Source organism: Brassica napus, chromosome C4 (assembly GCF_020379485.1).
Source record: "Brassica napus cultivar Da-Ae chromosome C4, Da-Ae, whole genome shotgun sequence".
Lineage (NCBI taxonomy): Eukaryota > Viridiplantae > Streptophyta > Magnoliopsida > Brassicales > Brassicaceae > Brassica > Brassica napus.
Genome location: NC_063447.1, coordinates 11,794,364 through 11,866,452, shown reverse-complemented (window position 1 = coordinate 11,866,452; position 72,089 = coordinate 11,794,364). Strand labels below are relative to the sequence as shown.

The 72,089-nt window shown below is 35.3% G+C and overlaps 4 protein-coding genes and 1 long non-coding RNA gene across 7 annotated transcripts; 3 read left to right on the top strand and 2 right to left on the bottom strand.

Moving 5' to 3' along the window:
- The first annotated feature begins 39,710 nt into the window (after positions 1 to 39,710).
- LOC106453467 (uncharacterized protein At4g04775-like) lies at positions 39,711 to 40,126 on the top strand. Its single transcript, XM_013895714.1, has 2 exons — positions 39,711 to 39,830; positions 39,902 to 40,126. Exons 1-2 carry the CDS (start codon positions 39,711 to 39,713, stop codon positions 40,124 to 40,126), a joined length of 345 nt encoding a protein of 114 aa, XP_013751168.1.
- A 309-nt stretch (positions 40,127 to 40,435) lies between these two features.
- Positions 40,436 to 41,889, bottom strand: LOC106453468. The gene is made up of 2 exons (XM_013895715.2): positions 41,208 to 41,889; positions 40,436 to 41,151 (listed from the first exon to the last, which is right to left on the bottom strand). The coding sequence occupies exons 1-2, from the start codon at positions 41,887 to 41,889 to the stop codon at positions 40,436 to 40,438; spliced, it is 1,398 nt and encodes a 465-aa protein (XP_013751169.2).
- Positions 41,890 to 43,600: 1,711 nt separating this feature from the next.
- LOC106453469 (putative cysteine-rich repeat secretory protein 37) lies at positions 43,601 to 47,561 on the top strand. 2 transcript variants are annotated; one of them, XM_048753636.1, is made up of 3 exons: positions 43,601 to 44,156; positions 45,083 to 45,495; positions 47,381 to 47,561. In XM_048753636.1, exons 1-3 carry the CDS (start codon positions 43,806 to 43,808, stop codon positions 47,415 to 47,417), a joined length of 801 nt encoding a protein of 266 aa, XP_048609593.1. In that variant the 5' UTR covers positions 43,601 to 43,805; the 3' UTR covers positions 47,418 to 47,561. The 2 variants fall into 2 exon arrangements, with proteins under 2 accessions (XP_048609593.1, XP_013751171.2); XM_013895717.3 differs by lacking the exon at positions 47,381 to 47,561 and having other exon boundaries at positions 43,603 to 44,156; positions 45,083 to 45,668.
- Positions 47,562 to 58,937: 11,376 nt separating this feature from the next.
- Positions 58,938 to 60,997, bottom strand: LOC106451142. 2 transcript variants are annotated; one of them, XR_001289507.3, is made up of 6 exons: positions 60,451 to 60,997; positions 60,028 to 60,088; positions 59,804 to 59,881; positions 59,591 to 59,655; positions 59,385 to 59,487; positions 58,938 to 59,267 (listed from the first exon to the last, which is right to left on the bottom strand). It is a non-coding gene; the product is annotated as an uncharacterized LOC106451142 (long non-coding RNA). The 2 variants fall into 2 exon arrangements; XR_001289508.3 differs by having other exon boundaries at positions 59,804 to 59,928; positions 60,451 to 60,992.
- A 5,750-nt stretch (positions 60,998 to 66,747) lies between these two features.
- On the top strand, positions 66,748 to 68,490 carry LOC106454714 (putative cysteine-rich repeat secretory protein 35). The gene is made up of 2 exons (XM_013896830.3): positions 66,748 to 67,136; positions 67,859 to 68,490. The coding sequence occupies exons 1-2, from the start codon at positions 66,798 to 66,800 to the stop codon at positions 68,300 to 68,302; spliced, it is 783 nt and encodes a 260-aa protein (XP_013752284.1). The 5' UTR covers positions 66,748 to 66,797; the 3' UTR covers positions 68,303 to 68,490.
- The last annotated feature ends 3,599 nt before the right edge of the window (positions 68,491 to 72,089 follow it).

The window sequence follows — 72,089 nt, the reverse complement described above, 5'->3', positions numbered from 1 at the left end:
AGCTCATGGTTCTAACGAGCTGGAGGGCTAACTGTTGGGGTCAAAATCGGTCAAGACGGAATCAATGTCTGAAAGTCCGTAAAAATCGGCATGAGCATTTTTACGAAAAATTAATCTTAGAAAAAGATTTATTTTTACGAAGAATCTTGTGGAGAAAGACTCGAACAAGGTTGCCGCGTAGCAACCAGCGCAAAAGCAGGTCGCTACGTAGCGCCGATCTCTCCCCGAAGCTCGGTCGCTACGTAGCGACCAAGAATGTACGGGGCTCGGTCGCTACGTAGCGACCGAGCTCTCACCGAAGCTCGGTCACTACGTAGCGACCGAGCTCTCCCCGAAGCTCGGTCGCTACGTAGCGACCGAGCTCTCCCGAAGCTCGGTCGCTACGTAGCGACCGAGCTCTCCCGAAGCTTGGTCGCTACGTAGCGACCGAGCACGTACACGGCTCGGTCGCTACGTAGTGACCGAGCTCTCACCGAAGCTTGGTCGCTACGGAGCGACCGAGCACGTACACGGCTCTGTCGCTACGTAGCGACCGAGCTCTCACCGAAGCTTGGTCGCTCGGTCGCTACGTAGCGACCATGCTTTCTTAAAAATCGATACGACACGAATCCATGCATTCTCGTCTACTCTTTAATGCTATCTACTGAAGATCGTAGCCAACCCATTTCATGTTTCTCGTCATTTGAAGTCATCAATCGAACTTTACGATAAAAACCGCAGAAAGTTCGTTGTTATCGAAAGAAGCCGTAATAAACTTTTCGAGTCAAACAACGGCCCAAAGAGACCTAAGACGTGAGTCGAAACCCACTTAATATTTCTTAACCAAAAGCCCATTAACCGTAGGATGGTTTATGGGAAAGATAAATGTCAAGTTTCCGCGGATAAGTACGAAGTATTCGAAGATAATTAGAAAGATCGGGAAAACGGAATATCTCCATTTTTAAGTTACGATGGCTTAAGGGCAGAAGAGGAAAAAGCGTAAACCGACCTAGGAGCGAGTATATAAAGGGGTCCTAGGTGAGAGGCAGAAAGGGACTTTTCACATAAAACTTAGCACTTAGGGCAAATAGGCAACTTTCCGTTTTTGTTATTCGAGCTGCGACTCATATAGGTTTAGCCGTCTAAGGGTTATTAGAACTAGGAATCTGGCCGACAGCTCTCGAGCCCAGGCTTATACCTTGTTGTAAACGCTCATACGCAAATTCGGAATAAGACTTCTCTTTGCTCTCTTTTTGCGATTTCATATAATTTGTCATTGTTATCTCGTGTTCTGATTTCTTAGCGTGTGGTATTAGCAGATATCCGGGACCTCTGGGAAACTAGGGTTCTCCTACTTTCCTTATTTAAACGGAAATCGACAGTGTGAATTTCGGTTCCCACAGTAATGCCCTAGTTCCAGTTGATTTCCATGTCTTGGACATCAAGTTAAACTGGAACTCTTCTCTACTACTTGGGAGAGCTTTCTTGTCAACAGTGGGAGTAGTGTCCAACTTGCAAACCAACCAGTTGTGTCTAACACTCATTGATCCTAATGCCCACTACGACCTTATCCCAGTCAAGAAGCCACAGAAGATCCCTAGAAGGATCAATGATCCAGGAATCATTGCAGCTTGCCACTGTGGAGTCGAGTACGAATCTGACTACTCGAAATCGATCGACACTCATCCAGTTACATCGATCAACGCAAGCCATCCAAAATCGACCTACGTAGAAGGAGACGAATCGGTCGATACTTATCCAGATGAGTGGGAGAACGACTACTACAATCCACTATTGACGCTTACACCGTACGAAATATGCATACAAACGAGTATAATGAAGACTATGAGGAGGAATGAGCCACTGAGTACAGAGCCATCCTTGATGAAGAAGATAAACTCTTACATCATTCCTCTTTGGAAAGGAATGCACTATCGATTGACATGACAAGCTGGCCATCGATCGACACTCAACCTCAACAACGATGCCGAAAGCGTGCATCGACCGACTCTGCCTACTACAAATAGGTCGACACTGACTTCAACCGTGTTCGAGATGGAGACTACTCGATTGGTAGTTGGGCAGATGAACACCACCACGAGAGCTTTGTATTAGAAATAGCAACCAACACACCAGGAGCAAATAAACTACAAGATAGTTTCACAGACAAGGAGCTGCTCAACATGCAAAAACGCGATGATACATATCAGATTCAAGCGGAAGCTGCTTGGGAAAGAACTCATTTCAGCCAATCGGTCGACGCTCGTCACCAACAATCGATCGACACTCTTCCTCAACAATCAATCGACACCAACAATACTACGTCGATCGATAACCATCCAATACCGAAAACCACTGTAAGCGAAAAAGATAAATTAGATACCAGTATCTAGCTCCAGACGAATTTTGTATTTTCAGGGACCCTGACGGTTACGCAAAAGCCATAGACGGCCGCACACTACACGAATCTCGATAAGATATCGCAGATATCTTTCAGACAGCCAATGGCGCAGACAATCTGTTCATGCATCAACGCAGCAACCCAGAACAGAAGACTACAATGGAGTTCTATGACACAGCTGGTGGCATAGAAAACAGCTTCAAACAACGATCTCGCCATACAACTCATCCATCGATCGACGTTGACGTCCCAACATCGGTCGATAGACAGCCAGAATTTGGCAGGAGAGCCTTTGATTTCAACGGCACTCGAAGATTTTACTGGGAAGAGAAAGATCAGTATGGAGCTACAGAGATGATCGAGTATTTGCCAGAGATCTAGATGGACACACCATTCCTGTTCACAACAAAGATATCAGAAGACTTCTGGAAAGAGCTTCAAGAGATGAACCAACCTACATATGTCTTCCTGAACATGCTAGCTCATTCACACAGACAAAGTTGGTACCAGAGATCTACACCAAGGACGAGATCAATGAGATGTTCTATGGAGTCTGTGGTGAACATGAGAGGAACAAAGAAACTTTTCAGATGAAGCTTGATGGTGTATACTATACATTAAATGATAGTATCAGTTGGCTAACCACTTGCATGGAGGAGATGAAGCAAGACATAGCCAGAATTCAGAACGCGACCGACGTTGCTCAACCTCCATCAATCGACAGACGGCGACCCCAATCGATCGACAGCAGACAATCACCATCGATCGACAGACAGCATCACACATCGATCGACAACCGCTTGACAGCATCGATCGACACCAATCCGCCACGCCCACACACGATGAAGTCTCAACCAGATTTCCACACCAGAGAAGCGATATATCAGTTGGTAGAAGGGATCTATAGAGCTCTGGAAACTACAGAGGAGAGGCTCGATGGGAGATGTGATGACATCTATTTCCCAATGGATCTTAGCATTAGTGCTTTGACCTCCAAGGTTGAAGCTATACAAGGGGAGTTGGTGGAGATTCGGAGTTACATTGCGTGTCGACCAGAAGCAGTGCTATCGATCGACAGACGCAACAACAGATCGATCGACATTCACAATCAAACATCGATCGACAGTGATACAAACCGAGGCGGGCTAGTACCAAAGGCGACATCCGACATGTCCAACACACCTTACCATGGAGAGTAGATCTCAGCTAACACTTACGCCACACTTACCAGATATCAGTTCAACCTTGAGAATCTTGGTGAAAGATTGCAGAGGATTGAAAACACAACTGCAGCAATGAAGGATAAATGGCACATAGTGGATGAAGCAATGAGAGACTTCACTGGTACATGGTTCAACAAGCGCAAAGAAGAGATGGATACTTGTTTTCCAACAAGTACCAGTTCTCAACACTACTAGCCAAAACACCTCCAAAGTCAAGCTAAATGACTATAACAAAGCGCTGAGTGTGAGGCAACCCACTGTTAGGTAATATTTATTAAGTTTTTATTGATTTACTATTTATGTTGGTTTTTAATTATTGCAGGTCATAGAAATAAAAAAAAAAAACAAAAAAAGATCCGAGTAGACGATTGCCATCTGTATCGACCGAAGCGAACCAGTCAACATCGATCGACATTGCCCTACCTGCGTCGATCGATATCAACATCCTTACATCGGTCCACATTCATTCCGGTCTGGTATATCGTTCTTACTTGTTACATTGAGTCCTTATGATTTATTTCTAACCATAAATCCGACTGAATTTACACTGGGGACAGTGTAGTTTAAGTCTGGGGGGAGGTTTACTGATATTTATTTACTTATGAGTCTTATTAAAATGTTTTCAAATTAAGTTATTATTGAGTCAAGAAGGGGATTATGAACTTATAGATTTTGCTAGATATCTAACCACTCTTTAGCACCATTCTAGATTTACTGATTGCAGATAGTACTAAAGATACTAAAGTGGATCAACCTGTCAACTATCCACTGTTGCTAAGATTTTTTTGAAGGACAAAGCTGACCTCCAACATTAAACATGACACAACTGCTTGTCTTGGGGCTTGGTATGCATGAGATCGGATTCTTCTAACAAGTATAGAAGGTAAAGCCTTGTGTATATAGAGTTATCACCCTTTCTCTCTCTATTTTCAAAATATAGATTATATATAGAATAGAATAAAAAATCATTTTTATTTATTATTATATTAGAGATTTATTAGGAAGGAATTCGAACAGGACTTGGTGGCTACAACCATTAAGGCTTACTTCATAAGAATTTCATAGGTAAAAGATTAGAAAATGACTTGGTGGCTACAACCATTAAGGCTTGCTTCACAAATAATTCTAGGATATAGGTCAAAAAGAAGTGAACAGGACTTGGTGGCAACCACCATTAAGGCTTGATTCATGGAAGTCTGTCCAATCTTGGTTAATGATCTTGCATATAAGCAGACTTTGACCAAGAGAGAAAATTAGTAGAGAGAGAGGATAGGAACTAATGTTTACCTGCAGATCCAGATACTTGTTTGAAAATCCTAGAATCATGTGATCGATACTCCCAAGGTAAAGCCTTCACTTTTATTTTATGCTATGAAATGAGGTTGGTAGAGGGGAATGAAAGACAAGATTTGCTAAGTTGTTGGTTAGATGAATTTGGTTGCTAAACTAGGATATGGTATAATGTGCTTTGTGATTAGGACTTCTTAGATGTGGATTGCAATATTGTAGAGGTGATGATTCTAAGTTTTAAATCATGTGAGTCCCTGCTGTTTTAAAACCTCTTTCAGAGAGACTGCCTGTTTGTTTTGCTTGACGACAAGCAAAAGGGTAAGTCTGGGGGAGTTGATTGACTATGGATTTGACCCGTTTTCATCCATAGTTTATAGGTATTTTTACTAATAATTATTATATTATTGAGTCTGTTTATTATGTTTATAAGTTGTTTTGGAGATAAGTGATGATTTTGGAGCATTTTGGAGATATTTGGAGCAAGCACCCGAGATGACCATCGAGCTCGACAATCGGTCGATATTGGAGAGCTAGAATCGATTGATACGCATGACTTGGAATCGATCGACAGCGAAGCGCGCCGAAAGCTCGTTTGGTCACAACCGACTTGAAGCCCAAGATTTTACCATTTTACAAGATTGCCCCTGACGAGTTTTACCCTAATTATATAAGCTTTGCCGCCATGTTAGAGGCAAAGTGTGATTTTCTTGTGTTTCATTGTTTTATTATTTTCAGCAAAGGTTTTTAGGATTTTGATAGATAGGAGAGAAGATCCAAAGTTATAATTTGTGATTGGAACTCCATTGATATCTATTCACTATTCTAATGAAGTTTTTATACTTAACTGATGTTATGAATTGCTTAGCCATGTCTGAGTAGTTCCATGTGGGAACCGAAATTCGCACTGTCGATTTCCGTTTAAATAAGGAAAGTTAGGAAAACCCTAATTTCCCAGAGGTCCCGGATATCTGTTAAACCACATGCCAAGCAATCAGAATACGCAACTAAAGACGAAAAGAAATAATAAATCGTAAGAGAGGGCAAAAGGAGTTTTATTCCGAATCCGCGTATGAGCGTTCAACAAGGTAGAAGCCTTGGCTATGAGAGCTGTCGGCGAGATTCCTAGTTCTAACAACCTAAGACTGCAAAACCTAGTTGAGTCGCAGCTCGAAATAACAAAAACGGAAAGTTGCCTAATTGCTCTAAGTGCTAAGTTTTGCTCTGAAAAAGTCCTCCTCCATGCCTCTCGCCTAGAACTCCTTATATACTGGCTCCAAGGTCGGTTTACGCTTTTTCCCTTCTGCCCTTAAGCCGTCATAGCATAAAAATGGAGATATTCCATTTTTCTCAGATCTTCGTAATTATCTTCAAATTTTCGTATTTATCCGCGGAAACTTGACATTTATCTTTCCTTGCGAACCAAGCGTAAATCGTCCCGCGGCTTACGGGTCGTTGGTTAAGAAATCGTAAGTTGGGCTCCAAGTCATGTCTTAGGTCCCTTTGGGCCGTTTTCCGACTCGAAGCGTTTATTACGGCTTCTTTCGATAAAGAACGAACTTTCCGCGGTTTGCACGATAAAGTTTGATCGATAACTTAGAATGGCACGGGATCGCGAAATGGGTTCGCTACGGTCTTCGGGAGATAGCATCGAAAGGTAGACGATGATGCATGGACTAATGGTGTATCGTTGTTTCGGACGAGCTCGGTCGCTACGTAGCGACCGAGCTCCTGCTCGAGCTCCTGCTCTAGCTCCTGCTCGAGCTCCTGCACGAGCTCCTGCCCGAGCTCCTGCTCGAGCTCCTGCCCGAGCTCCTGCTCGAGCTCGATCGCTATGTAGCGACCGAGCTCCTGCTCGAGCCCGGTCGCTACGTAGCGACCTTGGCTCGGGCTCGGTTGCTACGTAGCGACCAAGCCTTGGCTCGGGCTCGGGCTCGGTCGCTACGTAGCGACCGAGCGGAACATGTGTTCTGTTGCTACGTAGCGATCATTTTCGAACTCTTGTTCGATGACTCGCGTTTCTTCCGCAAAGCTTTTCGTAAAGATAAATCTTTTTCGAAGATTTATTTTTCGTAAAAACGTTCATGCCGATTTTTACGGACTTTCAGACATTGATTCCGTCGTGACCGATTTTGACCCCAACAGTTAGCCCCCCAGCTCGTTAGAACCATGAGCTTATAGCGTGAGGTTCTAGCGAGTGGCTTGGCAAGTTAGGCAAGTTAGGTGAGTTAGGCGGAATTAATGGTCGAAAAAGTCAGTGGTAAGTGGTCTTCTTGCTCCTCTAAAAGTAGAACGCGATAAGATTTGGGCTGCGCCTTATGACGGCTGCCTACGTACCCTTGTTGAAGGGATCAAGCTTTTCGTAGTTCGTCTTGGAGTTAAGGTTCTTATGACTTGTTTTCCAGCGAGACCTTTACGGTCTAGTTTTTATGTAGCGGTTATCAGGCGTGTTGCTGCCGATGGTATTTTATATGTAGAAGGAAGACTACGAGTTGTCATCTCGTAATCTAACTCTATGTGAACTGCTATATCCGTGATCTGTTTCGAGAGTTTTTCGCAGTGTGTAAACTTGCGGGTTTTCTGAAGACGCTCGAATATTGGCAAAGAGACAAATTTTGGGATCTCGTATCAAGGTTTTTGATACAATGCCTAGAGATGTTAGAGACCAGTGCGCTGGGTTTAGGGCAAGACCTAGGTTTACTCCTGGTTTTAGAGGGTGCGATGACTAATTCGACTTACGTATCCCGTTTCAATTTCATCCTGATTCCATACCGATTTAAAGTCAGCGATAGGTTCTCGGCTTATACGACTTGTATGGTTGGAACCGAGCATCTCTCCAAGGACAATTTTTAAGACTCGTGGAAGTGCTGACCAAAAATTTTGGGTTTCTTTTATAGCGCTATTATCCTTGTGTCGGATGTATGAGAGTCATCTCTACGAGATGGCTAAGTCTGTTTAGGACGTTAAGAGTTTGTTGTGATCAGCAACAAAATTAATGGTTAAAATTATTGTTTCGAGTCTTCGCGAAGGATATGTTTTGAGAAGATGTTAGTGCGTATGACTGTCTGGTCTTCCAAGAAAGTGTTTTTATCGAGGAAGAAAATTTCGTCGAAGAACGAATCTTCGGGCGTCTGCGACGTCTCGCGATGCTGAAGATTTGTTATTCTTTCGTATGCCGCGTTTCGTGCTTGAAATTTTTGCGGGCTTGAAGATGTTTCGTGATGTTGCAAGGGATTAGTCTTAGCCCTGCGTTTGGGAAACATTCTGGTTTTGACTACGGATGTTTGCAGCCAGAATTGTTGTTCCTGTTTGGATTTGATTTGCGATCGAGGAGTTAGGACCAAGGGGTCGCGTAAATTTTTCCCCGGAAAGAGGCATCCTCCTATACCGTGCTTTGTGTGGTGTTGCCCTTCTGAGATTTCTTTCGTGTCTATTTGAGGATGTTCCGTATAGCTATAGGAATTCTGTTACGAGTTTTCCCTACATGCCGCATTATACGAGTAAAACACAACGGGCTTAAAGTGAATCGTAGTATATGGAACTTGGTCGATTTTTGACAATTGGAACCTTTCCGTTAACCGTTTGGTTGTTAGGACTGATTTTTGTTATGACGAATTTATCGTATGATTCCCATTTTTGGGTGGTACGATAATTGTTTGTGTAAACGTTTACTTGGCGTTTCAAGACAAATTCCGGATTACCGTTTAGCCGTCAAGTTATTGGAGCGGTGGTCGCTCAATTGTTTTGGCTTCGCATGAAGGCTGTGCTCAGCTTTATAGCCAAGGACGTTGTTGCCAAAGGATTAGACCATGACACTTTCGTAATTGGGCGAGTGACGAATGGCGTTTATCGAGATTGATAGGCCGAGTATGCCCATGGTGGTAGAAAACGTTTTTCCACTTTAGTGTTAATTTATACGATGAAAGTTTCGTATAATGTTTCCTTTATTCGTATGGAAGTTGTTTCCTTTGTTTCCGAGGGAGGTAAAGCCTAAGAAGCTCGATACAGAACCCGTGCGGAGTCGGTTGCGGGGTGATTTCCTGCTCAGACGTGACCAAGCGGAACGAGAACGGATGCCAGTGAGTCACAGGGCTAAAGAATGAGACCTTTCAGATCGTGGTGCGAGAAAGTAAAGTTTATATTGGTCGTCCAATGTCGGATCCTACAGCTTGGTTTTTTGCTATAAGGAAAGTACTTTTTTGTAAAACCTGTTACGTTTACTTTCGAAAGTTACTTCGTATGACATGATCTGGTTATACGAAGGATTTTTTGCGTAAGTAACGGGCGACCAGTTTTTTTTGAATTAAATTGACGCGACATATGGAGATGTCAAAATAACGATGTTTCCGCAGATTTTTGAGAAACGTTTTCGCTTTTGTTTTTATTCTTCGGTGAAAGTTTCTCCGAGTCACTCATGGAGTTTTACCAAAGGTTATTTCACCGAGATCTAGTCGCGAAACGTTTTTGCAGGTTTCTTGAATGAATCAGTTAAGCAGCGATAGACTTAGTCGACGAGCGGGGAGGACGTGTTCTCTTTGTCGTATTTTCTGTTACTTTTGTTCTTGATTTTACTTTGTCGCAAATGTTTTTGATGTTTTTCCGTGAGTCGGTTGGTTCAACGGAAAATGAGAGTGATGCTTTGATGCCTGAAGATTTCTCGTATAATGATTCTTATACGAAACTCGTTTTATCAAGTTGGAAAAGATCTTTATGACTTCTGCAAACCATCGACTTTCATTCTGAATTTTGGCAGAGGTTTTCTAAACGAATGATTGTGATGATAGATGCTGTATTGCCTTTTGAGAATTTTTCCAACATGGTTTGGATCAGTTCCTAGCGTTCAGACGAATCTCAGATTGTCGTTTGCTTTTAGGATGATCTTGACGAGACATCGCATTGTATGAATATTTTTTCGCATATTTCTACGAGAGTTTGCTTTGTCGAAAGCGTTTTCTTGATCTTGACGAGACCTCGCATTGTTTGAATATGTTTTTTGAAGTATGGGAGTATACGAGTATAGTATACGCACCTACTCCGTCCCTTTTTTCTCGAGGAATAGAATGATCGACAGTCCGAGTCGGTTTGAAGACGACGCTTGGACTGTGATTTGGTTGTTTCCAGGTTGAAGACTTGGAAAATGTCGGCTCCGAGGGAATTGCCAGAAACGAATCGGTTTTAAGACGAAGTTCATGTCTCTAATTTTTTCTCTCCTTAGGAAGCGAGCTTGATATGCATGGAGATTGTTTCTCGATTTTCGGAGAGTTTAGATCGGTTTGTAAGATCTGGACTAACAGTTATGGGACAATATATCGAGACAGGAAAAATCACCTAAGACTTAGTTCGCTAGACTTAGTTCGCTAGACTATCCACCTAGGTTTTACGTTCCCTAAAGTTTTATGGCAGTCTCAAAGGCGTTTTTATTTCTTAGTAATTTCCTACGAAAACTCCAAGTCTGATTTCAAAAATTTCAAGTCGCAAATACCTTAGTTCTCTCGAAGATGCAGTTTTGTCTCTTCTCAGTTTTGCTTGCTCATTTTCCCTTCCTCTTCTTGTGTATGTTCGCCTTTTTCGATATTGGTGTTTATCCTTTGAAACTTGACATTTATCTTCCGAACTTGACTGATACGAAGTCAATAAAAATGTTCAACGTAATCGTATAGTTGAGGCGGCTAAGGTGTTAAGTTAACCGTTGCCGTATTATACGATTAATCTGAATCCACACGAGAAAACAAGTCTTTGCGGGTTTTTTTTTATCGTAAAGTTTCAATGGTAACTCCAATCAATACGAAACAAGAGACATTTCGATTGAGATTTGAAGGAGAACACAAAGATGGAGGTAAGGGCGAGTAGGAGCAAGCGAAGGAGTTTAAACGAGTCTTACTTGTTTTCGTCGTAAAATCTCAACGGAAACTCTGATTGAGACGAAACGAAAAGCGTTTTGATGAGGATTCAAAAGAGAACCCAGAGGAGGACCTTTCTGAGGCCTGAAAGGTCGCTATGTAGCGAGTGAAGGTCTGACAGGTCGCTACGTAGCGAGTGGAAGCAAGCCAAGAAAAGTCCTACTTGTTTTCGTCGTAAAATTTCAACGGAAACTCCGATTGAGACGAAACGAAAAGCGTTTCGATGAGGATTCAAAAGAGAACCCAAAGGAGGACCTTTCTGAGGCCTGACAGGTCGCTATGTAGCGAGTGAAGGTCTGACAGGTCGCTACGTAGCGAGTGGAAGCAAGCCAAGAAGAGTCCTACTTGTTTTCGTCGTAAAATCTCAATGGAAACTCCGATTGAGACAAAACGAATAGCGTTTCGATGAGGATTCAAAATAGAACCCAAAGGAGGACCTTTCTGAGGCCTGACAGGTCGCTATGTAGCGAGTGAAGGTCTGACAGGTCGCTACGTAGCGAGTGGAAGCAAGCCAAGAAGAGTCCTACTTGTTTTCGTCGTAAAATCTCAACGGAAACTCCGATTGAGACGAAACGAAAAGCGTTTCAATGAGGATTCAAACGAGAACGCAAAGGAGGACCTTTATGTGGCCTTACAGGTCGCTACATAGCGAGTGGAGAGTTGGCTTGAGCTCGGTCGCTACGTAGCGACCGAGCTGTGTGCGTGCTCGGTCGCTACGTAGCGACCAGGCTGTGTGAAGGCTCGGTCGCTATGTAGTGATCGAGCTGTGTACGTTCCTGGTCGCTACGTAGCGACCGAGCAGTGTAATTGATTTGCTGCGCTTCCTTTTTCCGCGATTAACCTAGGGGTTTTCTGCGGTTTTTGGGAGAACAAGTTTTACCCTTCCGAAAAGTTTTTGGAAAACGTGTTTTGGTAAAACTCTTACGCATTGAAACTTCTTTAGCTCGGAAATGAGCCAAGATATGGGATTTGATAAAATTTATCATTTTTCATTATGTTTAGACAGAGAAATCGCAAGCTCGTTTCGTAGCACTTCCTATTGGCGAAAAGTCGCGGCTAGGTTTTTTCAATTTTTTTTTTCTTTTTTAGGCACTATGGCGTTTCCGTAAGCGTTGTCTTAATCGTTTGAATCCTCATCGAAACGCTTTTCGTTTCGTCTCAATCGGAGTTTCCGTTGAGATTTTACGACGAAAACAAGTAGGACTCTTCTTGGCTTGCTTCCACTCGCTACGTAGCGACCTGTCAGACCTTCACTCGCTACATAGCGACCTGTCAGGCCTCAGAAAGGTCCTCCTTTGGGTTCTATTTTGAATCCTCATCGAAACGCTTTTCGTTTTGTCTCAATCGGAGTTTCCATTGAGATTTTACGACGAAAACAAGTAGGACTCTTCTTGGCTTGCTTCCACTCGCTACGTAGCGACCTGTCAGACCTTCACTCGCTATGTAGAGACCTGTCAGGCCTAAAAAGGGTCCTCCTCTGCGTTCTCTTTTGAATCCTCATCGTAACGCTTTTCGTTTCGTCTCAATCGGAGTTTCCGTTGAGATTTTACGACGAAAACAAGTATGACTCTTCTTGGCTTGCTTCCACTCGCTACATACCGACGTGTCAGACCTCCAGATCGCTACATAGCGACCTGTCAGGCCTCAAAAAGCTCCTCCTTTGTGTTTTCTTTTGAATGCCGATGGAAACGCTTTTCGTTTCGTTTCAATCGGAGTTTCAGTTGAGATTTTACGACGAAAACAAGTAAGACTCGTCTAAACTCCTCCGCTTGCTCCTACCCGCCCTTACCTCCATCTTTGTGTTCTCCTTCAAATCTCGATCGAAACGTCTCTTGTTTCGTCTCGATTGGAGTTACCATTGAAACTTTACGATAAAAAAAAAACCCGCAAAGACTTGTTTTCTTGCGTGGATTCAGATTAATCGTATAATACGGCAACAGTTAACTTGACACCTTAGCCGCATCAACTATACGATTACGTTGAACGTTTTTATTGACTTCGTATCAGTCTAGTTCGGAAGAAAAATGTCAAGTTTCAAAGGATAAACACCAATATCGAAAAAAGGCGAACATACACGAGAAGAGGAAGGGGAAATGAGCAAGCAAAACTAAGAAGAGACAAAACTGCATCTTCGAGAGAATTAAGGTATTTGCGACTTGAAATTTTTGAAATCAGACTTGGAGTTTTCGTTTGCGACTTGAAATTTTTGAAATCAGACTTGGAGTTTTCGTAGGAAATTACTAAGAAATAAAAACGCCTTTGAGACTGTCGTAGAACTTTAGGGAACGTAAAACCCAGGTGGATAGTCTAGCGAACTAAGTCTTAGGTGATTTTTCCTGTCTCGATATATTGTCCCATAACTGTTCGTCCAGATCTTGCAAACCGATTTAAGCTCTCCGAAAATCGAGAAACGATTGCCACGCATATCAAGCTCGCTTCCTAAGGAGATAAAAAACTAGGGACATGAACGTCGTCTTAAAACCGATTCGTTTCTGGCAATTCTCTCGGAACCGACATATTTCAAGTCTTCAACCTGGAAACAACCAAATCATAGTCCAAGCGTCGTCTTCAAACCGACTCGGACTGTCGATCATTCTATTCCTCGAGAAAAAGGGACGGAGTAGGTGCGTATACTATACTCGTATACTCCCATACTTCAAAAACATATTCAAACAATGTGATGCCTCGTCAAGATCAAGAAAACGCTTTCAACAAGAAAACGCTTTCGACAAAGCAGACTCTCGTAGAAATATGCGGAAAAATATTCATACAATGCGATGCCTCGTCAAGATCATCCTAAAGGCAAACGACAATCTGAGATTCATCTAAACGCTAGGAACTGATCCAAACCATGTTGGAAAAATTCTCAAAGACTATACAGCATCTATCATTGCAATCATTCATTTAGAAAACCTCTGCCAAACTTCAGAATGAAAGTCGATGATTTGCTAAAGTCATAAAGATCTTTTCTGATTTGTTAAAACGAGTTTCGTATAAGAATCATTATACGAGAAATCTTCAGGCATCAAAGCATCACTCTCATTTTCCGCTGAACTAACCGACTCACGGTAAAACATCAAAAACATTTGCGATAAAACAAAATCAAGAACAAAAGTAACAGAAAATACGACAAAGAGAACACGTCCTCCCCGCTCGTCGACTAAGTCTATCGCTGTTTAACTGATTCATTCAAGAAACCTGCAAAAACGTTTCGCGACTAGATTTCGGTGAAATAACCTTTGGTAAAACTCCATGAGTGACTCAGAGAAACTTTCACCGAAGAGTAAAAACAAAAGCGAAAACGTTTCTCAAAAATCACCGGAAACATCGTTATTTTGACATCTCTGTATGTCGCATCAATTTAATAAATTCGTAAAAACCGGTCGCCCGTTACTTACGCAAAAAATCCTTCATATAATCAGATCATGTCATACGAAGTAACTTTCGAAAGTAAACGTAACAGGTTTTACAAAAAAGTACTTTCCTTATAGCAAAAAACCAAGCTGTATGATCCGACATTGGACGACCAATATAAACTTTACTTCCTCGCACCACGATCTGAAAGGTCTCATTCTTTAGCCCCGTGACTCACTGGCATCCGCTCTCATTCCGCTTGGTCACGTCCGAGCAGGAAATCACCCCGCAACTGATCCGCACGGGCTCTGTATCGAGCTTCTTAGGCTTTATCTCCCTCGGAAACAAAGGAAACAACTTCCATACGAATAAATGAAACATTATACGAAACTTTCATCGTATAAATTAACCCTAAAGTGGAAAACATTTTCTACCACCATGGGCATACTCGGCCTATCAATCTCGATAAACGCCATTCGTCACTCGCCCAATTACGCCTTTCCTTCGAAGCCGAACTAGGTTACAGCATCCCCGTTAAGGACAATTCTAACCGACTTGACCTTACTGACAGCACGAAAGTGTCATGGTCTAATCGTTTGGCAACAACGTCCTTGGCTATAAGCAGAGCACAGCCTTCATGCAAAGCCAAAACAATTAAGCGACCACCGCTCCAATAACTTGACGGCTAAACGGTAATCCGGAATTTGTCTTGAAATGCCAAGTAACGATTACACAAACAATTATCGTACCACCCAAAAATGGGAATCATACGGTAAATTCGTCATAACAAAACTCAGTCCTAACAACCAAACAGTTAACGGAAAGGTTCCACTTATCAAAAATCGACCAATTTCCATATACTACGATTCACTTTAAGCCCGCTGTGTTTTACTCGTAAAATGCGGCATGTAGGGAAAACTCGTAACAGAATTCCTATAGCTATATCGAACATCCTCAAATAGACACGAAAGAAATCTCGGAAGGGCAACACCACACAAAGCACGGTATAGGAGGATGCCTCTTTCCGGGGACAAATTTACGCGACCCTTGGTCCTAACTCCTCGATCGCAAATCAAATCCAAACAGGAACAACAATTCTGGCTGCGAACATCCGTAGTCAAACAAGAACGTTTCTCAAACGCAGGGCTAAGACTAAACCCTTGAAACATCGCAAAACATCTTCAAGCCCGCGAACATTTCAAGCACGAAACGCGGCATACGAAAGAATAAAAATCTTCAGCCTCGCGAGACGTCGCAGACGCCTGAAGATTTGTTCTTCGACGAAATTTCCTTCCTCGATAAAAACACTTTCTTGGAAGACCAGACAGTCATACGCACTAACATCTTCTCAAAGCATATCCTTCGCGAAGACTCGAAACGGTATTTTTTACCATTAAGTTTGTTGCTGATCACAACGAACTCTTAACGTCCTAAACAGACTTAGCCATCTCGTGGAGATGACTCTCGTACATCCGACACAAGGATAATAGCGCTATAAAAGAAACCCAAAATTTTTGGTCAGCACTTCCATGAGGCTTAAAAATTGTCCTTGGAGAGATGCTCGGTTCCAACCATACAAGTCGTATAAGCCGAGAACCTATCGCGGACTTTAACTCGGTATGGAATCAGGATGAAACTGAAACGGGATACGTAAGTCGAATTAGTCATCGCACCCTCTAAAACCAGGAGTAAACCTAGGTCTTGCCCTAAACCCAGTGCACTGGTCTCTAATATCTCTAGGCATAGTATCAAAAACCTTGATACGAGATCCCAAAATTTGTCTCTTTGCCAATATTCGAGCGTCTTCAGAAATCCCGCAAGATTTACACACTGCGGAAAACTCTCGAAACAGATCACGAATATAGCAGTTCACACAGAGTTAGATTACGATATGACAACTCGTAATCTTCCTTCTACACCCATATAAAATGCCATCGGTAGCAACACGCCTGATAACCGTTACATAAAAACTAGACCGTAAAGGTCTCGCTGGAAAACAAGTCATAAGAACCTTAACTCCAAGACGAACTACGGAAGGCTTGATCCCTCCAACAAGGGTACGTAGGCAGCCGTCATAAGGCGCAGCCCCAATCTTTTCGTGTTCTACTCTTAGAAGAGCGAGAAGACCACTTACCACTGACTTTTTCGACCATTAATTCCGCCTAACTCACCTAACTTGCCTAACTTGCCAAGCCACTCGCTAGAACCTCACGCTATAAGCTCATGGTTCTAACGAGCTGGGGGCTAACTGTTGGGGTCAAAATCGGTCACGACGGAATCAATGTCTGAAAGTCCGTAAAAATCAGCACGAACGTTTTTACGAAAAATAAATCTTCGAAAAAAATTTATTTTTACGAAGAATCTTGCGGAGAAAACACAGACACGAGACATCGGACAAGAGCTCGAAAAAGGTCGCTACGCAGTGACCAAACTCGTGTTCCGCTCGGTCGCTACGTAGTGACCGAGCGTCCGTTCTGCTCGGTCGCTCTCGGTCGCTATGTAGCGACCGAGCGTCCCTCCTGCTCGGTCGCTACGTAGTGACCGAGCTCAAGCAAAGCTCGGTCGGTACGTAGCGACCGAGCTCGAGCCAAGCTCGGTCGCTACGTAGCGACCGAGCGTTCGTTCCGCTCGGTAGCTACGTAGCGACCGAGCTCAAGCAAAAGCTCGGTCGCTACGTAGCGACCAGCGTTCGTTCTGCTCGGTCGCTACGTAGCAACCGAGCGTCCGTCCCGCTCGGTAGCTACGTAGCGACCGAGCTTCCGTCCCGCTCGGTCGCTACGTAGCGACCAAGCTCGAGCTAAAGCTCAGTCACTACATAGCGACCGAGCGTTCGTTCCTCTCGGTCGCTACGTAGCAAACGAGCTCGAGCCAAAGCTCGGTCGCTACGTAGCAACCGAGCTCGAGCCAAAGCTCGGTCGCTACGTAGCGACCGAGCGTTCGTTCCTCTCGGTCGCTACGTAGCGACCGAGCCCGAGCCAAAGCTCGATCACTACGTAGCGACCGAGCGTCCGTGCCGCTCGGTCGCTATGTAGCGACCGAGCTCGAGCCAAAGCTCGGTCGCTACGTAGCGACCGAGCTCTTCCGAAACGTCGATACGACATTAGTCCATGCATTCTCATCTACCCTTCGATGCCATCTTCCGAAGACCGTAGCGAACCCATTTCATGTTTCCCGCCATTCTAAGTCATCGATCAAACTTTACGGTAAAAACCACGGAAAGTTCGTTCTTTATCAAAAGAAGCCGTAATAAACGCTTTGAGTCCGAAGACGGCCCAAAGGGACCTAAGACATGACTCGAGGCCCAACTTACGATTTCTTAACTAACAGCCCGTAAGCCGCATGACGGTTTTCTTAACTAACAGCCCGTAAGCCGCATGACGGTTTACGCTTGGTTCGCAAGGAAAGATAAATGTCAAGTTTCCGCGGATAAATACGAAATTTTGAAGATAATTACGAAGATCGGGAAAAATGGAATATCTCCATTTTTAGGCTATGACGGCTTAAGGGCAGAAGGGGAAAAGCGTTAACCGACCTAGGAACGAGTATATAAGGAGTCCTAGGCGAGAGGCATGAGGGATAACTTTTTAGACTCAGAACTCTCGGCACTTTGAAACTCTGAGACATTATTCTCGACATGCTCTGTTTCCGTGACTGGCACCCGATTACCAGACGAACGTGCACAAGCAGTTCGATCTCTTGGTTCACTCATGAACTACGTTCGGCTTGATCCTCGAAAGGGGTACGTAGGCAGCCTTTCGTAAGGTTCAGTCCGAAATCAATCAAAAACCTTTTCTGTATTTTCTTCGTCTTTTGTTATCGAGCTGCGAGTCAACTAGGTTTGAGCTTTTAGGCCGCTAGAACTAGGTAACTCGCTGACAGCCTTTGCGGCCAAAGCTTTTATGATCTCTTGTAATGATTGCAACGCTCTTACGCGAACTCGACATAAGATCTATTGTTTTCTCTAAACTCGTTTGTTATCTTTTCATGATTTCCGCGCATATTTGGTCACTTGCCATTGGCTCTCGCAGAGATCCGGGATCTCTGGGAAATTAGGGTTTTCCTAGTTTCCTAATTTAAACGTAAATCGACAGTGCGAATTTCGGTTCCCACAAAGATCTTTTACGCAAAGGCCATATCAAAGAAAGTATCAGCCCATGCGCCGTACCGGCTCTTTTAATTCCAAAGAAAGACGGATTGTGGCGTATGTGCGTGGACAGCCGCACCATCAATAAAATAACAATTCGTTACCGGTTCCCTATTCCTCGTTTGGAGGATCTTCTAGATCAAATTGGTTCTCCCAAATTCTTTTCCAAGATCGACCGAAAAAGTGGTTACCACCAAATATTTATAGACCAGGTGATGAGTGGAAGACGGCTTTCAAAACCAGAGAAGGACTATTCGAATGGATGGTAATGCTTTTCGGTCTCTCTAATGCTCCAAGTACTTTCATGCGTATAATGAAATGCGGCCGTTCATTGGACGATTTGTTGTAGTATATTTCGATGATATACTTATCTTCAGCTCGTCACTATCCGACCGCAGCAAGCATCTGCGTAAAGTTCTTACCATCTTGCGTTCTGAGAAGTTATTCACAACAAAACAAAAGTGCGAATTTGGAGTTTGGAAGGTACTTTTTTTTGGCTATGTGGTCTCCGATCAGGGGTTGGCCGTGGATCAATCTAAAATCGAGGCAGTTCGTATATGGCCAATACCACAGACGGTCTCCGAAGTTCGTAGTTTCCATGGTCTTGCTTCATTCTATCGACGATTTATGGATCACTTTAGCACCATAATGGCGCCGATTACTAGTTGTATGCGTGAGAGCAGGTTCAAGTGGACGTTAGAAGCAATTCGTACGTTTGAACTCTTCAAAGAAAATCTCACAACTGCTTCGATACTCGTCCTTCCCGACTTCTCCTTGCCTTTTGAGTTACACTGCGACGCTTCTAAACTTGGCATTGGAGCTGTTTTGAGTCAACAAGGCCGTCCAGTGCCGTTTTACAGTGAGAAGCTTGCAGGGGCACTGGGACGATATAGCATGTACGATGTGGAGTTTTATGCCATCGTACAGGCTATAAAACATTGGCGTCACTATTTGATTCATCGCGAGTTTGTCCTTTTCACGGATCATGATGCATTACGACATTTGAACAGTCAAGCCAAAGTTTCTTCGCGACATGCTGTATGGATCTTCTATTTACAACAATTTACATTCGTCATCAAACATCAATCAGGCAAAACAAACCGCGTAGCTGATGCCCTTAGCCATCGGTATGGGTTATTGACGACGATGCATACTACAATTGTTGGGTTCACTTTTTTTTTGCTGATTTATACCCTACGCATCCTTTTTGCGCGTATTGTCACCGAGACCGAGCAAGGAGTATGTACAGACTATACTTGGCAGGATGGTTTTCTTCTCAAGGGCTTACGGCTTTGCTTCCCGAAATGCAGTCTTCGTTTGAAGATCATAAGTGAACTTCACAATGTCGGGTTTACGATAGGACCTTAAGAGATTCATCGAACGATGTCGGGTTTGCCAGGTGGAAAAATGTAAAACCTCTAATGCAGGGTTATATCTTATGCTTCCTATTCAGACACAGCCTTGGTCAGACATGAGTATGTATTTTGTCTCGGGACTAACGCGAACACAGCGAGGCCATGAATTTGTGTTCGTTATGGTTGACCATTTTTCAAAAATGGTTCATTTTATTCCTTGCAAAAAGATAACTGATGCGGTGAGTGTTACTATTTTATTATTCCGTGAGATATATAGGTTACATGGTCTCTGTAACACCCCCGAACCGTCCTAGACATATGGTCGACCAACCGGCCAATAATCAAACAAGAACATGACCGATCGACCGTCCAACACCCAAGGTTAGAGATGAATGAGCCAACCGGCCAGCCAACAATCAAACAAGAACATGACTGACAGTCCAACCCAACACCATGGTCCGGAAGCATTACGTGACGGGTTAGGGATGATCCGGTCAGAGTCACAAAATTTACTCCACGACCTCGACCAGTTCATCCACTAACTCGTCCCGTTGCGTCAAGGCACAATGCTTTGCAACCCGTACCTAGAGTTAGCATTTTCCGTTAGATCGAGGCCTAAGGCTTTTCAACCCGTACTACGACCTAACGTTGTGTTAGACCGGACTAGTCAAATATCAGAGTACTCATGAAGCGCATATAAAACAGTTACTTATATTGATTTAGGAAATATTCATACATTGAATAATTCAAGACTGGGCCCGGCCTAATGCCAAATCGAGTCAACATAACACAATTCACAATACCGTTTACAAAAGGCATGAATTTTTTTATAGAATACCGAAATTAGGGTTTCGTCCAATTTCGGGTTTTCCCGTCGTGCTTCGATCCCGTCGTGCTTGCTTCCCGTCCTGCTTAATTCCCGTCCTGCTTCCAATGTCTTCGAAATAATATTCCGCTGATACGAAGTTCTGCGGAAAACTTCGTGCTGAAAAAACTTCGTTCTTCCAAAACGTCGAGCTTCTAAACCGTCGTGCTTCCGAAAATGTGATTCTTCCAAAACGGCCGTCTGATCAATCTAAGACATCTTCTAACTATGGTCGAGCAGCTTATTCGACTCATAGTTCACTCACGATCAATTCTTCGACCACCTCGTTCTTCGAAATTTTCCGATCGATCTTTATCGCCCGCGATTCGACCACCAAGTTGATGTTCGGCCAATCTTCTGTCTCGACCATTCTTATCCCGAAGGGTGGGTTATCACAGTCTCCCTACATCTATTGTCTCCGATTGCGACACACGGTTTCTCGGTCACTTCTGGCGGTCGTTGTGGAAATTATTGGGCACTTCCCTTGACATGAGCTCTACCTACCACCCACAAACTGATGACCATAATGAGGTTGTCAATCGCTTGCTTTTTAATCTTCTTTGTTGCCTTGTGGATGATAACATTAAGTCGTGGGATTCTAAGCTTTGCCAGGCCGAATTCGCACACAATCACGCGACCAACCGCAGTACGGGCTTCTCTCCTTTTCTCGTGGTGTTCGGTCTTATTCCGGGCATTTGGACCTGGTGACAACACCGGAAAAGACTAGACATCATGGCGAGGCTGTTGATTTTATTACCGATCTGCAGGACATCCATAAGAGTGCACTATCTCATTTGGAAGAAGCTACTTCTAAGTACAAAACAACGACAGACACTAAGCAACATGAGCTGATTTCTATCCAGGTGACCTCGTGTGGGTTTATTTGACAAAGAAAGGCCTTCCCTTACGTGAGTATAACAAACTCAAGTCCAAGAAGCTTGGTCCGATCGAGGTCGTGGAGCGTATCAACCCGAATGTCTACCGTGTCAAGTTACCTTCTCACCTGCATACTTCAGACGTCTTCAATGTTAAGCATTTGACGGCTTTCAAAGGCGGCAATGACCTTCCAGATTCGCGGACGAACCCTTCTCAACCTGGGGGAGCTGATGCAGCATAGCATACATCGACGTCCTCTTCCTCTTTCACGTAGTGTTTGGGTTTTTCCTTTTTATTTGTTATGTCGGCTTTGTTTTATTATAAGGATAATTACATATCCTTTAACTTACATAATTAGGAATTGTAGGATGCTATAAATATAGCACCGAGGGCTTTGTGTAGTTTTACGCTTTGATTAATAAGAATTGTCAGTTTAGAGTTTTAAAAGAGATTTACAAAAGGCACTGCGAAGAGTATTCGCGCTTTATCAAACTTGTTTTCGACTTAACTTCGGCAACAAGAAACCGATTCAAAGATCGACACCCTTAATCTTTGAATTATCTAGCTTCCACTCTCTATCACTTGTTCATGGCTCAAGTGCTTCACGTAGCTATCTTTCTAAAGCGTTGTTATCATTGTTTGATCCATGGATCACGGCTTGTAAGTTCAATTTTAGTTTTAATTTAAATAGATATCCTCTTAGAGAAAAAAGAACAAGTAAGAAAATGTTAATTTGTCGTGGTCCACGGATTTCTATTTAAGTTAAAGCTTTAGTTTCTGAGAATGTTATTTTGTCGTTCATTTCTTTTTGTCCATTTAGTCCAATAGTCCGGTACAAGTTCTAACATGGCTCTCTATTTTAGTTCTCTCTTTCTTTATTTTTTTACAAATAGATGTACGATATATTGTTTTAGCGCAAACATCTATCCAGATAATTATTTAAACGATAGTAACATTTTCTATTCTTAATCATCATTACAAGGAAACAAGGCGATTTCTGATGAAATTCTTGACCAAAAAATTTATCGGAAATTTTCAAGGAATTACTGACAAAAATCTGTCGGAATTCAAATCGGGAAATTTATAAAAAGTTATTTTATATAAATTTTATTTGATCATTTTATTATTAAATTAAAACTTATCTAATAAAAGGTTAAGCTTTATAAGTTAGAAAGTATTAAACGGAAAATAATTTGATCATTTTGATTATTTTCCAGAGTTGCTAATTTTATTGGTAAAGCTTTCTTCCCTAACGCGGAAGAGCATTTAACAGCTGGCTTTTGTCCCTGTCACAAAAAAATTATGGATTTCTACCTAAAACGTCTTTAATAAAAAATAAAATATATAATCTGCTTGTTATTACAAAAAGAATGTTAATGATTGTAACTAATATGAAAAATTACTATATTAATTTTTGAAAGTATTTAACCATCCAATATTTTTTACAAAATTATTTAAACAGTTGTTTGAAATTTTTTAATACAAATTTATATCAACTTAGTCATATTTATTCTAATTATAAAATATGCAATAAAATAAAAAATACTTACACAACTTCCTTTAGTATATATAGGAGGAGTAATGATTGTTTAAAAAAAAACGAAGTAGAGTAATGATTTAATATGATCTATCGGTGATGGACTAATTTTGTTTAGCTTACTTTACATAGGTTTGATTATTTGTAAATCTTAATTAAGCAGTTAATATAATGTCAAAACGCAGTCAATATAGATTAAAATAATTTAAGTTCTTCGTTACAAAAAAGTAATAATTTGTGATCTTAATTGCACAGAGTTAATGCTCGGTTCTCGGCATAAAGATGCATAAGCAAGTCCACATACTTACAGAAGTCATGCCAGTGAAATTTAAGATTCACCGACGATTGAACTTTGGCAACTACTCTATCGTTTCGAAAAGATCCATATTGCAAAAAAAAAAAATTGTTTCAAAAAGATATATTCAATGCATAAATTAATTGTAAATTGTAAACTTCAAAAAACATAATTGTGTTTATAAAGATTTTATTGGTCAAAAGTTGTGGAAAATAGTTGATAACAGAAAATAATTTATTGATAACTACAATTTGATATGTTTTCTTAATAAGTGTGAAAAACCTAAAACATACATCTTTCAAAAACTGAGGGAGTACAATTTATATTTTATATCATCTCTTTATTATGCACTTTGTCTACAAAAATATTTTTTTTTTTCAAAAAAAAAATTCATCAGATTTTTTTGTCAGCAACAACTTTTAATTAGATTTATGATCAGTCTTTAAATAAAAGCGAAGGATTTTTGCAAATTTTAGTTATACTTTCAAAATCAGAAAATACTTCATTTAAAAAAATGCATATTTTTAAAAAAATGTTTCCAAAAGATACATTTTAATGCATCTTATTAATTAATAATAATAAATTATAAACTTTAGAAATTAATTAGTGTTTATCGAACTTTGATTATCTAAAAATTGTGACAAATAGTTAATCACAAAATAATATATTTATAATCAAAACTAAATATATTTTATTAATATGTGTGAAAATTATAAAACATACATCATTTTAAGACAAATCTTTTATATACTAAAACAAAAGTTATTTGAGTAATCAAAATTTGAATTTTGTAATAATTGAAAACATGTCGTTGCATACATATTTTTCTTACAACTCCAAATAACTAAAATCCTAATTTTTTTCAAAAAATCATGTCACACTCAAAATTTTCAAACCGTTATTTTCTTTCTATATAATTTATATCTACTTATTTATTGTTTCTTAGTTTTTCTCTCTTTTTATTCTTCATTGTCAAGTTTTCTTCATTTTTAATTTCCTTTTTCCTAGATATTTAACTATAAATTTACCGCAAAAACTAAGGCTGGACAAAAAACCCGAATCTGAAGAACCGAACCGAACATGAACCAAAAAACAGTATCGAACCTGAACCGAAATTGATTAAAAATCCAAACCGATTTAAAATTTTGATATTTAGAGAACCAAAATCGAAACCGACCCGAACCGAAATATTTTGGATACCCGAATGTATGCAAAACAGATTTATATACTTAAAATATATTAACTATTTTTAGATTTATTGTATACTAAAAACATCCAAAATATCTAAATACTTTTAAGTTGTCCAAAATACTTGAAAATATATACAAATAATCATAAATAAATGTCTAAAATAGCTAAAGTATACTCAAAACACCAAAAATACTTAAAATATCTATTGATTCTCAATCCAAATTAGTACTCAAACTAAACAAATTTATATGTTAAGTTTAGGTATTTTGAAATATGTTATTCAAATTTATATGTAATGTATCATTTTCTTTATAGATTTTGAGATATTTTAAAGTTTATAATGAATTTTAAAATTAAAAAAATAATTTAAATGAATTATCCGAATCTGAACCGAACTCGAGAAGATCCGAACCAAACCCGAACCGAGATTAAGAAATATCCGAATGGGGTTAAAAATTTTGACCCTGAAAACCCAAAATCTAAATAGACACAACCGAATCCGAATGGATACTTGAACATCCACCCCTAACAAAAACCTATCAAAATTAGGGAGATTTACCAAAATACCTTGAAAATCAGACATGCTGTCCCGGTACACCTTTCCTATTTTTTCCCTATTTTCTCTAAAATACTTTTAACTGAAAATTAAAAGATAAAAAAAAGTTTTTAATTTAAAAAAAAATGAATAAATAAAAGGGGTTCTTTCAAAAATGACTCAAAATTTCAAGTCAAACACAAAAATAACCTAGGCTTTTTTTTGAAACTTTGTTTTGTCCTATTCACCCTAGAAGTTCTAGTTATTCACGAAAATGTCATTACTTTTTCTTTTCTTTGTTTTCGAAAATAAGGTTTTTACCTTACCATCCTCATCTTCACCAAATATTTACAACTTTGCCATTGACATCAATACCTCAACCACCATGAACTACCAAATTGAGAGTGTTAATGCCCTAAAGTTTCGATTTTTTTCTCATCTTTTCTCATTTCTTATCCACACAAACCACATATCTTACACTTTCCCTCAAAATTCATCAAAAAAATTGAAGATTTTGATTACAAATTATATAAGGTTCATAAGCTCACGATTCTTGGGGATTAACGAGTAGGTAGCTGTTGTGGTGAAGTTATGGGTGATTGGAGAAACCACGCAAGTCATCTCACGAGTTCAAGGTATAAAATCGCGAACTACATTTTATTTTTCAGATCTGTTCGACGAAGAAGACTTCTTTTAGAAGTCTTCTTCATCGAGAAGACTTCTTTAGAAGTCATCTTCATCGAGAAGACTTCTTTAGAAGTATTATGGTCAATGCATAGGTTAGTTTTGCAATTGAACTTTTGTGTGTTTTTAGTAGAAGACTTCCCTAGAAGTCTTTTAACTTTCCTTTGTAGGCAAAAAATTTTGAAATTCCCAGAGAATGTTTTCTCGGATAAACAGGTTACTTTAAAATTTGACCTAAGTTGGTCAGAAATTTGACTTTTTGTAGAAGACTTCCTTAGAAGTCTTCCTGGAGAAAACTTCTACAGAAGTCTTCTGAAAGTATTCCCTAAGTATTCTCAATGTCGGAAGAAATATGTGTGGGTTACTTTTACAATTGAAAAATAATAGTAAAACATTTAATATCAAATAAAGAAGTCTTCTCTCGAAAATTCAAATATAGTCAATTGCAAAAGTAACCCAGCAAACTTCTTACGACATTGAGAAGACTTCCGAAAGACTTAGAGAAGACTTCTTTTGAAGTATTCTCCTGGTCTCCCTAGAAGTCTTCTACAAAATGTCAAAATTCTGACTAACTTCGGTCAAATTCAAAAGTAACATGTTTATCAGAGAAGACTTCTTAGAAGTCTTCTCTTGGAATTTCGAAAAAATTTAATTTCGAAAGTAAGCCAATATTTACAAAGGAAGACTTCCGAAGATGTCTTCTATAGAGTAGACTTCTTAAGAAGTCTTCCTTCGTATATTTACAATTGCAAAAATGACCTAAATAGAAGATTTCTTTTGAAGTCTACACATATTAGAAAAGAAGTCTTCCGTGGATAACTTCAAAAGAAGTTTTCTACGTAAATCTTTATTAAACTTCAAATTTATCCAAAATTAAATTTAATTTTTAATATCTTCTTGCTAATTCAAGTTTATTAGTCAATATTGAGACTATTGAGTCGAATTTATAACTTAATTGGTGATAATTATGAGGTTACAAACATTGATGTTTAATAATGTTTCTAGCTAAAGGGAGAAGTCTTCTGTAAGTCTTCTCCGATGATTTTCTTTTATTAAGTTGATGTTCTGTGTTTGTGTTATCCTCCTCATAAGATACAATTTTTAACTTCCATGAGATTTAAATTTCAACTTTCGCTTAAAATTCAATTTTGATCTTTTGTGAATATGACTAAGGTTTCTTGAGAAGTCTTTTCTCTTAGTTTTAGCAAATTTTTCTAAGTTTTTGTGTTGTTGTGCTTTGTTATGTGTGGGTAGAATGATTAAAATATTTTTTTGTATGTTGCATTAATAACTTTAATGAAGTCAAGTACTTTTGGCAAAACATGAACATATTTACCATTCTTTTGATTAACATCTCTTAAAGCTTACAAAATAATTCACAACTAAAATATTATACATACAAATCATAAAAAGACCATAAACAAAATTATTACACAGCTAGATATTATTCCTCAACATAGATAAGCTTGGACTTCACTTCACATCATCTCTTTGTACCACTTTGGGCATAAGACTTTCTGAAGACTTCGTGGGAAGTCTTCTAGCATAAAATACATTAGAAGATTTCCCAAGAAGTCTTCCGAGAATCTTTCGAGAGTCTTCCGAGAGTCTTCCAAGAATTATCCCAGAAGTCTTCCAAAATCTGTCACAGATCTGAAAAATCTGCATATTCAAAAGTATTCAAATGACTTCAAAATAGAGAAGACTTCAAAAATAAATTTTCAGATAATAAACAAAACAGTCACATTAGGTTGGATCTATAATTTTTTACAATCTAATATATAAAACACACAAAATACATATCCAAAATTTATACCATTTTAGGCAGAAGACTTCGAAAGATTTCCTGAAGACTTCGTGGGAAGTCTTCTAGCATAAAATGCATTAGAAGACTTTCTAAGAAGGCTTCTGAGAAGTCTTCCGAGAGTCTTCTAAGAGTCTTCTGAGAAGTCTTTCAAAGTCTCTCAGATCTTGAAAAACCTCCAAATTCAAAACCATTCAAATGACTTCAAAACAGAGAAAAACTTCAAAAATGAAAATTTTATGCTTACAAAATAAACAAAACAGTCACACTATGTTGAATATATAGCTTTTTAGAATCTAACATATAAACACACGCATAAATTCATATCCAAAATTTAGAAATCTACCTTTGAAAGAGTGAAAGATGAGAATCATGTAATGAAAAACCTGCAAAAATAAGATAAATTAGTGAGAAAACATAAGAAAAAGTGAGAAATGGATATAAAGTTTGGTGTTTTGATGTTCAAATAGATTAGAGAGAGATTAGAGAGTTTTAGAGTGAGAAACATTACATTTTTGTTGCAGTCATTTGAGTGGAAGAAATAGAATGTGTAAATTTTCTTTATATATGGATACAACAATTCTAATTAGCTTAAATATTTTCAACCCAGAAGACTTTTGGAAGACTTATGGAAGACTTTGATTTAGGCGGGAAACCTAAATTATTCCAAAATTTAGGAGGGAACCCTAAATTTTAGTTAAATTTAGGTGGGATGTGACGGAAGACTTCTTTTTAAGATTTTTGTGAGTCTTCAAGACCCTAAAATCAAATAACAATGCAAAAAACCTTTTTAAACTTAAGAAAACTTAGAAAGTGTTTAAATCAAATTATTAGATAGTTACTAAACATATATAGGTCAATTTGAAAAAAGAAAAAAAATGAAGATAAGATTTCAAATCTAACCATAAATATACCAACAATACTATAACACATGTTACTAAACCCTAAACCTAAGACTCATGAACCATTCGACATTCACTCATCTATGTTGAAAATAATTCAATTTCAGATTAACTAAATTTACATCATTGAAAAATGTTTACTATTACATGATTTCAAATTGTAACCATGAAAATATTTTTTATAAGAAATTTAAATTATTTTTAAGATCTAATCCATGAGAAAGCTTTCTCTGGAAGACTTATGGAAGACTCCTGGAAGACTTTGATTTAGGCGGGGAACCTAAATTATTCCAAAATTTAGGCGGGAACCATAAATTCTACTAAAATTTAGGCGGAATGTGTCTGAATACTTCTTTTTAAGTCTTTTGTGAGTCTTCCAGACCCTAAAATTAATTAACTATGCAAAAAACACTTTCTTAAACTTAAAAAAAAATTAGAAAGTGTTTAAATCATGTTATTAGATAGTTACTAAACATATATGAGTAAATTTGAAAAAGAAAAAAAAATGAAGGTAAATTTTCAGAATCTAACCCTAAAGATACTTACAATACTATAACATATGTTACCAAACCCTAAACCAATGACTCATGAGCCAATATACATTCACTCATCTATGTTGAAAATAATTTAATTTCAGATGAACTAACTTTACATCATTGAGAAATGTCTATTATTACATGATTTCAATTTTTTACCCATCAAAATATTTTTTATAAAATTATAAAATTATTTTTAAAATCTACTGAACGAGAAGACTTACAAAGAAGTCATCATAGAGAAGACTTACAAAGAAGTCATCATAGAGAAGATTTACAAAGAAGTCTTCTCTAATGGAGGGTTATAATGGTAAAATTGAATACATGTTTTTGTTTGTTCATAAGGAGACTGTTGTAATTTCACTAGGGTTTTAGGTTACTTTTGGGTTACTTTTGCATTTGATTGAATTTGGGGTACACTTTTGTATTCAAAATCAAGTTTTGAGTCATTTTTAGCAAATTCCCTTAAATAAAAACGTGATTTTATTGTAAATATGATTGTTTCAAAATCATTTTTTGAAAAAAACTACAAAATTCTAAAAAAAAGTTTTAAAAAGTTTTGACCTCATTGAACCATAAGAGACCATGACTCTTGACCTCATTCAACCATAAAAGATAAAAGCTAAACTTTATGTTTCCTTGCTTCGAAGGATCAAACGGTAAACCATCAGGAGAGGGGAAAACTGATTTAGGGATTTAGGGATCTGTGTGTGTTTGTGTTTTTACTAATTTTTAATTAATTTAATATTTATTTATTAACTAAATATATATTTAAACAAAGTCTGGAACCATCCACTAGTAGAAATCTTGTTCATAGCCACGAAATACCTACGAAATTTTCGTGGCAAATTTGAAAATGCTACGAAAATATTATGACAATAAAACGTAGCAAAAAAAGCTACGAAAATACCACTAAAATGTCACGAAATATGAAACGTAGCAATTCGTATGTAAATCGTAGCAAAAAAAGTCACGAAAGTACCACAAGTTAAAACGTAGCAAACTATAGCCACGTTTTTGCTACCGAATTTTCGTGGCAAACCGCTACGAAATTAAACATCCCTTTAATCGTAGCTAATTTGTAAAAAATATCTTTTTTGCTACGGTTTGGCCACTAAATTTTCCGTGGCTGTGTAAAAAAACCACAATTTTATCACGAATTAGCCACTAAAATTTGAAATACTAAACCCTAAATATACTTTTAAAACCCTAAACTCTAAATAAAAATCTTAAACTCTTATTTTAACTTTAAATCTCAAACTTAAATTCAAAAATTAATGTTTTTCAGGTTTTACTCTTAAATCTTTAATCTAACCTTGAAACTATATTCCAAACCATACACTTTAAACCTAAACATAATACCCTAAATCATAAATTCAAACACCAAAAAATATTTTTCAAACTCAAATGTCAAACATAAATTACAATCTCTATACCCCAAATCAAAAACATAATCTTTAAAGAATTTAACTATTTAAACTAAATAAATAATGCTCAATACATAATTATTAGTTATTTATAAAAATATTTAAAATCTTTACACATAAACTTTATCTCTTTGTTTGGTAAGCATGTAAACTTCATCTAAAATTAAAAAAAAAAACAGTATCTTTAATTCTAAGGCTTAAACTATTAAACATAAACAAACCCTCTATAACCCCTAAACTCAAACCCTAAAACCTTTAATTCTAAATAAAAACTAAACACTATTGTATAACTAAACTTGCTCTTAAATCCTAAACTATAAATATACTTTAATAAAAGTGACACTTAATTTTATATTTTCATACTATAAACTAGTCTTTTATTTTGAACTAAATCACCAGATTATATATCATAAACATGACACTTAACTTTATATTTTTGTTTTGAACTAAATCAACATATCTTAAATCATAAACATAATTTTTAATATCTATAATTAAAAAAATATAAAATTAAATAAAACATTCTCTTTTGTCTTCCATATATATTAAAACTAAAATGCTGTAAAAAAAAGGTAGAATAGAGTAAACATAATTAATAATTACTCATAACTTTCTATTGGTTAAGATAAGAGGGTGAGGATCACAATTTTTGACCATTGATTAAATCTAATCAATGGTTCAGATTCATTTATTTGTGTTTCTTTCTCTCTCTCCAAAGTCTCTTCTCTCGATATCTTTTTCTGCCTTTTCTAATCTTCTTCTCTCTGCCTCTTCAACAACACAACTCTGTCAATCTCTCACAATCACTCACAGCCTTCTTCTTCTCCATATACAACAACGAAGTTTAACAACGACCATCGCGTTCTTCACCACCACCACCGTCACGCTCTTCACCACCATCACCAGTAGCGTCTCTCTCTCCTTCTCTCTTCTGAGCGTTGAATCTGAGTTTATTTATTTTGGTAAAGGAAGGTGGAGGAGGCAGAGGAGATTGATAGAGGATGAGGTAGCAGAAACGGTGGCTCGTGAGCTGAGCCGGCTTGAAGATTGAAGATAAGAAGCTACGGTGAGGAAGCAGAAGAAGCGTGACGGCGGAGGAGGCGTGAAGCGTCGCTTCATCCATAACACCACCGGTGGCTCCAGAAACAAATCGAGTCACCGCTTCAGGCGAACTATCCGGAGGTGTCAGTGGTGAAGCTGGTGGCGGTACCGGTGGTTGAGCCGACGTATATATTTGTGTATACATATGTATGATATATATTTATAATTTGTTTTCTATATATTTTGTAATTTCATTAATAAAAATTATTTTTTTTCTAATTTAGTAATTTATTTTTCATGAATTTTTTTTTTAATTTTTTTTTTTAGAAAGACACGTTTTAGCCACGATTTATTTCGTAGCTAGAATAGACACGCAAATTTTCGTAGCAAAAATGTAACAATATTTGCCACGAAAATGTCGCAGCAAATCGTGGCAATTTGCTACGTTCTTTGACACGGTCAGTTTTTGCTACGATCGTATACGTACGATTTAGTTTTCGTAGCATTTAGTGGCTTCCTCTCTATATACCCACGAAATTTGGGTTATAGCCACGAAAATAAATGTGGCTGTGGGGGCTTTTTTTACTAGTGATCATCTTGTATCTCCCTCTATATATTAATTGAGAATGATTTCTGCTGACATGTCGCTCATATCAGAGCTTTCCAATTAATTGTTATAATTTGATTGGTTGATGATTTTTAATTTTTATATTTATTTAATTAAAGTTTTTAAAAGGAAACTAACCTTAGAATTACCTAAATGTTTCCTAACATACAATTAAACATTATTAAATATAAATGAATTAATATAATTTATTAATAGAAACAATTAAATATCATAGATTAAAATATATAAATCGATAATATACATTTAAATACATATGATACTACAAAAACAATTATAAAAACAGTTTTTAATATATTTATAATAGTAGTGAATACAATAAATCAGATATTACAGAAAATTAATTAATGCAAACCTAAAAATGTTAATTAAAATCACTCATTCACTAATTAATGCAATATATATATATATATATATATATATATATATATATATATATATATATATATATATATATATTAAAATGTTTCAAATGAATGCAAAATAGTCAAATATATAATTTTTTAAAAAATTCATCATTTTCCAATGACAATGTGATATCATAGATAAGTTATCACTTTTAGAAAGTATTTTATATATTTTAAAACATATAAATTATATGGTAAGTCATTTAAAATTATATTAATCAAGAAATATTATTTAATTCATCTATTAATATAAACATATGAATTGAAATTATTATATGGTAAGTAACTTAAACTTATATTATATTGTAATTCATTTAAAATTATTATACCGTAAGTCATTTAAAATTAAATTAATCTAAGTATTTTTCACATGTTTTTCCTAGAGTTAATACTCATTAATATAATTCATATATTGGTCCAAATGTCACACCTCTTAAGGCTTTTTCCTGGAAAATCAGATGCCCACAGAAGATAAAACACTTCTTGTGGCAGATAGTTTCGGGTTGTATTTCGATAATGAAAAATTTGAGGATTAGAGGGATACAAGGGGATACACAATGTGCAAGATGTGGAGCGGCCGAAGAATCATTAAATCATGTATTTTTTGAATGTCCACCGGCAGTCCAAGTATGGGCTCTATCAAGGATTCCCTCAAATCCAGAAAACTTTCCTACTCAGTCGCTCTACACAAACATGGATTATTTGTACTGGGGGGTAGTTCCGTAGATGGAAGACCACCATTTTGTTTGGATTCTATGGTATATTTGGAAGGCCAGGAATAACAAGGTTTTTAGCAACATAGATATTGATCCAAGAGATTCTTTAAAATTGGCAGAACTGAATCGTTGATTTGGAGAGAAACCCAAGCATCGATAACTGAGACGGTTATACAAACTAGGGAGGTGGAGTTACAAGTCTTACCTAATATACCAGGGAGATGGTGTTTCACGGATGGGTCATGGAAGGAGAATGATATTCTTTCCGGACAAGGATTGTATAGTACTCTTGAAGGTTTTGCAGGATTAATGGGAGCAAGAAACACAAGGGCAAGTTTAACACCACTTCACTCGGAAGTCGAAGCTCTTATCTGGGCAATGGAATGCATGAAGAACTTAAGGCAGTATCAGGTTACGTTTGCAACGGATTGCTCTCAACTGGTGAAGATGGTTTCGGAACCAGAAGAATGTCCGGCATTTGCAAGTTATTTGGAAGACATCAAGATACTGAAGGAAAGTTTCAATCACTCAGAACTCATTCATATACCCCGGACGCTTAATACAAGGGCGGACAGTCTTGCACGGAGTGTTAGGCAGCAATCGTCGTTTGTCGTTCATATGGATGCCGAGTTACCGGTGTGGTTTGCAGAGTCTTAGTTGAGTCTTTGTTTGCTGTCGACAAAAAAAAAAAATTCATATAGCTTTGATTATAATAAAATTAGCATGCTTGTTTTGTATAGTAAAAAAAATAAATGATACATAAATAAAAAACAGGAGGAAAGAATAATAAAATATGTTTGTTGTGTTCTAGGTTCTTTTATATTCTTGTGTATTTAATTTTATTTATTTGTCGAGATGCATGTATTTTTTGTGTTACTATAAATGTGAACTAATTAGTTTTATGTGTTTTTAAAAAAAAATTGTGATAAATTGAGTAAGAAAGATCAATAAAAATGACATATTCTACAATTGTTAAAGTCAAAGATAGAAAATATAATGTAAATTGAACGTAGGATAAATTATTTAAACATAATGAGATGTATATTTTTGTGAGAAAATGTGATTTGTGATTTGAGAAAATTATGAAAGAAATTATTTAGACTACCATTTCCCATGCATGTTTTCATGTTTACATTAACCAAATTTATCCTTGGCTTTACTGAGATAAGTCATACTATTTTATCTTATGTATTGTTAATAGGTTAAGTTTTAAAAAATAGTTATAATTTGATTGGTTGTTGACGTTTATTAGTTATTTATTTTAATCAGATCTAAAAATAAAAAAAAAAGTAAATATAGAAATAATTATTATAAATTACCAAATAACACAAGTAATATTACAAATAATGATTTATGGTAACTAATTGTAGAATTGGAGAAATAATGTATATGTTTTATCAATGTCTTTTTCTTTATCAATTATTTATATATAATTAAATAAAATACTTTAACCTTTTTTATTGAAAGAAATTTAATGGTTATATATTCTTAGATAAAAGAATTAGATTTGTAGGTAAATTAGTATTAGAACTTTTATGTTTTCTAAAGGCAACACAAAACGTTTACAAAATATATTCATGATAAAAACATCCGATCATTGTATTGATCCTACACAAAAAACTCTCTTTTTTATTTCTTTAAAGCTAGAGTATTCCCGGTTTTTACGAGTTAAAATAAAATATAAAGTAATTCTACAATTAATTATACTATTGCGTTTCTGTAAGAGAAATATTTGCAATGACTAAGGTTTATGTTGTTGAACTATTTTAAATCTAAGAGATCTTCTAAAAATATATACTGAAATTTTTTTATCCAACTATTTGAAATTAAAAATTATAACAATGTAAACATAATATATTTTTTTATATAATATAATTACCCACAAAATTGCAGGCAAACTCCTAGTATCCTTATATGACCAAAAACAATTTGCTATATCCATGATTAATCTTAATATCCTTCATCATTTAATAAAAAAATTTTAAAAAATGATTTTACCCTTATTTATTTTTGAAATAAATTATTATTTTTAAATAATATTTTTTATTTTAAAATTTTCACTCTTTCCAAAATTTGAAATTTTCAAATTTTCAAATTTTAGAAATTTCAAATTTTAGTTATCGATGTGCAACTAGTCCAATTAGTTTATACTTATCCAATTATGTTATACTGGTTCAACTAGTTATACTGAGTTTTACTAGTTATACTTAGGTAGTTGTACTGAGTTTTACTAGTAATAATTATGCAGTTTTACTGAGTTGTATAGTAATACTTATGTTGTTATGCTGAGTTCTATATTTTTGTACTTATGTAGTTATAATGAGTTCTACGTCTTTGTACTGAGTTCTACTGAATAAGTTACATGTAGTTCTATTTATGCAGTTCTACCAAGTTATACGAATTCTACTCAATTCAGATATGCGAATATAATCAAAGGAACACACAATGAAATACAAAAAAAGTTATAGATTCATGACTTATAGAATAAGAAACAAATTTAAATAAAGAAAAAAATGGAAGAAAAACAAGAAGAACACCATTCTTTCATCTTTGCGGTTGATGTTTCTTATGTCGTCAGTTCAATTTTTATTCAGTATGAAAGAACGTGACGACGGATAAAACATGATATCTGATATTTCGTAAAAAAAAAAACTAAGATGGATGAAGAAGAAAGAAAAACTCAAATGAATGAAGAGAAAAAGAGATAACGAGAAGAAAAAACAGTTGTAGTTTACAAAAAAGAAACAGAGATAATCGCAGAGAAAAGAGAGAAGAAAACAGATGAGAAGAAAACGGAAGAAAAGACAAAGAAACCAAAACATTATATAATTAGGGTTAGAGGTAAATTGGTAAATTGACTGATTTTAGAATTAAAAATAAATCAAAATGAAATTGTAATCAGAAGAGAGATATTTAAACTTTTTCATTTTGCTTGAGTGACAATAGAGACGATTTCTCCAAAGTCTGAGGCTAAAAATGTATTAAATTCAAAATGAAAAGATATTTGGACAACATTTAGAAATAAAAGATTAGAAGGACGAAACTTCATTTTTTTACTCAATTTAGCAAATTATTCTAAAAATTAATAGTTGATTTTCTCTTGTATATTTAGGATTGACGATGGCACTTGAATTAGAGCTTACGTCTTCATTAACATAATGGAAAATATGTAAAAATTCATCTGCAACTAAGGTAATAAAGTATATTCAATTATTTTATCAGCAAATTACATATTTACATATATGTATATTTGAATTGTTTGAAAAACATGTGCATGTGCGTTTACCATTATCCTATTTCATGTTTAAATAGAAAAACAATTGCATTTTGTTGTTGTAGTATAAAATTCCTTAAGTCATCAAATTTTAGAAGAAGAAAACTTGATGAGACAACAAGGGAAAATTGCCGATAAGGAACAAAACAACTATAGATTTGTTTCCTTAGTATTAAATCATAAATCTTTGTTCTAATAGAATAAACAATAGTGAATACTCTATTTTGTCCTTTTCTTTAACATGTAGTTACCATAAAAAAATAATTTTACTTTAATGAAATAGAAAGTAAAAGGAGTAAAAGTTTTTAAAAAAACACAACTGTGTCGTCGTCTCCGACTCCTTTCTCAATTGAAGAAGATGCGATTTCGTTCGCCGTCACCACCGTCTTGAGCTGGCCGTCTAAGTCTGTCGGAGAGGTTGAAATCGTCGTCCCATCTCTCCGCCGTCCTCCTTCTTTCATCGCCACATCTCTTCGTCTTTCCTCTGTTATCTCCGCCGTCGTCACATCTCTTCGTCCTTTTTTCCTCGTCACATCTCTTCGTCTTTCCTTTGAAATCGTCGTCACGATTAGATTCACATTGTTCTTCTTTTGCTCTTGCATCATCTCGGTTCCCAAAAATTGAAGGTTAGGGTTTGGAAATCCCCTTTATTATTTTTCTTTATTTTGTTCGTTTTATGGTTTTGCATGTAGTAGATAGAGATTGAAATGTTTGAAAACACAATTCGATTCACATTTATGGTTTTGATTTTAGTTTGTGGTTGAGTTGATTGTAGTTTGTTGTTGATTTCGATTCACGTTTTAAAACACAATTCGATTCGATTCACGTTTATGAAGAAGTATTGAAAGACCTGGTCTTCGGTCCGATTATGTTGGTGAAGGGTGTTCTCAAGGATGAGTATGAAGAAGTATTGAAAGACCTGGTCTTCGGTCCGATTCTGACAATCGTAGAAAATAAGCTCTTCTTTCACTGAAGGTTTGTTCACCACTTCTTTCAACTCTTTAAAGGAGCTGGTGCAAAAGGACATCCAAGAGCGTTTTGACAAGGTCCATAATGAGATGGCTCAACTCAAGGAAACGATGTCTCGAGTTACGGGTCCTTCACATACAGAGGGAAAAACCAGAGCATCTGAGATTCCGGGTCCTTCACATACAGAGGGGAAAGACCAAGACAAATCATCACATAGTCCGGGTCCTTCAGCAGCAAAGGGAAAAGCCAAAGGCAAGGCAGCTGAGAGTTTGCCTCCTCCCACGGTTCGTCGTAGCCCTCGGCCAGTAAGAAAGGTAAAAAAAAATGAATCTTTTGTAATGTTCCATATCGGGTTTGAATCTTTTGTAATGTTCTGTTCTTTGTCTTTTGTTGTAATTGCTATGTAGTTTGACACAGCTGTAATGTGGTTGTATTTTGTTATGTGGCATAACGGTTTACTTGATTGTAATTTTATTTGTATGAAGTGAAAAACCTTTCTATTAATGTTATGCTTAGTTGTATTAACAGGATGTTCAAAATTCTGAGGACGACATGATGGATTTTTTGAAGAATTTGTCACAATCATCAAACATCAAAGTAGAAATGGAGACCCAAGAGTACTTACAAGATGCCGTGGGAAACCATTCTCAATCATCATATGTTAAAGGTTTTGATCCATCACAAAAACTCAATGGCGAAGAACCAGCTGAATGCGTTACTCCACTGACTTCATTTAAGCCTGCGGATTGGAGACCACCTACTCTCAAAGATATCGATTTACATGGGGATCGGGTGAATGACGGCGATTACTCACTAGTGTTTGTCCCTGAGGATTCATGGGCCAAACTGATTAAGTGGTCCTCAACTTCCATGTAAGTTTTATAGTTGTTTCTTCATGTTTTATAATTCAATCTTTCTATACCTAAATTTTGCATTGCAAGCAACTGAAAATTGGACCTTCTATGTTCACAAGTGAGTTAGCAGCACGTGTCATGGGACCTACAGAGTGGCTGTTGAATAATGTGAGTTTTTAATTTGTTCATTCTTATTTTCTGCACACCGACTTACATTCTCTTATCAAATTTTCAGGAAATTGATGCACGATGTACTTATTCACTGAGAGGACTTCCTTGCGACGATGGGAACCAACTAAAGTAGCATTCATGACCTGCATGTTCAGTAATCAAATGAAGAACTCTTTCGAAGAATTTCAGAAGGACAAGAAAGAATTCAAAGTAACAGGACTGCTACACCAGTACGGCATTGGTGAACTTCCAGCACACGGGCGGACATGACTAAAGTGGGATGTTGATGTTACACGGATGTATGTGCCCCTCAATGTCGATAAACACTGGATCTCTATGTGCGTCAACTTTGTTTCTCGTTCGATAGAGGTCTTTGACTGTGAGGGATTGAAGCACACCAAGTCAGTGGAACCATTTGCCGTTCTCATCCCTAGAATTATCAAAGCTGTCCATTCTTCAAACAACTCAAAACTCAAAGTTAAGCAATATATCGTAAGTTACGTCCCAATGCCCTTACTAAACAAGAGTAGCAGTGATTGTGGAGTATATGCCTTGAAGCACATTGAATGTCATCTTCTAGGATTGGACTTCTCCCTAGTGAATGACAGCAACATTCGAGAAGCGCGCCAAAAGATTGCTTATGACCAATGGGAAGCTGCTAATGATCATGTGCTTATTTCGAGAATGGCACAATTCACTCCTCCAAAGACAATTACAAATCCTGTCGTGGAACTTGAATGAAGTTCTTTCAATTATGACTTGTGTAGGAAGAATGTGTTATTTGACTCTTTTATTTGTCTCTCTTAGCTACTCTTTATCTTTTATTTGAATTTTTTAGTTACTCTTTTTTAACTCTTTTTGACAATATCAATCCCTAACTATACCCTAAATGACTGGTATGCGAAGATATTTTCTTTAACAACCTGTAAAGATAACCTAATTGATACTAAACTAAAACTTAAACTATATCAACCCCTAAAGAAACCCTAAATGACACTAAAGTAAGACCTAAACGATTTCAACCCTTGTCTATACCATTTATGATAGTAAAGTAAGACAGTAACGATTTCAACCCCTATATATACCCTAAATGACAGCTAAGTAAGACAGTAATGATTTCAACCCAAATTAATCGACATAAATCTTATAAATCAGACAAAAAATCTTAATAATCAAAACAAGTCTTAATAATCAAAACACATACAAGTTGACCCTAAAACTAAACCCGATTAAAAGCATTGGTTGCCCTAAAAAAACTTATATAAGACCGAAAAATGGCCAGAAACCCTACATATTCCGTCGTTTATTTCTCCAACTTTTCTTAGAAAACCTCTACTTCTCAATAAAGAATTGCGAACATGAATAACAATGAAGGGATCCCTTCCAGATGTTGGTGCGGGAAGCGGATTGTCACTTATGTTTCCAAAACAGAGGAGAACCCATACAGACGATTCTTCAGATGTGAGATATCTTTACAGGTAAATCTGAAATTTCATTAGGCTCATTCTTCTATATGGAAAATTGACTTGTTTTTTGTGTTTTCGAACAGAGAAAGAAAGAAAATCATCTTTTTAAGTGGGTCGACGAGGCTCTGTTTGATGAGATTCAAAGGATGGATGAGGATCAGGCGAGAATTGCCGAGGAAATAGAAGATCTGAGAAGTTCTATGAAGAAGACAGTGCATGAAGCAGTTATGAAGCATAAGAATTCGGTCGATGTAGGTTGTGTAGCATCCATTCTCAGTATTTTATGTCTCTGGTCCAAATGTGATTGATGTTGTAATTGCTCTCTAATTCAAGTTACATTGTCAAAGATTGAACCAATTTGATTTCTAGTTTTATCGTCATGTAGCGAACCAATGTGAAAATAAACATCTATTGAATTCTATTGTTAAGACCTAAACGATTTCCAGTTGCATCATTTGACATGAACAAACTGAAACATATCTTCCAAAAATGAGAAGAACAAAATGCATAAAACGACTGAATTCAACATGAAAAAACTGAAACATTACTTGCATAAAACGAGAAGAAAGAAACACATAGTATCTGAAACATAACTTGCATAGAACGAATTGAGAATCCTATATTGCTCTATCACATGTTCTCCTGTTGTGACCTTCAATCCCACATCGACTGCATTTCCGAACTGTAGGGCCTTGAGTTCCTTGTGACGAACGGATCTTATCTTTGGCTGTCTCGTATCTGCGTTTCTTTCTCCTACCCGCAGCTCGTCTACTCTCTGGAGGAAGGATTTTTGACTTCTCCACATGAGATGGAACTTTCCATGCATCTTCGGGGACGCCAATAGGATTTATGCTTTCTTCATAAGTCGAGCGCCATGAGGCAGTAGTGTACATGTCATCTGTTAGTGTGTGTGGTCTTATTCCAACACTGAAGCCTGCTTTTATGGTGTGCCTGCATGGGATTTTCATCAGATCAAATTTCCCACAAGAACACGTGCGTCTGACCAAGTCAACCGAGTTGTCGAAAGTGTCACCTTGAACTAAAAACCTATGATCGCTAACTGGAAAGACCTTAAACGTTTTACCCTTCTCAATCCTTCTGTCAATCTTCTTCTCCACAGCAATGGTCAGTGGCTTCGAATGCTTAGAACTTAAAGTTCTACGTTTGAAAAACCATCGAGTCATCATTTCCCTAATGCTGTCCAGCAAAGGTATCACTGGAAACTCTCTAGGCATACGCAAATCAGCATTTATTGACTCCGCAGGGTTAGTAGTCCTAATATCATATCTGTAACCCGGAAACTGACAACGAGCCCACTTCCTCACATCAGCATCTATGAGATAATTTCCAATTTCAGGACTAGTAGCAAAATAGCAGTGAATACCTTACGAAAATCAGCAGCTTGATAAGCTTTAGAAGCCTTTGCAACCAAACCAGCCACACCTTTCCCGCTGAAATATGTTATAACATTATTCAGCAAGTGGTGAATGCAAATTCCATGATGAGCTTGCGGGTACACTCTCGCAATAGCTTTAGCAATTGAGGAATTCCTATCAGACACAAAAGCTAAACTATGGTCGTCAGCAATGACCGCATTAAGTTGTCTCATAAACCAGTTCCACGCGAGGTCATTCTCTGAGTCGACAACTCCAAAGGCAGTAGGATATAAACTCGAGTTTCCATATAATGCAGTAGCAACTAGTAATACTCCTTTGTATTTGCTCTTCAAAAACGTCCCATCCACCCCAATAACTTTTCGAATTGCAGCATAGAAACCGCGAACACTCTGACCAAACGAGATGAAGAGGAATCTGAATCTCCCTTTGGTATCCCTTTCATAAAACATGTGTGACCCTGGATTAGCTTCCTTCATCATGTGCAAGTATTTAAGAATTTGTTCATAACCTTTCTCTGGAATACCTTTCACTGCGTTGATTGCATATTCACCAGCATCCCACGCCAAAGAATAGGATATCTCAACTCCATGTACCATACGCATATACTGGATTATATCATTCGATCTCAGCCCTTCTTTAGCAGTTTCATACTTATGCATAATCAGAGTAGCCATTGTTTTTGCTGAAACTGTCCTATCAGAACTTCCTATTGGATGCAGCACATGAATGATCAGGTACATACTTTTTGATGATAAAATACGATGACCATGTTAATCCCTCTGCACGAACACGCCAGCTGCAATCATCATCTGAGCAACGAATGTACCACACTTTTTTATCCGATCTGGCAACCACGTAGTCGAAATTATGTTTCATTGCACATATTTTGAATGCTGCCTTCAAAAGTGTTTTGGAAGTAAAAGATTGACCCTTCTTCACAACACCCACCAAAGAGAAGCGAACACTATCTTTATTGATCTTCTCTTTGTCACACTTTTTGTCATCTTCATTGTCAGGTACCTCAATATCTTCTTCTGAATCCATATCAGCTGCATCGCCAGGCTCCATATCACCTGAATCGTCAGACTCCATAGGCTCTTCCTCTCTGTTGGCGACTCAGTACCTTCTTCCGCTATGTTAGGGGCTTGAGTACTCACACACAACTGCGTCGAAGCTTTATTCTTTACATATGTAAGAAAATTTCTAACTTGCCGATCACTGGTGATGATAACGGGTGGTGAGTTGATGCTATTGATCAAATCAGAAGGTAAATAACTCAGCTCTATATTGACCATGTTTACATCAATTCCAAAGTCTTCACACACCATAACCTTTAGGTTTTCAAAGCTTGAACTTGTGTCCAACGTAAGTAACTTGCCTCCTTTTTCTTCATCAACAAGAAATTCCCATCCATTGTTCATCGACGATTTCCACAAACCACATGAAGCATAGATGTTAATCGTCATATTTTTAGAATGACAAAATTTTGGAAGAACTAAAAAATTAAGAAGAACTTCCATGTTTAATTTCAGAAATCGTGCTATGTTGAAGAAGAAGACTAGATTTTAGGGAAAAAAATTAAAAAAGGAAATTAAAAACATTTAAAATATTTACTGAATATTTCCTAACCGTTTTTGGCTAGATTTTCGGATTTTGTAATTTTATTAGGTAGAATTTGCATTCTATCTGTTTAGAAATTAGAAGGTCTGGTAGAATATTGTATACCACCATTGCAGACAAAAAGACAATTGGAATAATGCATTTCCTACCTTAGTAGATTAATTAATTTTTGTAGCGCATCAAATCTACCAGTTATGTAGAGCATAGAGGGAATGAGGATTTTATATTCTTCCCTAGTAGTTGTTAATGTTTTCGGTGTATTGCGCATTCTACGGTTGGTAGATCACTAAGTCTTTGTTAGATTATATATTATAAACCTCCGTAGATAGTAGATCTGATTTTATAACACATTTACCCCATTTTTGAAATTACTATTTAAACATTTTTTGAATCCAAGTATATTTTTGTTATATGCAGTTGCTTATCTACATCAAATATACTATTTTTCCAGATTTGTTTTCATTTTAAAAAAAATTGATATGAATTTTTATATACAAAAAGGGTAGTGAATGTCCAAATGTAACAAAAGTTGATTTTATTCTAAAGGGACAATACCTTAGTTTAGTTATTCTATATTGGCAATTTTCCCAGACAACTTAACCCTATATCTGCATTATGCTATTTCCTTCTTTTTTTTTGTCAACATCTGCATTACCCTATTTCATTATCGTATTTAACTTAACGTGGATAATACTAGTAGAGTATTAAAAAGTATGTTTGATTTCAAGAGTGGTGCAGAAAATGGTTTGTATCAGTTTGATTTTATTTATAGGAGTTTAAACTTAGTAATTCAATTTGGACCTTTTCTTTGTCCCTCCATTTCCATCGCCGAAAATATGCACACTCTTTTTTTTTCTATCCATAAGCCAATCGATTAAAATTCTTCTGAGTTCCTATATAAATATGTCAACCTCAACACTTCATTTATAAAAGTCACCATTTACTGGAAAGAAATAAACGATCTACAACAATGAAATTTTCATATTCTTTATCCCAACGGTTTTCTTTCCCTATTTTGGCCATGCAATTTCTCATTATACATAGTGTTTCGTCACTGAACCTTACTAATGAGTATCTCAACCACAAATGCCTCTTTAATCAAGGGAAATATAACTCTGGAAGTGAGTACGAGAAAAACCTCAACTGGGTCTTCCATTACATTCGTACTAGGCCATTTGAGAATGTCGGATTCTCACACACAAGTAATGGAACAACGACATCAAATTTTGCTACCGTCGTTCTCCAATGTCGTGGTGACTCTTATGGGTCTAAATCTTATGGGTCTAAATGTCGTACATGCCTTGACACCGCAATTTTGGGGGTAAATGAATCATCATACATTTAGATATAAAAATTTACTTGTTTGCAATGATGTAAAAATGTATCTTTGAGCCAAAATAGAATTGACTACATGAAACAAAAACTAGATTAGAGTAATAAGAAAAAATATTAGCTGACAAAGTTTGACATTTGTTAAAGATAGAAATGGGACAGTTGTTAGATATCTGGGGATCCAATGTGAGATCCAGTTTGGCTCCACTCCGAATATCCAGATATTTGAAAGGTCGGATCTGTATAATAGAATCTCAGATCAGCATGATTTTAAAGTCTGGATATCTGTATTCTTTAAGTATGTTTAAAATATATATCATTAATAAATTTTTCAAGATACATAAATTTTATACATAAAATTTATGTTAAATGATTTCTACTATTAATTTTACTTTCTAAAATATTTTATTTTATTTTGGCATATTTTGTTTCATTTTATATAATGCTATAAAATATTATTTTAATATTATTATAAATATTTTATCATTATTTTTATGGATATGTGTCTAAATATGAATATCAATAGTTATGTTAATATTTAGACTGTTATCCCTTATCTAGATATCCCAAAATCACTGACCCAGATATGGATAATCGAACATGGATCTGACGGGTCCGGATATCCTGAAATTTCTGATATCCAAATTTGTTTAGTTATATAGACATCACAATTTATCTTAGATTATGTTGAAACAAAACTTATATTGAAGATGTTTTTATTAAATATGCAATTTTGTTACTAAAGGTTGAAAATTATTTATACATGTGCTGTTTCTGTAAATCCTTAATTTTTGACATTATCCAAATCATCAAAATAATTGTTTTCTATACAAATAATTAGGAGAATAAATCTTTCACTGAAATATTAAATCATCATTTAAAATAATACAAAACATATATGATTGTATACTGCAGTTTCGTAAGAGATGTCCGAGTATCAAAGGAGGAATGATATGGTACGACCAATGTTTTCTCTATGTTAGTACGATCGATATAGAAAATCCAAGCAGGATTAATTACGAGAATGTTTTTTCTATGCACAATCCAAATAACGTGAGAGAGGATGCAAAACTGTTTGCCAAGAGAGTGTTGGATTTTTTCTCTGAGCTAACACTTAAAGTCGAGAAAACCACCAGTGACGGCTTTCGCATCATACTTTACGCAGCAGGGGAAAAAAAGCTCGGGAAAAATACATTATATGCAATGGTGCAATGTCTAGAGCTAACATTGGATTGTAAAAATTGTTTGACATGGAGTACCACAAAGCTTTTCAAGAATGGCGACATTAAACAAGGAGCGAGAGTTTTTGGTTCAAACTGTGATGTTAGGTATGAACTATACCCTTTTCTTAGATTTGTTAAGCACTTTTAAGGTGGTGTTGAATACATCATCTTTATAATTTCAAATTATATTTTACTTACGTTGACTTTTTCTTTTTGCTGAAATGTAATATCTCTATATCAATCAAAATAGTGTTTACAAAAATAGATCCATAGAAAATTTTTAGAAGATCAAAATTGATATTTTCAAAACAAGGATTTTCAACTGGCTTGGAATTCTTGAGCCTATAACCCAACTGACTTGTGTTCCATCCTCAGTATCTGATAGTTTTGCTTCAATGACTTCAGTCGATTGCTGATATGTTTATGAGTGATGTTTGGTAACTCTCTTAGTGAGTGATAAGACTGCTGATTCTTACTGTCATTACGTTCTTCAGATCAAATAGTTTGTTGATTGAAAAGTGTGTTTGACAAGCCCCAAGTCATGCTCTTTTAACCTCGTACCTTTTATTGTGCATTGCATGATCTACCAACCCGGTTTATCTTCTCTCAGCAGCTCTGAGTAGAACATGTCCCATAACTTACGTGAATTCAATGCTGTTGAAAACTTTGAATAAGTTAAAAATTAAATATGTGTGACCAAAAGTGTTGTATGTCATTATCTGAATCAACTTGTTTATAGATAAGTTTCATTGATATTGAGCATCACAATTTAGTTTCAAAATAATAAAAAAGTTAAAACATGTGTTTAAACTAGGGGTGTTCAATCCGGATATCGGTTCGGTTTCGGTTCGGTTTTTTCGGTTTTTCGGTATTTTGGTTAGTAAAATATAACTAGCATTCTAAATCCATATTTACTTCGGTTCGGTTCGGTTTATATACCGTCGGTTTTCGGTTTATTCGGTTTTATACCAAAAAATAATAATTCTTTATTTTGGGATCATATTATATGAATTTTAGAGTCTTGTTGTCAACACATTAATTTATTAAAAAATATTATAAGTTTAAATAAAAGAACAAAAATAAAAAAATGTTTCTATCATCTAATAAAATAATCAAATCTATAATTAAAATCAAAGCTAAAAATTTTGATAATAAAAATAAAAAACAAAAAATAAAACAGAAGCACGAAGCACAAAAAATAAGTTATTATATTCTTTCATATTTAGCGTTCATCAAAGTCATGTTTCTTTTATTAAACACGAAACTCTATTCGTTTATAGATAAAAAATAATTGTGAAGAATTTCCACTAATTGTTATCATCAAATTTATAATCTTTATTTCAATTTAGTCAATGCTAAATTAAAGCAAAAAGATCAAAAGAAGACTAAGAAAATAAGAAGCATGTTTGCGATGAATTGTTATTTAATTATAGTTCAAGTGTTTTACAAATCAGAACTGTTTTATTACTGTAAAAAATATGGTAATAGTTATTAGCAAAAAAATTAACTTATGATTTTCATACGTTGTTATAAAATATATACATATTTACATGTTTCTATTTTTTGATCGGTTTTATTCGGTTTATTCGGTTTTATCGGTTATATACCGAACCATATCCAAATCCTACGGTTTTTTAAAAATCATATCCATTCAGTTTGTATGGTATATACCAAATCTAAACCATATTATCTATTTCGGTTTGGTTCGGTTCAGTACGGTTCGGTTTTGCCATATTGAACAACCCTAGTTTAAACAAAAAAAGAGAGGTTACAATTTTTTTTATCAAATATGTATTATTCATAATCATTAATTTTCATATATATGTTAACCATATTAGGTAATTCCGTAACTTTTATTTAAGGAAAGAAAAAATATTCTTTTGTACACTATTAATTAATTTGATAGTTAGCTTAATAAAAAGCATAGTATATGTTTATATGGACCAACTTATTTTTCTAACAATTCTAAGAATCATTCTCGTGATAACAGGTGGCTACAAAAACATGTTGTAATGCTCCAGGATTAATATATAGGGGATGGTATGAAAACTTAAATGCGTGTTTCTTAGACATATCTAAAACAAAAAAAGGAAAATTGCCAAAACAGAACATAAAAACAACATAGTTGTCCCTATGGTATAAAACCATATTTGTCTATTTATTTTCCCTTTTATCCATTCCATTTCTGAAATTTAATGAAATAAATAGTTTTATGAATCCAAAAAAATATTAAAAATACAAACAATTAATAAAACACCTATATACACAAACACATATTTTTTTTGGTTAAAAACTTGATAAATAAAATTTTAAAATTACGTTCCACTAAAAGTAGAATTCATCTTCTACGGAAAATGAGTTAGTAGAAAACGAATTCAAGAATAAACAAGTTCATCTACTTTTTTTAGGGGATGGTATGAAAACTTAAAAGCGTGTTTCTTAGACATACCTAAAACAAAAAAAGGAAAAATTGTCAAAACGGAACATAAAAACAACATAGTTGTCCCTATGGTATAAAACCATATTTCTCCATTTATTCTCCCTTTTACCTTTTCCATTTCTGAAATTTAATGAAATAAATAGTTTTATGAATCCAAAAAAATATTAAAAATACAAACAATTAATAAAACACCTATATACACAAACACATATTTTTTTGGGTTAAAAAACTTGATAAATAAAATTTTAAAATTATGTTCCACTAAAAGTATAATTCATCTTCTACAGAAAATGAGTTAGTAGAAAACGAATTCAAGAATAAACAAGTTCATCTACTTTTTTTAGAAGAAACAATCTAAAAATGATTAAAATTCTAAATATGGAGAATGCGAATTCTACTAATTGTAAAGATCGCTACTTTTATTTTGAATGCAGTTTCTACTTTTATGAAATATTCTAAAATTTCGGGTATGCGAAATCTAAACTTAACACGAACGTCTACAAAAAGTAGAAATTGTATTCAGAATTTTTGTCATGGTTCTACACAGTGTAGAAGGTGCCTTCTACGGATAAAAAACCAGTTTTTCAGAAAATTAAGGAAGTTTCAGTTAAGAAAATATTTTAAAAATATTCTAATTTCCTAAAACGTGTCCTGGTCGATTTTCTTTGTCAAAATATAAAAAAAACGATTTTGGCTTTTCTTCTTCATCAATCTATGATTTCTCCATAGTTTGTCTTGTGATTTTCAAAAACTCTTGTTCTATGATGCATATTTATACAATATGTGGTGTTTGAGAATTTAGTGTAAGCACATGATAGGTTTTTTTGGCTGATGATAATTGGGGTAGGCTACTGTTATTGGAATCAAGCTCTACCTTAGAGGATTTTAAAAGAATAGTTTTGGAGGATTTTAGAAACAAAATGCAATTAGGTTACGGGATATTTTTGATCTGTGTCGTGTTTTTTTTTAAAAAATTGTTTTTACATTTTTTTTTTTCCTTTCTAAAACATTATGGGATTACCTTATTTCTTTTATCTTTTCACATTAAACTTTTTAAAAATGGTTTTAATTTATGTTTAATTTGATTAAGAAAAGGTTAGTTTTGGGATTAATATTATACTATAGGGACAACTTAGTGATGGTTTTATACCATAGGGAACTATATTGTTTTTTTGTTCCGTTTTGGCAATTTTCTCAACAAAAAATAAAACAAAAAATTGCTATACTAATTAGAGGAGAGTATGTTATTATCATTGTTCTAAGAATACTTCTCGGGTTTAGTTAGGTGGAGGATGAGATTAACTGACTAGTAAGAAGGCTCTTTATGGCGAGGATTGTAGCCTCCAAGAAGACAATTTGATTTCAGTGGTGCTTGGATTTTTTTTCAATCATTAGAAACCTAGCAAAAAGCCCATTAATCACAATAGCAAAAAGGGCGAGAATCATATTAAAAAGAGGTGATGTGGCACCGCGAGATAATCTTAGCTCAGCGCGGACAACATCCAAGGCAAACCGGTTTGAACAGCTAATCACCGCTTGCTGAACATCCAAATCCACGATTATTCAGGTTTTATGGTTGCTAGCAAAACACCAGGTCAACGACAACAAAACACACGAATGTTCACTTCTCTTCCTTCCCTTAGTCTAACCTCAACATGTAGATAACAAAAACGCAGAGTAAATGTCTTAACCTATGAAACGAAAATTACTCAAGAAGCTTTGTTTATGCCTTATTCTTGCTTGTTGGCCTTTAGGGCTGGCTAAGATGAGGGACATCATTCTTCCTTCACACGGCAAGAAAGAGTATCAGGTGCAGGTGTTAATGGATGGAAACTTGTTGAAGCTGGAGGCAAAGATCCAGGTGGAGTTCACTAAAGTTCGTTTTGAAGATCATTGATCCTTTGTAAAAGTTCGTTGAGATAATTGATTGCGTCTCATAGTATTTATGATCCATCTATCTGCAAATGGACAGGCCAAATAAAGGCAACAAACATGACACAAAATCTCTCCAACTCTTGAACACTTGCAAAAACCAAGAGACATCAATTACCAATCATAAACTCTCGTTCAGATCTGTATTTTCTTTTCGAATGACTAAATTAGAGAAATAGTCACAATTGTTGTGACGGATGTGAGAAGATACAGATTAACAGATTGATAAACGATAAAGAAAGACATAGAGATTTAACGTGGTTTACCCTAACGGATACGTTCACAGGCAAAGAGAGTATTATTATTGATGGAGGCGAATTTTCAGAATACACTTCGTGCTACAGAATAAGGTAAAACCCTAAAAGGTATATATAAGAAAGTGTTTAACGAAACTTTCTATTTCTCGGATTTTGGCAAGGAGCGCCCGCTCCAAGCTGCAGGGAACGCCCACTCCATGTCGCAGAGCGCCTGTTCCAGGTATTAGGAAACACCCGTTCTCTGCCAGGTATTAGGAAACACCCGATCCATGACGTCTGGATCACCTGTTCTTTGCCAACTCAGAGATTCAAGGCATATTTCAACAAATCTCCACGTTGACTTGAATCCTCCATCATCAGATGTACCAGAACGCACTTCTTCATGCTCAGAATACAGATGTACCAGACTCTCTTTTTGCCTCAGATGTTCCGTCGAACTCATATGTCCGATGTCCGTCGGACCAGATCAGATGCCCTCACTTTGAGCCAGATGCCCCTCAGGGCCAGATGCCCATTAGGGCCAGATTTAACAGCTTGAGATGTTTAGCAAATCAAGACAATGCTTGAGCTTTCTGTGAGGAACCGGCTTAGTGAACATATCCGCAGGATTATCAGCTGTTCCTACTTTCTTCACTTCAATCCTCTTCTCATCTCTCAGAAAATGGTATCTTACATCGATATGCTTGGTTCTCTCATGATGAACCTGATCCTTGGCTAAATAGATAGCACTCAAGCTATCACAGAACCCAGTAGCCTAATCAGGACGAAGACCAAGATCACTGACCAATCCTCTCAACCATATCGCCTCCTTAGCAGCTTCTGTCAATACCATATACTCTACCTCACTAGTAGACAAAATCACTGTCGACTGCAAAGTCGCCTTCCAGCTCACAATAGAACCACCCAAAGTAAATATGTAATTAGTCACAGATCTTCTACTGTCCACATCTTCTGCATACTACCAATCAGAATAGCCTATAACCAGGCTCGGATCCTTGTCTCCGTAGACAAGATCAACATCAGATGTACCCTCAAAGTACCAGAAAATCTCAAACTCAGAATTCATCACTTTTAGCTTCTGAACATCACACATCTTCTTGGCAGCTATCAGCTTGTCATCTACATACAATACCGGGTAGATATAGGAAACATCCTCCACCTTGCTCATCTAAATACAACAGTCATGAGGACTTTTGTCGTAGCCCAAACTGACCATATAGCTATCCAACTTCTTGTCCCATTGTCTAGGAGACTACTTAAGTCCACAAAGTGACTTCTGAAGCTTACATACATAGTCTTCTTTTTCAGGAACTCGAAAACCATCTGACTGAGTCATGTATATCTCCTTCTCTAGCTCTCCATGAAGACACACTTTCTTCACATGAAATTTCTCAAGCTTCCAGTCCTGACGTGCTACCAACACTAGTAACACTCTGATGGAAGTATGTCTGACCACCGATGAGAATTTCTCATCGGAGTCTACTCCCGCTCTCTGAATGAACTCTCTTGCAACAACCTGAGCTTTATACTTAACTTCTCCTGCTGACGATGATGCTCCATCCCAAAACTTGAAGACCCACTTGCATATAACATCCCTTCTCCCTGATGGTAATGTGATCAGATCCAATGTCTGATTCTTCTCATGAGACTCCATCTCATCTTCCATTGCAGCAAACCATTTCCCAGGCGCATAACTTGAAATAGCTTCTCTGTAAGCAGACACCTCGCAAGTATCCACTTCCTCTGCAACCTGTAGTGCATGACCCACGATATCTTCAAACCGATATCTCTCTGGTGGCCTGACATCAACTCTCCTTGGTCTCTTTCTAGCACAACTGCATTTTTCAGACCCAACAAGTTGATTTTCAGAATTAAAAGACTTTGGCTTATCGTCTGCCATCGATCGCTCGATCCCTCCCTGTGGATCGATCGATCCCGGGTAATCCGACTGGATTTCATGCATCTCCACTTGCTTGTCAAACCCCTCTGATTCAGTCCAAAACCTCTTCTCCAAACTAGCATTTGAAAGCATGCACCTCGCTCTCTCCAGCAATGTATGGTTCATTCTCTCTGCTACACCATTTTTCTGTGGTGTATCCCTGACTGTAAGATGCTTAGTAGCTCATGCATCCTTACAAAACTGACTGAACTCTGATGAACAGAATTCCAGACCATTTACTGAAACTGTAGAACCTTCCAGCAAATACAAAGTATAATGAATGAAGCCTTTCAGAACCACATCTGAACCCCTGTAGACACTCAGAACTCCATCTTCACCTGAATACTTGAAACCTCTGCTTTCCAAAAAAAACTAATTGAGATCAAGTTCTTGGACATAGATGGAACATGTCTAACTCCAGTCAACGTGCAGACTCTACCATCATGTGTCCTTAGCTTAATAGAACCGATTCCTGCAATATCGCAAGCAAAGTCATTCGCCATCTTGATCTTGCCATCAGTCACTTTCTCATACTCTGAGAACCATTCCCTCCTTGGACACATATGATAAGACGCGCATGTGTCCAGGACCCACACATTTCTAGGATGTGTTTTTCCATGAGCAACCAGTACAATATCATTATCAGACTTAGTTTCATTCTCGGCTACAGCAGCGGAACCAGCTTGCTTCTTCTTCTTAGGACAATCTGATTTCCAATGCCCTTTCTCTTTGCAGTAATTGCAAATATCAGTTGGTTTAGGTCCGCTTGAAAACGAATTTTTGTCTTTCGACCTTTTGCCTTTTTCCAAAGTTCTTTCCACCACCTACAAACAGCCCAGAAGCTTGGTCGTCTGTACCAGAACCTGATGCCTTGTGTCGCAACTCCTGCTATGAAGTGCCGACCTGACTTCCTCCAAACTCATTGTATCCTTACTCCCTATGAATGAGTAACAAAGTTCTCATAGGAGTTTGGTAGTGATACCAACAAAATCAGTGCCGCATCCTCATCCTCCACCTTAGCGTCAATATTCTTCAGATCCAACATAATGGAATTTAGACTGTCAAGATGATCCTGAAGCTGTGTACCTTCCTGCATCCTCAGAGCGAAAAGACGATGTTTTAGAAGTAGCTTCTTAGTCAGAGATTTCGTCATGTATAGACTCTCTAACTTCGACCACAAATTAGCTGTAGCATCAACACCAGAAACTTTGATGATGATCTCATCTGCCAGACACAACAAAATTGTTGAATATGCCTTCTCTTCAGCAACCTCCATCTCTGCAGTAGCAGGTTCAACTTTCTTCCCTGACAAAGGTGCCCAAAGACCTTGTTGCTTCAGCAACACCTTCATCTTGATTTTCCAGAGACTGAAACTGTTCCTTCTAGTAAACTTGTCGATCTTCATGTTCATCTTAGACATCTTCTCGCCAGATTCAACCCGAAGCTTGGATACCAGTTTGTTTTGACGGATGTGAGAAGATACAGATTAACATATTGATAAACGATAAAGAAAGACACAGAGATTTAACGTGGTCCACCCTTAACAGCTAAGTCCATGGGCAAAGAGAGTATTATTATTGATGGAGGCGAGTTTTCAGAACACACTTCGTGCTACAAAATAGAGTAAAACCCTAAAGGTATATATAAGAAAGTGTTTAATGAAACTTTCTATATTTCTCGGATTTTAGCAAGGAGCGCCCACTCCATGCTGCAGGGGACGCCCATTCCATGTCGCAGAGCGCCCGTTCCAGGTATTAGGGAACACCCGTTCTCTGCCAGGGATCACCCGATCCATGACGTCTGGATCGCCCGATCCATGACGTCTGGATCGCCCTATCTTTGTCAACTCACAGATTCAAAGCATATTTCAACAACAATGTTTAAGTATTCACACTTGCTCTACCAATGAAACTAAGTACATGCTTATGGTACTGGTTAGCAACAGATTGGTAGCTAAACAATGCGTAATGCAAGAAAAGATAAAATGACTTACAATATTAATATTTCTTCTGTGCCCAGATATTTTTGTTCAAATAGCCAAATTTGAGTCCGAGCTTTCTGCATGACAAATATAAAAAAAGTGAAAAACCAAACGAATCAGAAAAGGCACTGATAAGTTAAAACATTTTCAAATCCATTGTTTTGGAGCTTACATTTTGAAGAAACGTACAATTCAAGTTATGGAGCCGAAAATTCAATAAAAGAATACAGATAAAGTAATACCAACAAATAGATGAAAGAGAAAATATCCTAGGAAACGTACAATTAGCTGGATCATAATCCACTGGACTTTGGTGCTTGCCATGGATGACCACGTTTTGAGATCTCTTTCAAGCTTCTGAAAATATGAGAAAAATATCTAAGAGGACCAAATCCTATATCAGTGAGACGACAATTAGTGAACCCATCCCCTGATGCACCTGTTCGAGAAATCAAGCAGAGAGGGGATAAGAAAGATGAGTCGTCAAATAAAGTCGTGGCAGCGTAATCTCTCAACCAATATCTAAATCTCCTAGATACTGAGTCTCTCAGAGATTGATGAGGTCGACATTCATGTAGATGTTCTCACACAAAACCATCTTCTTCAATTATTATTATTAGTGATATGTCTATTGTGACTGGAAATACATATATCGTCATATGCGAATAAATAAAGAGAGGACTCACGAAAATCTAAGAGTAGATATGGATGGAATGTTGAACGGTTTGACTCTCCAGGATTGATAAAAAAAATTAAAGATAGCTGATGGCTCCAATTTTATTGGTCTGATTAATTAGGTGTTATGGTCGATTCAATTGGAGAGAGTGGGAGGAGCAGTGAAGTAGACATTAATGTCGCCGACAGACAATAACTACAGACGTTACATTGGCAACAGCCGGAGGTAGAGAGTAGTGAAGAGACACAGGTCTGGCTGTAAAGAGCCACCAGCCAGAAACAGCAAAGCCCGAAGAACATGTGGACCAAATGAAGGAAAACAATAGAAGGCCAGCATATTACTCAGCAGTCAATGAAGCCCACACTTTAAACTCAACACGCAGAAGCTATTTCAAAACCGCAGCAAGTAAGTGTCATGTTTCGCCTTATGGAGAGAAAAATGCCTATTTTATAGTATTAGACTAGGTAATAACCCGCGCCTTGCGCGGAATGTGATTATTAGCTTCGTTATTTTTTAATAAGAAGACATTAATCTGTTTAATCTGGATATCGGTTCGGTTTTATGTTGTTTTTTTGGTTTTTAATCTCCTAAAATATAACTATCATTTTAAATAAATATTTATTTGGTTTGTTCGGTTAAAATGTTTGATTTTTTGTTTTTTGTTTTCCTGTGATAATCAAAAATTACTATTATTTGTTTGTTTTCATGTTATGAATCTTAGATAGTCGTGATGTCGAACCAATGGTTTCATATTATAGTTTCTAAACGGATAATAGTTTAAAAAAGAAAAAAAAATTATTAAGACAAATCATTTTACTACAATTTGGTCGATAATGAGAGAAACATTAAGAAAAAGAATATTTTAACTTTCAAAAAAATAGATATTTCAGTTGTGGTAAATACTTAGTTATACGGTGCTCACGTCAATGTGCACATGTATATGTATGTAAAAGTATATAAAGATAGTTGATAAATATATAAAGATACTGTTAATTAATATTAAATGACATTTTTTTCAAAATAATACATGAAAAATAAATTTCTTAAAATGAAATTATTTTTAAAAAACAATATTGTAAAATTTATATAAACTATAATATATAACTTATATATAATTCTTTAAATATATGTATATATATATATATATATATGCATGTAACAGATAAAATTGGATATTCGTTCCTATAAATATTGATATTTTTGATTTACTTCTATTTTTTTACGGATATTGCATTTTAATATTTGATTTGCGTAACGTATATCCGGATTTTTCGGTTCGAATCAAAACGGATAACGAATCGAATCAAAATTTATGAAAAAATTTCCCAGTTCTATTCGTAAACAGTAAAAATAACGTAAAGAAGAACCATGCATGTGAGTTTTATATTAAAAAATGTAAAGTACATAGTATGAACGTATTTATTATAATGTTTGGCTGAGAAGCTCTCTACATGTGACATGTGTCCATTTTAGTGTGAACGCATTTATTACAACGCTTCTACACGTGACATGTGTCCAGTTTAATGTGAACGCATTTATTACAATGTTTCTCCTTTAATATATCAATACTATTAAAAGGGAATGAGTCCTAAAAAAATCTACCTATTAAAGTTGTTTGGACTCTTTTCTTTTATTATATTTTGGTCTTACTTAATATTTATTTAACAATACAAGGTAATTTGATACACATATCAAATTTAATGGTTTTGTCAATCTTATTTATTATACAACATAACCCGGTAGACAAAAAAGGTATACCATATATGCTTGACTAATAAAAAAAAGTTAATGGTTACAACTAATGGTACGTAAGTTTTACGGCAATCATTTTTAATCACAGAAGGCCACCATCAAGTTGATAATGCCCAGGTTCTAAAATGCGGCCGATTTGGACGTTAACTCGCCGTACAAACGCTAATCGGTAAGGAACTGTGATGTTTTGCACTAAATGGACCAAAAACGGATTTCTTACCAAAAAAAATCAACTTTTTTTTTATTTACATGTTTAAAATTATGTCTTAAGTTCAAAATCTATTATGAATGAGAGAAAACCTAAGAAAACGAGTAAAATCAGATAAGAATTGTAAAAAAAAAAATCAGATTCGAAAATTAGGGTTTCTGCTCGACATAGCCAATGAAGAAGACGAGGACATTATTGTCTTTTTAGGTTTATTAAAGAAATAAAAAAATCCAAAAACGCAGTTAGGGATATCGAACCGTAGACTTGTTCTACATGGGCGCTTAAGGAAAAGCCGATGGGCTATGATCCACATTAATGATTTCTTTACAAATCAGATCCAAAAATTAGGTTTTCTGCTCGATATGATCCAAGAATTGTATCTATTTACTGTTTAAAGGGAATTATTTTGAAAAATCTACTTAAACAAAATTGTTAGAACTATTCATTAACTAATTATTATTTCTTGGAACTTGGTCCCTCGTGTGTATTCCTAAGCATGCAACCCGTCCATATATATTATTTAATTCTTTATTGTTTATACTTCTTGATTAAAACGAACTACATACCCGACTTAATAAAATATATATAATCTTTTCATGATGAACCCCCTAATAATACAATTAATCATCCAGTTAAAAACATGGTTCAAAAGTTTATTTAAAAAAATATATATATTATTACTCTTCATTTTATGTGATACACGTTTTTCTGAGTTAATTTTATCTCTCAACTTAATTATTGTTAAGCAATAATGTTATGTTCATGATCTATAATATTCATATATTAATTATTAAAGTGAGTAATCATATGTCGTTAAACATATTTTACCATGTCATCTTACATTATATAGTTTGAAATATTTACAAAATTAAATCTACCAATTAAATCTTTGGTCATATCAATTTAAAAAATGTTACTCTTATAAGATAAAAAACAAAATATAATGAGAGAGTAAGTTTGGGTATTCATGTAGATTCCTTTCTATTTGGCTTTGAAATCTAAACATTTGGATCCAAATCGATATTTGAATTTTTTTGGTTCGTTTTAGGTCGGTTGCTTTCATATCTGGGTCTGTTCGGAATTATAATTCAAATACATGTAAAATAGTTGTAATATTTGGATACGTAATAGGTCTAGGTCGGTTCAGTATTTAACATCTGAAAAGATTAGAAGTACCCGAAAACCTGAAAAATAATTTGAAACTTGAAAATATCCAAAGATCCAACAAATATCCAAAATATATTCATACAATTTGTCTAAAATCCAAAAAAAAATCTGCGTTTTTTGAAGCGCGGGTCAAAATTTAGTAAGGGATTGTATACTAGTATTCTACCGTAAGGGAATTGAACATGATGAATTTATTATGTTAAATTGTAGATTTTGTAGCCAAATTTATTACTGGATTCATGGTAAATTTGTAATACTTCGCAAGATTTGTGGACAACAAACATACTTGAGTGCTATATAATAATTATAACATTCTCTAATTTTTAGAACAACAAAGTTATAATAATATTCCTCTCAAATTCATTTATTTTAAATTCACTTTACTTGGTTGCAAGGTTTGTGTAGTTTTATTATATTTCTCTTATGATAGTTAGAGTTTTAGTTTCCGTGAAAAGTATGCGTAAATATCAAAACCTAACTCATGTAGTGTAAATCATTACTTCATCAGTAGATGTGAATTAAACAAACACACTCGTGATCGATGTATTTAAATCAAACATAGTCGATATTCAATTTTTTTTAAGGATAAACTCGATTTTCAGCTTCATATAATTCTTATCTACTTGTTTTTTTAAATTTACAGCCGTCTACTTGGAACATATACATACTTTTTGTTTCTTGTGCCAAAAAGTCACAATAGTATGGAAAATCCATTTGAACTCCAACTCTAATTCTTCGAGAGTAACTTTTGTAAATTTTCTCAAAATCCAGTTTTATTTGAGCACACAATATGGAAACCATTAGAGACACAATTTTCATTTAGTTTAGTGTGTAAATCCTGCAACATAAATATTTTTTTTTATAATTAAAAATTAGTAAAATATGATATTTATACATGTAGTTCCACTTTTATACTATTTTCTGTAAAGTGTTAGATCTTTTGCTCTTTCCACATTTTTTTTAATCTGCACCAGTTAAAATATGAGATAGGATTTCTCGGTATTTATTATATTTTGATCCATGCTTTCATTGTGCACTATTATTACATTGTTAACAAAAATTATGTTGTAAGAAATTATAACTTTTGTACATAGTTTACATATATTTTAATTTCTGTGATTGAATTTTTATTTATTATATTTTGATCCATGCTTTCATTGTGCACTATTATTATTACTAGAGACGCTTGCGGGGATGTTGACAAATATGTAGTACATTTGCTCATATGCGAAGTTCTTTTACCAAGACAAATTCTTGGTCCAGCTTACATACACAGTCAAAGAAAAAAATATAATCAAAAGACAACGTCTTATACTCTTAGGTACATACATAGCTTAATTGTCCGGGAAAAAGTGCACAAACATGAAAGCTTATGAATTTGGATGGTGTCCTTGAGCCATCTCTCTGGCTTGACGTTTTCAGCATATAGGTTATCCTTCCCATTGCATAGGCCATGTAGTAGACATTATCCCCTCTCTTCACTCTATCCATCTGGGAAGTATGTCACAATTTTCTACAGCTTGTCCTTTGGTAGGAACGAAAAAAAGATTATAAAAACGTTAAATCTTCATTGGTGTGGTTCCATTAGCTCTTAAAAAAAGTTCAATCACAAAAGAATCTTTAAAGGAGTTGTAATTTTTACCACAGCCATGGTTTAGAATCACAAAAGAATCTTTAAAAGTATATTTGGGAGCTTTTTCCTTGCGGGTTGGTTTTTGTCTGATGTCACCTTTGTACACAACAACCTAAGATACGTACGATCACCTCAAGATTAAAATAACAATCACAAGAGAACAAATTGTAATAGTAATCACTAAAAAGTAAGAGTACAGTGTCTGCAGCACTAACCGATAAGAGTGGTTGAGGATCCAGAGAAAACATGCTTTCACCTCACAGTTTCAGTATTATCTCATCTGCTTAGTCAAATAAGAATAATTAAAATTTTCTGCAGAGTTAATAATGCTATATATCCTATAATTTTCATGACCAAGCAAGTAATTGTGGAGACATGAGGCAAATTTGCAGAAGCTATTACTGCTTCCTGATGAGATGGGAGAATACCTTGGCTGCTTCAGCGAAGGCCACAGCCACATCTTCAGGGTTTTCTGTCGTGATAGCTTTCTCATCTATGTCTGCAGTCTTTTAACCATACGTAATCCAATCCATCCACTTGAATATATTAAAGTCTCGAATTCAACAATGAATCTAAATTACTCCCTACTTGTTTATGTATAATGGCGCGAGTAAACAAAGAGAATCACTGCCAAGATAGTGAAATAACATACCATTTAAGGCATAATCTGTTTCTTTCGCCATGGGTTGAGATCCCAGAGTAACCTGATTCGTCTAAATAATAAGAAGGATATGTTTGCATCAGTAGTAAATTTCCATTCGAGAATCAAAGTAATGTATAATATATCAATACAATACCAAGGAGTAGTCAGTCGGCTGGAAAAAAAACTTAAACACATGCTTAGTATGAATGTTTTAGGGACAGTAATACGATGAGGCTACTCTCAGACTTATTATTTGGCAATAAGACATCATCGGCTTTACTTATCTGATGATGCAATAAAACGTTTTCACTATGAAGAACCAGAGAATTAAGTTCTTTTTTTTTTTTTTGAAAAAGGCTTCACACGGGAAAGCTGAATATCAATGAATATTAAATTTTATATGATAGGCAATGTGATCTCGTTGCATTGTACCTTAAAAGGGAGAATCAATACCACCGATGTTTGGAGTGGAGGAAGATGCGGTTGCAACCGTCACAGATCCAGCTGTTATGAGGTTCAGTTGGTGTCCTGCTCCGCCAACAGAAGAGCTCTCACCCATGGCGTGTACGTTGTAGCCACCACTACTTACAGGACCCTTGTCGTACAGAAGGGCTATAAAGATGTGACCACCGATGCTTACGGGAGCATCTGGTTACAATCCGCCCCTAGCCGCAAAAAAAAAACGCTTCTGGTTACAATATCTTCTCATCAAGGAGGAGCAGAATGATTCCCATGAATTCAACTTGCTTCTTGATGTTTTTCGAGTCCCAAAAAATGGAGGAGACGATCAACAATGATCTGGGCAGATCTACCGAGTCGGAGGTGAAGAGATAACGACAGGGGAGGTTTAGAGATGAGAAGAGAAGCCGTAGTTTTCCAGATGATGAAAAGACATAACGGCTGATTCAGTTCTGTAAGGAAGTAAGGGAACGGTGAAGCCCAAATTTCGGATGAACCACAAAACGCTACGTTTCATGCATATATGTGCTGCTGTGTTTATAAACCAGACCCAACTACAATCTAATTAACATCAAACTAAACCGGCCCAAACTAATAACCTATTCGATCTAAACAAACCGGAGATTAAGTGGGATCCACAGACTTTATGAAATGCATATGTGGATAGCTTTAGGAGAGGCAAAAGTGCCCAATATATATACTAGTGTAGATCAAAAAAGAAGGCCAAGAACTATACGATGTAACTAATTAACTAATCTTCTTTATCAAACTTTCACATTCACCAATATTTTGGCTTTTGTGTTCACATTCATCAATTTATTTTATTGGGGGGGGGGGGGGGGGGGGGGGGGGGGGGGGGAGATGATGAGATTGAAATAAATTTAGGCCGATTGGATTTCAGCAGTAAATTGATAAGCTTACGTCTCTTTGAGGAGCATCAGAATCGATAGTAACTGCCAGAAGTTGGAGGCAGACCATGAAACGATGGTAGTAAGTCACCGGCGAGAAGATATGTTTTACTTTTAAAAATGGGCCAGTTCTCAATATTATCAGCCCACATAATTGGCCCGTCAAAAGTTTGTGTCGAGTAAACAATAGTCTGACGTGGCCACTAAAAGCTTTCTTATTCGTTGATTATTTTTAATGATGTGGCATAGCTCAGAGGGCTTCATATTCCCCTTTTAGTATTGTAAGATGATTATGAAGTCTTGTCTGATTAATAATGTTAAAGAAAGATTTTTTAAAAGTCTTCTGTGATTGATAACGTTAAAATATTTCTTGGTATGTTGTATCAATAATTTCAATGATGTTAAATACTTTTGGTAAAATAATATCGTAGACATGAACCATTTTTACTAGACTATTTTCATTAACATATCTTCAAGTTTACAAAAGAATCCAAAACTAAAAAAATATATATACAAATCACAAAACAGACAATAAAAAAAACTGTTACACAGGGTGCTAGAGATCATTTCTCGACATAGATAAGTTTGGACTCCAGTTGATATCATCCCTTTGTACTATTTTGGGTAAGCATCCATGCATGCAAATTAGGAAGACTTTCGGGAAGATTTCCTGAAAGACTTTCGATAAGTCTTCTAAAATCTGACTCAAACCTGAAAAATATGCATATTTAAAAACGTTCAAATGGCTTCAAAATGGAGAAAAATTTCGAAAAATAGTTTTATTCTTAAATAATAAATAAAACAGTCACATTATATTGAATCTATAAATTTTTAGAATCTAACATATAAAACACAAAAAAATACATCTCCAAAATTTATAAATTTACCTTTAACTGAGTGAAAGATGAGAATCATGCAATGAAAAACCTAGAAAATAAGATAAAATAGCGAGAAAGACATGAACAAAAAAAATAAGAAATTAATATAAAGTTTGAGTTTTTCAAGTTCAAAGAGATTAGAGAGAGATTAGAGAGTTTTAGAATGAAAAACATTACATTTCTGTTGCTTCCATATGAGAGGAAGAGAGCGAATGTGTAAATTTTCTTGATATAAAGGGACAAAAATTCTAATTAGGTTAAACCTTTTCGGTTCAGAATATAACATAAGATGCATTAGAAGAGTATGCATTTTATGTTAAATTCTGAACCGAGACATCTTCCAAAGTCTGACTCAGATCTAAAAACATTCATATCCAAAACGTTAAAATAGTTTCAAAAAAAAAGAAAACTTTTCAAATATTTTTATGCTTAAATAATAAATAAAACAGTCATAGGTTGAATATATAACTTTTTTATAATCTAACATATAAAACACACAAAATATATATCCAAAATTTATAGATTCGTCTTTAAAAGAGTGGAAGATGAGAACCATATAATAAAAAACTAGCAAAAAAAAGATAAATTAGTGAGAAAGACATGAGACAAAAAAAAAGAGAAATTGATATAAAGCTTGTTGTTTTCAAGTTCAAAGAGATTAGAGAGAAGTTGGAAAATTATAGATTGAGAAACATTACATTTTTATTGCAACCATTTAATAGAAGAGAGAAAATGTGTAAATTTTATTTATATATAGAGACAAAATTTTTAATTAGGTTAAATATTTTCGATTCAGAAGACTTTCAGACAAGTCTTAGATTAGAAGTCTTCTAAACCGTAAATTTACTATTCGTCCGAGAAGATTTCCCAAAAAAATCTTATAATGCATTACATCTTCTAAACCCTCAAACAAATAAATAACTAAATAGCAACAAACACTTCATTAAACTTAAAATTAATTTTCAAATTGTTTAATATACACAAAACTAAACAAATATAGGTCAAACTATTATTTTTTTTTAAATTTAAGATTCCAAAACCTAACCCCAAAAATACAAACAATACAATAATATATGTTACTAAACCCTAAACCAAAGATTATCACGACTCAATTTGTGTTCACTCATCTATGTCGAAAGCAATTCATTTTTACTAGATCTTTATTTATATCATTTACAAATATTTAAAATTACATGAGTCCAATTTCTCCCCTATAAATTTTTTTTTTATAAATTATCTTTAGGATCAACTATATTAGAAGACTTCCCGACTAATCTTCTCACATAATATTTACAAAATCAAGTAAGACTTCCAAAGGTTATATCCGTTAAAATCCATAAGTTTTTTTGTTTGATCATACGGGTTTGGTTGTAATTTCACTAGCATTTTTTGTTACTTTTGCATTTGATTGAATTTAGTGTCTATTTTTACAGTTAAAATCAAGTTTTATGTCACATTTGACATTTTCCCCTTGATGATATCATAAACCATACCATGACAGTAGACCATTTTGATAAATGAAAGTAATCCGTTCATCCGGTTTGTGGTATATGTGGAAAGATTTAATAAAATTGATTTGACTACTTATATCATCAAAGTGTACTTACTTTTTCGGTCACATGTCCATTTAGAATTCAAAAGTTAAGCGTGCTTGAACTGGAGTAGTAGAATGATGAGTGACCTATTGAAAAGTGATTCGTGTTATCCTACAAGTGAGGCTAGAGCAAGGGGAAAGGTCATGTGGATGTGGTGATTGAAGAATCAATAAAAAAGACTTCTAAGCCCCTGAAAAATTAGCGCACCATTCATCATTCATAAAAGGGTCAACGAGCCGAGTAAACGAGTGTGGAAAGACGATTAGCTATGGACAGTTGGAACGTTACAAATGGTATCAGAGCTTGTTAAAACTGTTTTAATTAGATGGTCTGATAATTAATTAACGTTCGTTAATTATAGCTTAGTGTATTTAATGAACCCATTTAGTTTCCCTTACATTACATATGTTTGAATCTGTTAAATATTAATTGGGCAGTAATATAAAATAATACAATTTGTTGTCTAAATTACATCGAGTTAGTTACCGATTCTTGGCAAGCTCCAAAGGTGCACAAGTACATTTAACTTTAGCAAATTTTACTAGGTTTAACGTCAGTTTTATATTGAAAACAAAGGTTCTTGCAAACTCTTATTATGCCTACAAATTTATAACATATTACAAAGCTCATTTAGTTCACGAGTGTGCTTGATGAAACAATTTAGTTCCCCTGACGTTACATATGTTTCATATAATAATCTGTCAAATTTAAGTGAACATAAAATATAAAAGGGGAAATTTGGAAAATACTCTGCAAATAGATTTTATTTTGAAAAATACACTGTGTTTTATTTCTTTTGAAAACTACACTTTTTGTTAATTTAAATGACTAAATTATCCTAACAAAATATATATAATTACATTAATAATTTAAATTTAATATTTTGAAATTGTTTTAATTTAAATGACAAATAGTAAAAAAAAATGAAAACAATCATAGTTGAAGTCTTTGACTTGAAGACACAATCTTTTGTGTAAACCAAAAAATTTCATGTACTTGGGAACTTAGCAAATTTTGATCTAATGCTATTGTGCTTTATAAGTTTTGAATATTTCCCCTCTGTTGAAATTTTGAACATACTCATGACTAATGCAACAATTTATGACCTCATGAATTTATTACTTAATGGAGAAATGTTTTTTTATTGCGACAAGTTCAGTGTGATGGTGACTTTTAATATTTAATATGTAAAATCTTACATAATGCATTAGGAAAGTGATAATTTTTTTCCATAATAATTTCTGTTTATATAAGATTAATAGTTTTTTAAATGATAAACATTGAATTTTTAAATTATTATTCCAATTCTATATTTAAATTATTAAATCATTAATATATCTTACCTCAATAGTTTCTAAATTTAAATTTTTATAAGATAATATTTAACTGAAATTGAAAATGTCTTTTTACATATAGGACAAGTGTAATTTTTAAAAACAAATTAACTAAAAGCATTTTTTTCAAATTTGATAGCATAAACAGAGTATTTTCCTGTGGAAGCCCTAGGGGTGGGCGTTCGGGTATCCGTTCGGATCGGGTATTTCGGATTTTTGAGTATTTCGGTATAGAGGTGTAAAACTCGTTTGGATATTTCTGTACTTCGGGTCGGGTTCGGATATTTTTAGTTCGGGTTCGGTTATTTCGGATCGGGTTCGGATATTTAGATTTTGAAAAAAACAAAATTAAATTTTCATTTCTCAAATTTCTTGTATTTAAAAATATAACTTTCACTTAACTAATTTTTTATTTTTAATAGATTGAATGGTTAATAGATTTGGACATAACATTTTGAAACTAAAAAGACATTAATTTGGTTATTGTTTTTAAATTTTGGATTTAACTTTTTGTTAATTCTTTAAATATAAAATTTGACATGCATTTTAAGTGAGTAGCAAATCATTTTCTCCGTAATTGTATGTATATCATATGAACTTAAAATATGTGTAGTATCAATATAAATATTTTATATAAAATGAGAGATGTAAACTAGAAATATAAGTTTAATTATACGTATGTTCGGTTATTTTTGGATATCCATTCGGGTTCGGATATTACCCGTTCGGGTTCGGATATCCAATCTTTCCTAATTCAATACCCGTTCGGATATTCTGCTACTTCGGTTCGGATTTCGGTTCGGGTTTTTCGGATCGGATTCGGGTGCCACTTCGGATATCGGGTAAAGTGCCCACCCCTAGGAAGCCCCCTTAGTCCAGTGGTTTGACTAAGAGTTCATTAATGCTTCTACACCAGGAGGTCTGGGGTTCAAACCCCAGAAAACACAAATTATGCAGATCATGGAGAAAAAAAGTTACAAGAGGTCTTCAGCATGGTTCAAGGGCGTATCATCGAACATGGATCTCATAGAGCGGCTCGGATGGTAGAATTGTCGGCTGTAGAATCGTCTATGTAATATTTCTCATTGTTGTAATAGCATAATTAATCAGACGTGAAAAAAAAAACAGAGTATTTTTCTAATATAAAATAATATAATTTGTGATTTTAATTACACAGAGTAAATAATATAACCGCTTCTTGGCATGTGCCAAAGGTGCACACGCACTAACACCACATAGTATAATTTAGGCAGATTTAAATTAGATTAAAGTCAGTTTTTAAATCAAAAAGTTAAGGTAATTTCTGCATTTTCTTATTATAATTACAAAATTAGAACATATTACAAAGCCCATTTAGTTCATAAGTGGTAAAAAATTTAGTATCAGTTTGATTTTATTTTTAGAAGTTTAAACTTAGTAAAACATTTTGAATTTGGACTTTTTCTTTATCCCTCTGTTTTCGCCGCCAAAAATTTGCACACTTTTCTCTTCTATCTAATGAGCCATTCAATTAAAATCCTTTTGAATATCTTATATATATCTGTCAGTCTCAACACATCATTTATGAAAACCACCCTTTACTGAAAAACAATAAAATCTAAGAGAATGAAATTTTCATATTCTCTATCCAAACGATTTGTTTCCCCTATTTTGGCTATGCAGTTCCTCATCATACATAGTGTTTCTTCATTGAACCTTACCAATGAGTATCTCAACCACAAATGCTTCCTTGATCAAGGGATATATAATACTGGAAGTGAGTACGAGGACAGCCTCAACATTATTTTACGTAGTGTTCGTACTGGTAGTTATTATAAGAACGGTTTCATGCGCACAAGCAAGGGTCGTGAACCTGCTCCTGATGCTGTCACCGTCATGTTCCAGTGTCGTGGTGACTCTTATGGGTCTAAATGCCGTACATGTGCCGACACCGCAGTCGCAGGGGTAAACGAGCCGTCATACATTTAAATATAATGATTACGTTTTTGAGGTGTTATAAAACCTTCATTTGAACAAAACAGAAATGACTACATGAAACAAAAATAAGATTATGGTTAACTAAAAAAATATCAAAGATATGGATGGGATAACTATCAAAGATCTAGATCATATATGATATTCGCTCTATCCACTCTAAATATCCAGATATTTGTAAGATCGTATTAGTGTGATAGTATAACTAAAGATAAAATTAAATTTTATACAATTTTTTTTATTTTGAATTATTTTATAGTATTATTTTTATTTTTTGAAAGATTACATTTTATTTTGAAATATTAATTCCATTTTAGATAAATATCAATATCTAGATATCCAAAAATCACATGTCTAGATATGTATAGTTATAAAATGGATCTAACGGATCCTCGATACCCTGAAATTTCTGGATATCCAAACCACTCTCAACCCTGGTTATTTAGACATCACAACTTATCATAAGTGTTGTGTAGAAACCAAATTATATTGACGATGTTTTTATTAAATGAGCTAATAGAGGTTGCAAATAATTTATACATGTCTGGTTTCTTTAAATCCTTAAATTTTAAAATTTCTCCTAATCATAAAATAATCAGTTATTATACAAATAATTAGGAGAAGAAAGCTTTCACTGAAATATTATTTCATCTTTTAAAATGATACAAAACATATATGGGTTGACAATGCAGTTTCGTAGAAGATGTCTAAGGAACAAAGGAGGAATAATATGGTACGACCAATGTTTTCTCTGGGTTAGTGCAATCGGTGAAGACATGCCAATCAATACTAATTACAAGAATATTTTTTCTATGTACAACCCAAATAACGTAAGAGGGGATGCAAAATTGTTTGCCAAGAGGGTGGTGGATTTTTTCTCTGAGCTAACACTTAAGGTTGATAAAAATACCGAAGTCGACTCTGTCGTCATATTTTACGCAGAAGGGAAAAAGAAGCTTGGGAAAAATACATTGTATGCAATGGTGCAGTGTGTAGAACTAACAATAGATTGTAAAAGTTGTTTGACATGGAGTATCGCAAAGCTTTTCAAAAACGACGACATTAAACAAGGAGGGAGAGTTTTGGGTTCGAACTGTGAAATAAGATATGAGCTATACCCTTTTATTAGGAGTTAAGCATTTTTTATGGTGGTGATGAATACATCCGCTTCATAATTTCCAATTATGTTTTAGTTTTGTTTACTTTTTTTTTGCTCAAATTTAATACATATATTAATAAATAGAGTGTTTAAGAAACAGATCCAAAGAAATTATTGAGAAGATCAAAATTGATTATTATTTTTGTTAAACAATGATTTTCAACTGGCTTGGAATTCTTGAGGCTATTATTCAATGGAATTGTGTTTCATCTTCAGTTTCTGATAGCTTTGCTTTTAGTGACTTCAGCCGATTGCTGATATAATTATGAACTAGATTTTAACCCGCACACCCGTGCAGGTAACATTTCATTTATAAATATAAAATTTTATATTATTTTGTATATAATAATTTATGATAATATATTGCTGTCATTTTAAAAATAACTAAATAGATGATATATAGTTTTAAATATTAAAATTTAACATATGTTAACAATTTTATTTTTTGTAAAAATTATTACATAATTTATGAATATTAATCATTTTAAAAGGTGAATGATATTTTAGTCACTTTAAACGGTGAATGATATTTTATTTTTTTATCTTAATGAAAGTATTTTTTTCAAAATATATTAGTTTACCAATTCAACATAATTTTAATATGTTTGCACAAAAAAACATAATTTTAATATGTAATTCATTAATTACTTCTATTTTAATATAATGTAGAATATACTTATAAAATTTATAAAATAAGCATATAATTTCATTATTTTGTTTATAATAAAAATTTAATTAAAATTAATTTATAATAATATTATACTACTAATTGCGAAATTAATCAGTGCATTAATTAAAAGAATATTTAATTTTTTAAAAAGATTTTGTTAGATTTTTTCTCAACAGATTATGTTATTCCTAAAATTAAAATTTAAATTTATAGTTAAAATAAATTTATTATTAATATCCTTATAATTATTTAGAAATGTTGTACATTAAATAAACTAATGTAAACAAAAAAAAAATTGAATATATGGACCTAGACTTCTAGTATGACTATTTTGTAGTAGATAAAAATAGTACTTCTCCTTTAACAGAGAAGATGATGTTTGCGAACTCTTTCACCAAGTGACGAGGCTGCTGGTTTTTAGTGCCATTGCATTCTCTTGAGATCCACTATATGGTATCTTGAAAAGTGAGTTTACAAGCACCAAGTCATGCTCTTTTAACCTAATACCTTTTATTGTACTTACATGTTCTACCACTCGGGGTTTATCTTCTATTAGCAACTCTGATAAGAACATGTCCCATAGCTTATGTTAATTTTAATTCTGTTAAGAACTTTTAACTAAAGGAAAATTAAAAATCTAGCACCATAAGTGGAAAATTTCATCATCTAAAGCTATGTGTTATAGAAAATGACATATATTGCATTGGTATTGAGTATCAAAATTGAATTTTAAAATAATAAAAAGTCAAAACATGTGTTGAAATATTATTGAATGTTTAAATATTATTGTCGAAATATTATTCTTGAAATATTATTGCATGTTAAGTTTCGGAAGAAAAATTATTTGAATTTAATTTGATAATGAACTAATTTATTTTTATTATATTATATATAAAATTTTATCATTTTCAAAATTTTAAAACAGAGAAGGTTTCATTTAATTTTGGTATAAAATGTACTTGTTTAATAATTATTTTCATTTCATAATTTGAAATTTTTGTTAATAATATAAAATAAAAATTATAAAAATATTTTTAAATTACGTAAAACTTTATTTTAATTTAATCTCAGACGATAATTGTTATTTTAATTATTTTATATCTATCATTTTTTCTATCGCAATTTTGTAAACGTCATAATTTCATAGAATTGCAAAACAATGAACTTTTCACCTAACTCTCGTTACACCATTTCGTCGTTAGAGAGAGACTCGACACTCCTTAATTGCGAAGTCACCTTGAGGATTCTACTCCCACAATTGAAGCTTCAAGGATCTTTTGGCTGGTCTGATACCAATTGTTGGGCTTTTTTCAAGCTCATGTCCAATTCTTCTGCGAATGATTAGTATGATATTTTCTACTTTGGGCCCGGAGGCAAAGCTCGCAGGGATTTGGTTTTGGGCACCTTTCCAAAAGTCTCGTACTAATCAGAGTTAGACATCTGTTTAAATACTAGACATTATTTGTCTAAATTTTCAATGTGAGACTTTGTTTGCATTCAAAATAGGAATAAAAATCAAATTTCATTCCAATGATTCTTTTTGGAATAAGAAAAAAATAAAATAAAGTTACAAAACATTCATGAATTAAAAATGCATGTGCATGAGGGGGAATGATATGGAATAAAATTCCATATTTTTTATTCATAACTTTCATTATTCCATTCATATCCGTCCCATTTTTAAATTCTTCTGTTCATTTTTATCATTCCTCGACTTGGCTACCTATTATAGCCTACATTAGCTACTATTCACACCAAATAATCTTACCCCGTCTTGATAAGATTCTTGCTTAATTTTCCAAGAGAACTAATTTTCCAAAGGTATGGTAGTAACTGATTGTTACAATGGCTAACCCCTGGTTGACTTTTTCTCTCGCTTCCCCTCTGGACCCAACGGCTCCGGCCGGCAATCTTAGCCGTCCTCCTCTCCTCCCCGACCCCCCTGATCCCGCCAACTTCCCTCCCCTTCCTTCCTCTCGCTCTTCCCCCCCAAAACCCTCTGTCTGTCCTTCTTCTACTGCTTCAGTGCCCACTGCAGGTACTGTTCCTCCTTCTTTCTCAACTCAAAATACTATTCCGGATTTGGAGACTCATACTACCTGTCCTGCTCCAACACCCCTCCCTATTTCTTTTACTACTCAGCTTCTTGCTGCTTACTCATCATCCATCCTTCCCCTACCAGACCAAAACCCTAGATCTGACCAAAAACTTAGATCTTCTTCTACCGACACAAACTCTGCTCCACAAATCTCCTCCTCCTTCCCAAACTTTGGCATTCTCCCTATTCCTATCACCCCTCCCCTTGCAAGTGTCCCACCTGTTGCCCCCCTTCCTCACCCCTCGCCATCAAACACCCCTCCAATCCCTCAATCCTCTACTTCCTGGGCTTCTAAAGCCAAGGCCAACACTGACAGAACACTAAAAAAACTGTCTCCTCAAACATTCTCTCCAGAAGGTGTCCCTAGAGTCATCATTCCGGATGAGGTATATCGTAGAGGAGCTGAACTCCATAGGGACTTTGTTGTCTGCAGATTCTTTGGGAGAGTTCCTGCATATAGCCTCATACAAAATGTTCTAAACTATATGTGGGGGAAAGGCAAACACCTAGAAATCCACATGGTCCCCACGAAGAATTCAGTGCATGTGAGAATCCCAAATGACTTTATCAGAGAGAAAGTTCTTCTGAAAAGGCTCTAGTATGTCGATACTGCGATGTTCCATGTATCAACAAGATCGGAATTCCCAGATGGCTTCACCCCTTCACTCAACAAAATCCAACTATGGGCTCACCTCAAGGGTGTCCCGTTTGATCTCATCTATACTGAAGGTCTGAGTCACATTGCGGGTCAAATTGGGGATCCAAAGGAAACAGACGACTGGACCTTAAGCTTAACTAGCATAAGTGTTGCCCATGTCAAAGTTGAGATAGACACTACCATCCCTCTACCTAAGATCGTGGAGGTGGGAAGATCGGATGGTACCTTTGTAAACGTTGAAATTGAATACCCTTGGGTTCCACCAATTTGTGCCCATTGTAAGGAGATTGGTCATATCCAGAGAAACTGTCTCCTTCTTCCACCTCCTGCCCCGCCCT

What these genes read in the sequence shown, in the direction of transcription:
- LOC106453467 (XM_013895714.1), top strand. Translation starts at nt 39,711, where the DNA reads ATGAATAACAATGAAGGGATCCCTTCCAGATGTTGGTGCGGGAAGCGG. An exon ending in GATGTGAGATATCTTTACAG is followed by an intron (nt 39,831 to 39,901) that starts GTAAATCTGAAA and finishes GTTTTCGAACAG; the next exon opens with AGAAAGAAAGAAAATCATCT.
- LOC106453468 (XM_013895715.2), bottom strand. Translation starts at nt 41,889, where the DNA reads ATGGCTACTCTGATTATGCATAAGTATGAAACTGCTAAAGAAGGGCTG. An exon ending in TTATCAAGCTGCTGATTTTC is followed by an intron (nt 41,152 to 41,207) that starts GTAAGGTATTCA and finishes ATTATCTCATAG; the next exon opens with ATGCTGATGTGAGGAAGTGG.
- LOC106453469 (XM_013895717.3), top strand. Translation starts at nt 43,806, where the DNA reads ATGAAATTTTCATATTCTTTATCCCAACGGTTTTCTTTCCCTATTTTG. An exon ending in TTGACACCGCAATTTTGGGG is followed by an intron (nt 44,157 to 45,082) that starts GTAAATGAATCA and finishes TGTATACTGCAG; the next exon opens with TTTCGTAAGAGATGTCCGAG.
- LOC106454714 (XM_013896830.3), top strand. Translation starts at nt 66,798, where the DNA reads ATGAAATTTTCATATTCTCTATCCAAACGATTTGTTTCCCCTATTTTG. An exon ending in CCGACACCGCAGTCGCAGGG is followed by an intron (nt 67,137 to 67,858) that starts GTAAACGAGCCG and finishes TTGACAATGCAG; the next exon opens with TTTCGTAGAAGATGTCTAAG.